Genomic DNA, 51,972 nt, shown 5'->3' with positions numbered 1-51,972 from the left:
ATGTATGTGATGACAAAATCAAGGATTGATCCTTTGACACGACATCAAGAATTAACGTGACAAAAAACCACGGTTCCAATTTCATCCACCTTTCTGTTGTTTTCATAGTGATGAATAATTTGAAAGTAAAACTAGTATTGACCCAGCCCTCTAATTGCTATAACTAGGTTTTAATTATTAATTAGTTACATTATTTTCTAATAAATCATACAAATCTAGTTGATTTGTATCATAAAATATACATCTTCTTTTTATTATTATTGTAGATTCGTATCAAACACTTTAGGACATAAATCATAATGCAATTAAGGACATTAGAAATTGGTTATTTCTTGCCTTCTATGTAAGATATCCTAAGAATTTTGTCATAAATTAATATAGATATTGTATTAGAATAGTAAAATTAAAAATTTTTGTCAAGAATAAGCAAACCTTTGCACGATTAGCTTAAAATTAATAAGCAATCTTTTGATAAACTAAAAAAAAGTAGACTTTTATAAAGGATCTTCCAAAATTGAGTAATGTTCTGTTTGTTTTGGGGTTAACCGATTGCTTGGGTAAATTATGTCGTCATATGTCATAATTTGATTGGTTACTGAAATTATATGAATTATTTTGATTAATTTTTGAAAAAATAAAAATAAAAACAAATTAAAACCCCCTGCCCCTGCCAGCCTAGCACCTGCCACACCACTACACACTAGCTTGCCGACAACTCCCCGCCGGAGATACCCTTCTTGAACACAACCGAAAATAAACCCCCTCCCTATGGCCAGTCAACAAATTAACTTACTCATCCCCTTTGGCCCTCCCTGAATACAACCAAATTTAAATCCACCCCCTGAAAAGTCAACTAATGGTCAGGTGGTGTTTGAATAAGAAAAAGTAACATGTTTGGTAGGTTGTAGTTTATTTGACCTATATAAAAAATATATATATACTTTAAAGGTCAAATTATTTTAGTTTATCAAAATAAACAAATAATTGCTTATTTTGAGCCAACCATGCAAAGGTTTTCTTATTCTTGACAATTCTATTCTATTTTATATCCTATACTAAAGTGAAATCATTTTTTGATGTAATTTTCCCTCCTAAAATCTTTTTTTTTTCTTCTGCAAATCATTAATTTATCTCATTATTTTCGCTTTTTTTTTTTTAGCAAATATTTGCATGTTGTAGTAGGTTACTTATGGTTGAGTACTCTATTTGAAACTTTTGTAACTTCAGTACCTTCAGTGAAACTTTTTGCAAACCTTAGTACTCTTAAGCAGTATTAATTCAATGATTTAATGAATACAGTTTGGACTATTAGAGCAAGATTAGCCCTGAGTCTTAAGAGGCCACATGACATCATCATCTTGAGTCTTAAGACAAGACTCTCTTTGAACCCATTTTTCTTGAGAAATCTTACCTAAGTCTCAAGTTGAGTCTTGAAAATTCAAGACTTAAGTTAAGACTTGAGTGGGGGCCCTATTTTTATTTTTTAATTATTACTAAGAGTAAAAAAAATATATGGTATGAGAAGTCTTAAGTGAATTTGACCGAGTGTTGAGGAGTCTTAACATAATTATAAATTAAAAATATAACCTAATAACTGATGTGACAATGGATTATAGTCTTAAGACAAGACTGTGTTAATCTTGCTCTTAATTGCGCAAGCTCAATGGTTTTAAAAATAATTGAATACAAGTTTGTTCAATAACACTTTGACTTTCAAAATTTAAATAATTAGCAAATTTTTAATAAATTCTCATAAAAACATGAAAATAATTCTTGTTATAATTTAATTATAAATTTCTTTAATACCGGGGGATTACACACTCAAAATTCATTATCAATAATTGAATGCAAAACTAGTTACTGAGCCGGCTAATTAATGTAGTGTCGATGGCCCAAAATATATATTACTTATATCTTTTATTATGTGCAATAAAAAAATTATTTGTGGCATATAAAATATTCATTTGTAGCACATAATAAGAAGCGGATGTATGTAGTATGTGTACAATGAATCGAGAAAACCTAGCTAGAATCAAATACATACTACCATAAGTCATAAACTCATAATTCTATGTTTACCAAACAATTATCACAATATATTTTATCGCCAAGTAAAAGGAATTGAACCCACGATCTTAAACAACAATTGTAAACACTTCAACAACTAAACCACCACTTTTCTTTATTATTAACTATATTACATACAAATTGCTATTCTCTCAAAAAATGTGGGTGGGGTGGGGGTTGTCCCCCCTTATTTATCTTGATTTGCTATAATCCTTGTTCTTGTTCTTATCCTTGTCCTCTTCCTCTTGTTCGGACTCGTCCAAAGATGAAGACATTTTGGTTTATCTGTTTATTTAAATGAATTAATAAAAAAGCATAAGTATTGTTGAAATCAAACAATAGAAAACTATATTATTAAAAAAAAAAATCTTAAACAAAACTACGCCAAAAATTGACCATCTTCTTGCATAAATTTAACTTTTCAAATAAATCAGAACAAACCAATGTAAGCAAATTTTAGGGCTAATGTAAATATCAATGAAAAAGCAATTGAAATTATTATGAGAATATGACCAATAAACATAGTATTATTGATTTTTCAAAGTAAATTCTAAATGGTTAATTTAATATAATTTTGGATCATCCAAGTTTGCTTTCATAGTAAATATAGAAATCATACTTACATTCAGGTAATTCACTGATTTGATGTTGTAAGGCTTAATAGATTAAGCCTTAAATTTTACTTTCTTTCAAAGTGGCCTTTGTGAATCGGCAAACTGATAAGTGAAAATTATGAAAGTTTGTAAATTTAAAACGGCGGAGATTAAGAATATATGGGAAACACATATTCAATAAAGAATATGATCTATAAAGAATGATATTGGAGAATGATCAAAAGAGATTTTAGCATTTGAATAAAGGAGGGGAAAATGTTAGTGATTTCAATAGAGTGATTGAGACATTTATAAACTTGTCCTTTCGATGTAGTATTTATAATGTATGTGATGACGCAATCAAGCATTGGTCCTTTGACACGACATCAAGAATTAACGTGACAAAAAATTACGGTTTCAATTTCATTCACCTCTCTTATATTTTCATAGTGATGAATAGTTTGAATGTAAAGCTAGTATTGACCCACCCCTCTAACCGTTATAACTAAGTTTTAAGTATTTAATTATTAATTAATTACATTATTGTCTAATAAATCATACAAATCTCTTTGATTTGTATCATAAATATACACTTTTTTTTTTTTTTTGTTATTGTAGATTCGTATCAAACACTTTAGGACATAAATCATCATGCAATTAAGGACATTAGAAATTGATTATTCTAGCCTTTTGTGTAAGATATCCTAAGAATTTTGTCATAAACCAATATAGATATTGAACTAAAATAGTAAAATTGAAAAAAATTATCAAGAATAAGCAAACCTTTGTACGATTAGCTTAAAATTAATAAGCAATCTTTTGATAAACTAAAAATAAGTAAACTTTTATAAGGTTCTTCAAAAAATGAGTAATGACCTGTTTGTTTTAGGGTTAATCGATTATTTGGGATAATTATGCCATCATATCACTAATATATAAAGTCGGTCTCGCAGCCAGGCCACAATATAGGGACACTTGGTATTTTAGTTTTTCGCCAAGTGTCGAGCGCGAAAAATAGATATTGTTGACTTGTTGTGATAAAATTAGATTTTCACGTTCGATTAGATTGGATAGATTTATTTAGGATTAAAAAAGCATACATAAATCAATTTATAATTCTTTTGAAAAAAAAAATCTTTATTTTATAAAAGAATTTTACTTATAACAAAACACCACATATTAGGGATATTCCAATTAATATGAATATCCAATGAACAATAGGATTTTACTCATATACAAATAACCACGTAATTATAGGTATAAATATGATCATTTATCATTAGTGTTTTTTTTTTTTTTTCTACCTTCGATTTACCATCAAAGCTTTTGAATCATATTTTCTTCATATGCGGTTGTAATATTTTTTTCACTTAAAAAGTGTTTCTATATATATATATATTAAATTTAATGCTACCATTATTATTATTATTATTATTATTATTATTATTATTATTATTATTATTATTATAAAAATATAAAAAAAAACTACAAAATCAATCAATTTACAAGAAATTGGTGGGGAGCCGAGATACAATCTGGACCCCCACCCCTCTAGCTATAGCAAACCCGATCCTGCTGAAAATGTGAGCAGCTGCACGAGTACTAATATCCTAACATGAGGGATAAATAGATATTATTGTTATTATTATTATTATTATTATTATTATTATTATTATTATTATTATTATTATTATTATTATTATTATTATTATGCCACGAACAAGTACACTATCTATTATGGGTATCCGAGGCAACGCCCATAATTTGATAAGTTCATCTATGAAGTTTTAATTAATTTTTAAAAAAATAAAAACAAATCCCTTGCCCCTACCAGCCAAGCACCCGCCACACCATTGACGACAACTTTCAACTGCCACCTATTTCTATTCTTTCCCCGTCTTTCTCTTCTTCTTGGACCACCTGTTGGTAAAATAACTGTTGAAATCAATAACAAACAACAAAAGATTAGAACTTTCCTGGATTGAAGATCCCAAACTCACAGTCGCGCCGCGGAACAAAATCCACTGCCTTAGAAGCGAAATACGCCACCACCGGTACAAGTTTCCTAGTGACGCACGCCCCCCAAGTTTAACGCAACTCTCCTTCGTAATTCGTGCACCCGAACCCGAAGAGTGGAATTGCTCAAGAACTGTTCAGATCTCAAAGGGTAGGTAGGTGTTTGTGTGTTTAGGGTATAATCGATAATGAAATTAACGTGTATTGATTTTGGGGTATGAGGGTATTTATATGAATATATTGGAGTAAGGAACAAGCCAAAAAATTAGGTCTTTTAGCCCACGCAAGCCCACCGCCCAAAAGCAAACTGATCGACCGAGCTCTCGCTCGCAGTCGAGCGAGCTATCGCTCGGCCTAGCAGTGAGCAACTAAGGCAGCGAGCTAGCGTGCGAGCTATCGCTCGAGCTCTCGCTCGCCCCTGCCGCAAGCAAATGGCCAGCGAGCTATAGCTCTCTCGTATCCGAGCTATAGCTCGGCCTTGCAGCGACCACGAGCAGCAGCGAGCTATAGCTCTCTCTTACCCGAGCTATAGCTCGGCCTTGCTGAAGCTATCTATCCTCGCTAGAGCTATAACTCCTTTGCTAGATCTTTAGCTTGCATATATCACTCCCTCGTTAAATCCTCGCACACTCACTTGGTAAATCTCCGATTTGCATTACTAGAATTGCAAATACTCCAACAATCCCCCACTAATGCAAAACGGACATGAGATCATGAAATCTGAACAGTAAATGAAAGTCTTAGTACTTAAATGCTAGTATCCAAAGGTTTGAACTAACACATTAGTGCACAAGGTTTTCAACACTTCCCTAGTGAGTATCCTAAGATTTGAACTCCTAGGAGCGAGGAAGGGACCTTGAATGCACATACCTTGACTTTAGAGCTTAAGCAACTCCGCCAATCTTGGCCAACACTTGGGCTCTCATGAGTACTTCAGGAAAACAATACTTCAGTCTTCCCTTTAGAGAGGCCACCTCTCGTACTCACGTAGGTGTTCATCCTATGTGTTACTCACACACGTTCCCAGCAAATTCAAAGGTCTTTCCCTGCAGGCTTAAACATGTTTAAGCACCTTGCAAACCTAAGAAATCCATGCAATGGAACTAGAACATTAAGAACATAAGTTCAACCCTTCAACTTTCGGTGTCATTATCTATCCTGTTTTAGGAGCCACTGGGACAAAGGTCTTAACTCTTTAAGAACCTCCACCTATCCCTGCTCAAAAAACAACTGGACTAATGACATTAAGAGATAAACTCAACCTAACAGAATCAACTTACCACTCTTATAGAGTAATAGATTCAAACACATGATACACATAACAAATCCACATGATTCATTGCAATGAAACAAAATAACCAAAACAGGTTCTTAATTTATTATAACCAATGTATCATGTCACATAGCTAGAATAGCTACCACTTCAAGTCATTACAACAAAGGTCCTAAACCCATACCAGCTGATGACTCCACCACTAGTCTACGACTCAAACCCTTAGTAAAAGGGTCTGCCAGGTTTTTCTCTGTTCGAACATAGTCCAACGAAATAACCCCATTCACACAATAAACTGCCTCACAGACTCGTGTCTGACTCTTATGTGCCTTTTCTTACCGTTGTAAACGCTATTTTTAGCAACACATATAGCGTCTTGTGAATCACAATGCATAGATACAGGTGGTGACGGCTTCCCCCACAAAGGAATATCGATCAGCAAATTTCTCAACCAATCTACCTCTTGTGTAGCAAGATCCAATGCAATGAACTCAGCTTCCATAGTTGATCTAGCTATACACGTCTGCTTACCAGACTTCCATGAAACTGCACCCCCACTAAGGGTAAACACATAGCCACTTGTAGAGCTTGTTTCATCACTATCTGTTACCCAATTTGCATCACAATATCCTTCAAGAACCAAAGGATGACCAACAAAATTCAATCCCCAAGACATGGTTCCACATAGATATCTGAGCACACGCCTCAAAGCAACCCAATGTTGCTCACTAGGACAACGAGTATAGCGACTAAGTCTACTAGCAGCAAAAGCAATATCAGGGCGAGTGCAGTTCATCAAAAACATCAGACTTCCAAGCACCTTAGCATATTCAGTTTGAGACACACCTTCCCCCACATTTTTCACCAAAGCTCCAGAAGGATCAAAAGGAGTTCTCAATGGAGGCAAATCAAAACAATTAAAGTTCTTCAGAATTTTCTCCACATAATGAGACTGAGACAGAAAATACCCTTTCTTGGTTTTAGTAACTTTAACACCAAGGATCACATCTACCTCTCCCAAATCCTTCATCTCGAACTTTGAATTTAAATATTTCTTAGTTTCATTTATGACATACATGTTTGTGCCAAACAGGAGCATGTCGTCAACATACAGGCATAATATCACACATTACGCACCAAACATCTTAGAGTACACACATGCATCACTACCATTGACAACAAAACCAAAACTAAGAATAGTTTTATGAAATTTTTCATACCATTGCTTCGGAGCTTGTTTCAAGCCATATAAGGACTTCTTTAGTCTGCACACCTTATTCTCCATCCCAGGAACTACAAAACCCGGAGGTTGCTCCATGTATATCTCCTCCTCCAAATCGCCATTCAGAAAAGCTGTCTTAACATCCATCTGATGCACAATCAAGTTGTAAGATGAAGCTAAGGCAAACAAAACACGAATAGTGGCAATTTTAGTCACCGGAGAATAAGTATAAAAATAATCAAGGCCAAATTTTTTAGTGAATCCTCTTATCACCAATCTAGCTTTGAACCTTTCCACAGTGCCGTCGGTTCTCATCTTTCTCTTGAAAATCCACTTGCACCCAATAGCTCTGCTCCCTTTTGGCAGGTCCACAAGCTTCCAGGTTCCATTTGACATGATTGAGTCAAGCTCACTGTTTACAGCTTCCTTCCAGAATGTTGCATCTACTGAACCCATAGCTTCTTCAAACGATTTCGGATCTTCATCCACAACCTGTAGACACAGCATGATCTCATCTAGATCATCTTCGAACTCACCTAGATTTCCGCACTCTGCTATAAAGGATGTTAGGAAATCAGGTCCAAAGCTTGTTTCCACTCTTTGCCTTTTACTTCTCCTAGGTTGAATCTCACTTTCAATCATAGGGGAAGTATCTTCTGGCTCTGCAGATGAAGGAACTGAAGAAACATCGTTAGTAACTAAATTTTTCTTCAAAGGAAATACATGTTCAAAGAACTCTACATCACGAGATTCAGATATAGAGCGATCTTCCAGACTCATAAACCTGTATGCGGCACTATTCTCAGCGTAGCCAAAGAATACCGTATCATAGGTCCTAGAACCTATAGTTGAGCGCTTGAACGATGGATAGCCCACCTTAGCTAGGCACCCCCACACTTTCATGTGATTCAAGTTTGGAGCATAACCCTTCCATATTTCATATGGAGTCTTGTCTAACTTCTTGTGAGTTACTCTGTTCTGTACATAATTAGATGATAGAACCGCTTCACCCCACAAATTTTCTGGCAACCCGGAACTTAGGAGCATTGCATTCATCATTTCCTTCAAGGTCCTATTTTTCCTCTCTGCCACACCATTTTGCTGCGGAGTATACGGGGCCGAAACTTCGTGAATGATTCCCTCACTTTCACATAAGTCCTTGAGGAAATCGGAGCCATACTCTCCACCCCTATCTGAGCGAACTCTCTTTATTTTCCGCTCCAACTGATTTTCTACCTCTGCCTTATACACAAGAAACTTGGACTCAACTTCATCCTTTGTCCTTAAAAGATACACCTTGCTGTATCTAGAACAATCATCAACGAAGGTGATATAGTAGCGTTTCCCGCCTCTACTTTCCAAGTTCTTAAAGTCTGCTAAATCTGAATGAATTAGCTCAAGTGGTGTGGTCTCTCTCTTCGTGACAGATTTATAGGGTTTCTTCACGAATATAGACTCCGCACACACTTCACATTTTTCAAATCCATCTAATGACATATTAGGGAGCAAATTTAAACTTTTCATTTGTTTCAATTTTGTTGCACCAACATGACCCAACCTACTATGCCATAATTCAAAGGACTCAACAATATAAGCAGAAGTAGAAATCTTATTCATTGAAGGAACAATTATAATCTCAAGAACAAAAAGGCCCCCACTAAGGTAACCCTTTCCAACATACTCCCCATTACGGGTTAACACAAGTTTATTAGCATCAAAAACTAACTTAACTCCTACTTTGTTCAACAAAGCACCAGAAATTAAATTTCTACGAAGAGAAGGAACATACAGCACATTGTGAAGAGCCAAGGTCTTCCCTGAAGTCAGCTTCAGAACCACTTTGCCCTTTCCAAGTACCTCAGAGCTGCTTGAATTTCCCATGTAGACTTGTTCACCTTCCTTTGCATCTTCTATACTGACAAACAGGTCCTTGTTAGCAAAGAAGTGTTTAGATGCACCAGTGTCCACGATCCATTCACTGTTGTTCTCAACCAGGTTGACTTCAGAAACAACTGCAGCAATGACATCTTCATCCTCATTCTCAACCAGATGAGCATGACCCTTGATTCCTCCACTCGATTTCAGATTTTTCTTCTTCTTGTTTTTGCATCGTGAAGAAAAGTTCCCCACTTCACCACATGACCAACACTTGCCAGTGACTTTCTTCCCAATCTTGCCCTTAGCTTGGAAATTTCCCTTCTTCTCAGAGCTCCCCTTCTTGGCACGATTATCACTTGTTTTCTTGTCAGAGTCAGCACCGAATTCAACAAGGTTAGCCTTGATTGCTAACACATTCTTAGGCTTAGAGGAAACATCCTTAAGCCTATTGGCTTCCTCAATCTTCATGTGGCTCACAAGTTCTTCTAGGGTTAGATCCCTCTTTTTATGCTTGAGGTGATTTCTATAATCAGACCAGGAATCAGGCAATTTTTCAATCAAGACATTAGCCTGAAGGATTTCACACATCTTCATACCCTGAGCAAGAATTTCAGCAACATAATTTTCATACACATGGACTTGGTCCATAATAGGCTTTGTATCAACCAATTTGAAATTCAACCAATTTCCAGTCACATACTTCTTTTTCCCAGCATCATCAGCACCATATTTCTTCTCTAAAGACTCCCACATCTCCTTAGCATATTTTATATTGACATACAAATCAAATATGTTGTTTTTCATGCTGTTCAAAAGATGACCTCTAACGAATTTATTATCACGATCAAATTTCTTGATTTCAGATTCATTAGCAATAATAGTAGTGATCCTTTGACTAGAACTAGATTCTTTATTCCCAGGAGCAGGAGTACTAGGAATTTCAATTAGGGTTGTGCAGAGTACGGTCTAGACCGCACCAAACCGTAAACCAAACCGCAATTTTGCGGTTTGGTGCGGTTTGCGGTTTGGAAATTACGGTGCGGTTTTCAAATTTGACCAAACCGCGGTTTTGCGGTTTGGTGCGGTTTCAAAAAAATTTCAAACCAAACCGCACCGCAAGCCATAATTTAATGCAAATACTCTTATATGGAAAGAAGACTCTTATATTGTATTTATATGTACTGAATTGTGTGGGTCATTATTAAGAAAACCAAAGTTTTCCTTTCTTATTACTCTCCGTTTCTTGTGCTTTGGAGTTGTAATGGAGTGGTTGTGGTTTACTTAATGATTTTGCTCCATGTTTGCCTTGGCATGTTATTGGGTCACTATTAACATTGAAGTAAAGCACTACTTCTTTATTGAATTATTTGCATAGTTGTACAGTTTCCAAGTAAAAATTTCATAACAAAAGATTAGCAAATAATCATTATTTGTGAGGTAAAAAAATTATGGAAAAACCGCAAACCGCACCGCACCAAACCGCTACGGTTTGGTGCAGTTTGTGTAGAATTGCGGTTTGGTGCGGTTTGAAAAAATTACAAACCGCAAATTTGCGGTTTGGTGCGGTTTGAGATCTAAACCGCACCAAACCGCACCGTGCACAACCCTAATTTCAATCATGGTATTGGTTTGCTCAATGGGCTTTGGAGCATCCCTAAACAAAACATAATCAATCTCTGCTTGTTCAAAAGCAATCAACATCCTTTGTGACCATCTCTTATAATTAATTCCATCAAGAGACTCAACCTTAGACAGATCTAGGTATAGACGAGTTTGAGAATTGCTAGTCATGATATCAACAGAATAAATCAAATTCTATTTCGCTTCTAAATTGTTGGTAAAATAACTGTTGAAATCAATAACAAACAACAAAAGATTAGAACTTTCCTGGATTGAAGATCCCAAACTCACAGTCGCGCCGCGGAACAAAATCCACTGCCTTAGAAGCGAAATACACCACCACCGGTACAAGTTTCCTAGTGACGCACGCCCCCCAAGTTTAACGCAACTCTCCTTCGTAATTCGTGCACCCGAACCCGAAGAGTGGAATTGCTCAAGAATTGTTCAGATCTCAAAGGGTAGGTTTGTGTTTGTGTGTTTAGGGTATAATCAATAATGAAATTAACGTGTATTGATTTTGGGGTATGAGGGTATTTATATGAATATATTGGAGTAAGGAACAAGCCAAGAAATTAGGTCTTTTAGCCCACGCAAGCCCACCGCCCAAAAGCAAACTGATCGACCGAGCTCTCGCTCGGCCTAGCAGTGAGCAACTAAGGCAGCGAGCTAGCGTGCGAGCTATCGCTCGAGCTCTCGCTCGCCCCTGCCGCAAGCAAATGGCCAGCGAGCTATAGCTCTCTCGTATCTGAGCTATAGCTCGGCCTTGCAGCGACCACGAGCAGCAGCGAGCTATAGCTCTCTCTTACCCGAGCTATAGCTTGGCCTTGCCGAAGCTATCTATCCTCGCTAGAGCTATAGCTCCTTCGCTAGATCTTTAGCTTGCATATATCACTCCCTCGTTAAATCCTCACACACTCACTTGGTAAATCTCCGATTTACATTACTAGAATTGCAAATACTCTAACACCACCTATACTGCTACCATCTCCCTATTCCTTCCCACATCTCAGCCGGCCCCCCTCCCTCTTTTCCTTTCCCTTTTCATCGTCCCGGGTAAATGTGGCGCTATAAGGCATTCATCGTCGCATTTCCTACAATGGAGATTGCAAAAGGCGCAAGAGCTTCTTTTGGTGACCATGATTTTTGTTGTGGATCAAAGGGAGAAAATGATCGACATAGATTTTTATGGTGAATGTTGAGCCCAGGAACAACCCACGTGTGAGCATTCTCTTGTCCCACACTAAAACACTAAAGGGGGAGTGTAGTGGTAATGGAATCTCACATTGAAAGAATTCAAGAGTTACCACCACAATATAAGGCTAAGGGGCTACTCCCCTCATTGCCATATGGTTTGGAGGTGGAACCTCCTTGGTCTTGTAAAGTGGTGGATTTGCACTCTCCTATGACGGGTGCGGCCCAGACCCGTAGTAACAATGAAAATGATCAAGTTGGTTTATTAATGAAATTTCAATTAAACTATTGCGTATTTCTAGCTTTCATAACAAAGAAGCAATAATAATCCATTGCAAACCATAGCCATAAACAACATACAAAAACTAAAAACTATTTCAGTTTGGTAAAAATAAGATGAAGAGAACATTATCTAAACTAGATTAGGTCCCATGTGGCATGCACGGTTTTTTTTCACTATTTATTATTAATTAACACTATTTTTAATTATAATAATTATCAAATTACAAGATAAGATATACTCCCTCCGTTCTTGAAAGTTCGACTCACTTAGCATTTACACTATCGGCTACGTATAAGTAAAATTTATAAAAAGTTGATATTTGAAAATTTTATCTTAAGGGAAATCTAATAAGATCAAACTTATTAATTTCTTTTGATTGTATAAATCATAAAATAGGATCAAAATTATTTTTTAACCATAGAAATAGTAAGTGAGTCCAACGTTTTTAAGAAATTGAACCCATGGTCTTAAAGAACAGTTGTAAACACTTTAACCAGCACTAGACCACCTCTTTTTCTTTTTTATTAATTAAATTGCATACAAATTGCTTTTTTCTTAAGAAGTGTGTATGGGGGTGGGCAGTTGTCCCCCCTTATTTATCTTGATTTGTTGTAACTTGTAAGCCATTCTCCTCCTCGTCCTTGTACATGCCCACCAGTAGTCCAGAGATGAAGAAATTTTGGTTTACCTGTAAATGAATTAATAAGAAATCATTAGTATAGTTAAAATCAAATAATAGAAAGCCGTATTCTAAAAAAGTCAAAAAATAAATAAATAAAAAAATTCTTTCAACAAAATTATGCCAAAATTGACTATCTTTTGCATAAAAATTTAGCTTTTCAAATAAATCAGAATAAACCAATAATGCAAGCAAATTATAGGGCTAAAATAAATATAAATGAAAAGGAAAATGAAATTATTACAAGAATATGACCAATAAATGTAGTATTATTGATTTTTCAAAGTAATAATATAATTTTGGATCATCCAAGTTTACTTTCATAGAAAATATAGAAATTATACTTACATTCAAGATATGACCAAGAAATGTAGTATTATCGAATTTTCATAGTAAATTCTAAATGGTTAATTTAATATAATTTTGGATCATCCAAGTTTACTTTCATAGAAAATATAGAAATTATACTTACATTCAGGTAATTCACTGATTTGATGTTGTGAGGCTTAATTGATTAAGCCTAAAATTTTGTATTCTATCGAAAATGCCCTTGTGAATCGATAAACTGACAAGTGAAAATAATGAAATTTTGTAAATTGAAAACGGCGAAGAATAAGAAAATCTGGGATACACATTTTTTATGATGAATATGATTTATCAAGAATGATATTGGAGAATGATCAAAAGAGATTTTAGTATTAAATTATTGGAATAAAGGAGGGGAAAGTGTTAGTGATTTCGCTATATATAAATTTGTCATTTCGATGTAGTATTTATATTGTATGTGGTGACGCAATGGAGGATTGGTCCTTTGACACGACATCAATAATTAACGTGACCAAAATAACTGCTTCAATTTCATCCACCTCTCTTTTATTTTCATAGTGATGAATATTTTGAATGTAAAACTACTATTAACACGGCCATCTAATAGTTATAACTAAGTTTTAATTTTTTTTATTTATTGATTAATTACATTATTATTATTGTCTAATAAATCATACAAATCTCTTTGATTTGTATAATTAAATATACACATTTTTTTTTTTGGTTATTGCAGATTCGTTTCAAACTCTTTAGGACATAAATCATCATGCAATTAAGGAGATTAGAAATTTGTTATTTCTTGCCTTCTATGTAAGATATCCTAAAATTTGTCATAAATCAATATAGATATATATTAAAATACTTCCTCCGTTCTTTTTTTATTGCACCATGAGGGATTTTACACTTCCCAATGCATTACTTTAGCTATTAATTGATGAGTCATATTTATATAGAGTTTATAGGCACGTTTATGCTAGTTTTATAGTTGCTTTTTGAGTCTTCTGTCGCTTTTTAGGTCGCAATTGCATAAGTTGTTCATTTTGTATTCTATTACGCTTCGTTTGTGTTTTCTTAATGTTTCAGGTAGTTTCTATAGCTATTTGAACGCTTTCGGAGTGGTTTTGGAAGAATCGGACAATGAAAGGATGAAAAGTCGATGAATTGAGTTTATTAATCGAAGATCTCATGTTCGTGGATGTCGACTATGAGGATTTTATGCATGAGAAATGAAAATAGCATCCACAATGATCGTTATGCACTTTTCGGAATTGAATTTGAGTTAGAAACGAAGTTAAACGATGTTTTACAAAGTGGTAAAACTAACTCTTATTCACTCTTTTGATCATAACTTGAGTTTTACAGATTGGATTGAAGTGATTCAAATTGCGTTGGAAACTAGACTTGAAGAGATTTCCATTGATAGGTCACACGCCCCTATAAGGTTCATAGAACGCAAGATAGAGCCCTTTGAAGTCATCCTGCGAAGCTGCCAACCCATCGCCCAGTCATCGGGCGATGGACGTGATGTACGCTCGAGCGTGGGCTGCTGGTTGGGGCGATGGTTTTCCATCGCCCAATGGTCGAGTGTCGTTCCGACCATCGGCCACCCATCACCCGATGGGTGGGGTGTGCGCGCAAGCCACAAGAAATCCTACATCGATTATAACTCTTTCAATCGACCAATCATATCACGACTATTGTAATTGCTATTTTTCTGATTTTATTTATTTATCTTTAGATTAGTTTTAGGATAATAAAAATACTCCAAGGGATTTTATTTTTCCCTTATGCTTTTATATCTTTTATTATTTTTACGTTCTTTTGAGTTTTCTCTTGAACCCTAGTTTCTCATGGCATCTCCATGGATTCTTCTATGGATGATTCTTGGGTTTATTATTTTAATTCATTGAGGTATTTTATTTCTATTTTCTTGCTTTTAATTATGTTTTATTCCTTAGATCTAGTTTTTATTATTTCTTCCATGTTTGAGTAGTTTTATTTCTAGGGTTTGGGAATCCTTGTTTATATTATGAATCTTGATTGATAATTTTAATATTTTGATTAATGATTTCTCTAATTGATAATGATTTATTGTTAATCTTGCAACCTGATCAATTGTTTGATTAATTTTTGTTAATAAGAGTTTGAATTGAAAGATCTTACTTTTAGAGGCTTCCCTACAATTAGCAATTCTGATTATGTTAGCGACCGAACTACATATGTTGAATTGAGACCGTTAAGACCCGATCGTAGGCTTAGCAATTGCTCTAGATTATTGATTGATTGAATTGTTATTGATATTTGATAGATTTAGAACTATAAACATGGTGAACCATAACCCTAGGTCTTTTTATTAATTATTTTATCCCTCTTTTAATTTAGACTATTTTTCTATCCGAATTTCGTGACTTGTTTAGTTTCTCCAATTTATTAGAGGTTAGATTGAATACCATCTCTCTGTGGATTCGACCCTGCTTACCCTGCTACATTGTTAGTTGGATTTGTTAGGAATTTATTTTTGACAGGTGTACGACAACCTATCAAATTTTGGCGCCGTTGTCGGGGAGACGGCTTAATTTGATTTGACTTTTATTTTTGGTTGAACTAAACTTATATTTTTATTATTTTTTTTTTGTATATAATTCTTTTTTGTTTTACTCTGATTTTGTCATCATGGCGTGGTATGATTATAATTCGTATGGGATGAATGATTTTAATTATCATGGGCAATATGATTATAATTTCGGGAATTGTAATGCTAATGTTTCTATGTTTGATGCATCATATGATTATCAGAATTCACAAAATATGTGGATGAATTCCCGTGAAATTTCTTATTACCCTAGTGAGTCCTATATGCCTAATTTAATTCCTCTTACCAACCCCAAGTGGATAATTATACTCAATCCAATTCATCGGAGTGTAGTGAACTTTTCAATATGATGAATGAGTTTATTGTTAATCAGCATGAAGAACTTATTGAATTGATGCATGATTGTCAACGTATTTCAAAATCTATTGAATTACTTGTTGTGCAACAATATACTAACCAACAGGTGATACATGATGATAATGATATTGGTTTTGAGAATTGTATTTCAGTGGAGGAAAGCATTAATTTGACCCATGATATTTACCCCCCGTCAAATGAAAGTATAATAATAGAGGAGAATAATCTTTCATCTCTTTATGATTCTGATGGTGAAAATTATTGGAATGAAGATATAGAGGTAGTGGAAAAGGAAGAACAACCGATTATTGTTAAGACTTTGGTTGAGAAACCATTGGTTTTTGATCTTTTGGTATTTGAAGATTTTACTGACAAGTTTACTCATGAGGGTGAAGTTGAAGGTAAATGCATTGATGTTGAGCTTAACCGACTAACCCTTTATATCCCGTTTTCCCAGAGGCTTAATCTAGTTCCTTCATTCACTATGTTGAATCATCCTTACTTTCTTAAAATGTCCCCATTCCATGATACATTTGGCCATGTAGACCTTGATGTTTATTCAAAAAGGTTTACATTGCCTAAGGAGCAAGCAAAGGTAAGTTGTATATACTCTCCTTTTTCTTTTTATTTTAACTTTTCTTCTTTCGATTATTTTTCTTTTATTTTTTCTAACCCCTTGTATTTCAAGTTTTGTGTGCTTGTAGTCAAGCCATATGTGGTGCTCAATGATATGTTTGCAGGGGCGTATGATAAGTTACTAAAGGCATTGGATTCTTCCGATTGACGAATTGAGTAAGGTCGTGCGGGACCTTAAAAACCAGCGCTAATTGGGAGGCAACCCAATTTTCTTTGTTTTTTTTATTTCAATTTTTTTTCGTTATTTAAATAATAATGCTAATGTGTGTTCTAGTGATGACATCTTTTGCTAGGTACAAACATAGCTAAGTTCCTTGGCTACGTCGGCTACTCAATTACAACTACCAATTGTGGTGGAGGGGTCTATTCCTTTGACGCTCCCTTCGCTTACCCACCCCTTTGTAAGTTGTGCCTCTCCCTTATTTATGCTTTAGTTCCTCTTTGTTCACATTGAGGACAATGTGATGTTTAGCTTGGGGGAGGATGATTGTCATCATCGCTTTGTGCATGTTAGTTGTGTTTTAGCTTAATTTTTATTGCTTTGTAGGTGTTGTATGGTTTGTACCATTCATTAGGAGTGGGAGTTTACATACAACGAAAAACAATGTATTGCTTTAATTTCTGAGTTTTTTTTTTTTAGTTGTTTTGATAGTGCATATTTGTGTCTATCTTTTATATTTTGACTTTGAACCGTGTGCGGATTTGGTTTGATTCTCTTGAGCTTCTTTTGATCTTAGTTATAATTCTAAAATTCAGTCGGTTTGTGCTATACATTGCTAACTACTTGACATTATATGAATCAATTGAATGGTTTGTGGAAGATTGGTTGTCCCATATCAAGTATAGCTAGCCAATTCTCTTGCTAGGTCACCTTACTTTGTGTTTGTGTGATTGATGCAATTTGTTATTTCAATGACTTTGGCTTGAGATTTATTAGTAATTTGATTATGATTCACGCATGCCGCACATGATAAAGGCCATGTTCTTTAGGTAACCTTCAGATGATATTTAGATACATTTGTTCCCTTTGCTCACTCATGTTGTTGCCTTGTCCATTTATTGATATATAGCTACATTACAAGCCACTTTAGCCCCATTGGTTACTATTCCCAAGTCTAGCTAGCTTGGGGAGCTTATTGATGTGGTGTCATTGTTTGAGTGTCAAGCTTTAATTTATGCAAAACATGGTGGGATAAAGATTGAAAAAAAGAAGTTGTATTTATAGTTAAGAAGTGTTACTTGAAGATGTGAAGAAAAAAAAAAGAAAAAAAAAAAAAAAAAAAAGCTTGTTATGTGTACTTCATGGAGAAAGCCAAAAAATTGAAAAAAAGGGCAAAGAAAAAGGAAAAAGAAAGAAAAAAAAAATTGTTCATGACGATGTATAATTAATTTCAATCTTGGTTTTTTTATTATGTTTGGAGAAAGTTGGTGATGTCAATTGGAGTTAGATCATTATTTGATCGCATTTATTTTTTTGCTCCCCAAGTTGGCTTTTTACTCACATTTTCCTAAAATAATATCCTACCTCTTTACCTTAGCCCCATTACAAGCTTATAAAGTCCTTTTGATCGGCATGTGTGTTTTGTGATTGAGTGAACGTTATCTCTTGCTATCGTCAAGTTACCCTCTGTTGCATCAAATATTTATATTCTACAAGGTGTGCGGCGAAGACTAGCTTGATTGGGAAATCGTTTGTGGCCAAGTTTGGTTTCAATTGTGGATCATGATGTTAAGTGGTTCTATTTATATCCGAGCTAGATTTTGGTCTTAATAACTTTGGTTTGATTGTTTGCTCGAGAGTCAGGTCGGTCTTATTCTGGTTCCCTGGAAGTCTTATTTGTCTTTTCTCCGTCTTGAGTCTAGTGTTGCTTGGGGACAAGCAACGGTTTAGCTTGGGGGAATTTGATAAATCACATTTATATAGAGTTTATAGGCACAACTATGCTAGTTTTATAGTTGTTTTTTTAGTCTTTTATCACTTTTTAGGCCGCAATTGCATAAGTTGTCCTTTTTGTGCTCTATTACGCTTCGTTTTTGTTTTTCTTAATGTTTCAGCTAGTTTCTATAACTATTTGGATGCTTTCAAAGTGGTTTTGGAAGAATCGGTCAATGAAAGGATGAAAAGTCGATGAATTGAGATTTTTAATCGAAGATCTCATGTTCGTGGATGTTGACTATGAGGATTTTATGCATGAGAAATGAAAATAGCATCCACAATGATCGTTATGCACTTTTCGGAATTGAATTTGAGTTAGAAACGAAGTTAAACGATGTTTTACAAAGTGGTAAAACTGACTCTTATTCACTCTTTTGATCATAACTTGAGTTCTAAAGATCGGATTGAGGTGATTCAAATTGTGTTGGAAACTAGACTTGAATAGATTTCCATTTATAGGTCACACGCCCCTATAAGGTTCCTAGAACGCGAGATACAACCCTTTGAAGTCAATCCTGTGAAACTGCCAACCCATCGCCCAGTCATCGGGCGATGGACGTGATGTACGCTCGAGCGTGAGCTGCTGGTTGGGGCGATGGTTTTCCATCGCCCGATGGTCGAGTGTCATTCCGACCATCGGCCACCCATCGCCCGATGGGTGGGGTGTGCGCGCAAGCCACGAGAAATCCTACATCGATTATAACTCTTTCAATCGACCAATCATATCACGACTATTGTAATTGCTATTTTACTAATTTTATTTTATTTATTTATCTTTAGATTAGTTTTAGGATAATATAAATACTCCAAGGGATTTTATTTTTCCCTTATGCCTTTTTATACTTTTTATTTTTACGTTCTTTTTAGTTTTCTCTCTTGAACCCTAGTTTCTCATGGCATCTCCATGGATTCTTCCATGGATGATTCTTGGGTTTACTATTTTAATTCATTGAGGTATTTTATTTCTATTTTCTTGCTTTTTATTATGTTTTATTCCTTAGATCTAGTTTTATTTATTTATTTCATGCTAGAGTAGTTTTATTTCTAGGGTTTGGGAATCCATGTTTATATTATGAATCTTGATTGATAATTTTAATATTTTGATTATTCATATCTCTAATTGATAGTGTTTTTATTGATAATCTTGCAACCTGATCAATTGTATGATTAATTCATGTTAATAAGAGTTTGAATCGAAAGATCTTACTTTTAGAGGCTTACCTACAATTAGCAATTCTGATTATGTTAGCGACCGAACTACATATGTTGAATTGAGAGCGTTAAGACCCGACCGTAGGCTTAGCAATTGCTCTAGATAATTGATTGATTGAATTGTTATTGATATTTGATAGATTTAGAATTATAAGCATGGTGAACCATAACCCTAGGTCTTTTTATCAATTGTTTTATTCCTATTTTAATTTAGACTACTTCCCTATCCCAATTTCGTGACATAGTTTAGTTTCTCCAATTTCTTAGAGGTTAGATTGAATACCATCTCCCTGTGGATTCGACCCTACTTACCCTACTACATTGTTAGTTGGTTTTGTTAGGAATTTATTTTTGACAGGTGTACGACAACCTATCATTAATATCTTCAATTTTACTTTTGTAAAATTATAAAAATTTGATATTCGAAAAGTAAATTTCGAGACAAATATAGCTAGATCCCACATGACTATGTTTTTTCCTAATGGATAAATCACAAATGATGGTCAAAGAAGATTAACGCTTTGTTTGGATAGCAAAGAAGGAAGGAAAAGAAGGGGAGGGAAAATGGAGGAAGGGAAGGGAAAAGAAAGGGGGGGGGGGGGGGGAGGTGAGCTCCATTTTCCCTCCAAATCTCTCCAATTTTGGAGAGATTATGGTTATTCTATATATAGAGAGAGGGAAAATGGATCCCTCTTTCTCCTTCCCCTTCCTTCCCCCAATCTTTTACCCAAACAAGAGATTTTTTCCCCCTTCATTTCTCTTCTCTTCTTTTCCTTCCATTTCTTTCTATCCAAACAAAGTGTAAGTGAATAGTGTAAAAGTCCTTATGGTGCAATAAAAGAAAAATAGAGGAAGTAGTAAAATTGAAAATAATTGTCAAGAATAAACCTTTGCATGATTAGCTTAAAATTATAAGCAATCTTTTGATAAACAAAAAATAAGTAGAATTTTATAAAGGATCTTCCAAAAATGAGTAATGTCCTCTTCGTTTTGGGGTTAACCGGTTGTTTGGATTAATTATGTCATGTATCATAATTTGATTAGTTCCTGAAATTAATATGAATTATCTTAATTAATTTTTAAAAAATAAAAACAAAACCCCTGCCCCTTCAGCCTAGCACCCGCCACACCACTATACACTAGCTTGCCGACAACTCCCCACCGGAGACACCTTTCAACTGCCACCTATTTCTCTAGCTTCCTTTCCCCTTGTTCTCTTCTTCTTTGACTACCTACCATCTCCCCATTTCTTCCAATTCCCCGCCCCCCCCCCCCCCATTTTAATATGAAATCAAGAAAGAAAAAAATGGAAACTAATAATCCCACTTTTGGATTTTCTGCTCAAAACAATCCCACCTTTTTAAAATCCCAAAATAATCCCACCTTTGACCCCCCATCTGCTCAAAATGAGCCTTTTAATCTATAACCTGTTTAACATATTAAATTTTTTATTTTTATTTTTATTTTTTACATTTTCATTTATTATTATTTATTTTTTATTTTTTTCAATCTCTCATCTCCACCTTAACACACCACCATAACCATAACCACCACCACCCTTCCATAAGCACCACCACATCCTTACCTTAACTCCACCCACCACCTTCATTCTCTCTCCTAACCTCAACCACCCCACAATAGGTAACCACGCAACCCAGCAACTAGACCACCCGCATCCACTCACAAAACCCTCGGCCCTTACACCAACCACCTCGAAACCCCGACCACCCCAGCAAACCTAAAACTCATCCACCCCAAAACCCCCCCTTTTTTTTCTTTAATTCAAAGTGTTGGCTGGCTCTTAGGCTTTGATCCTTTGATTGGCTGCTTCAAACACCATCATCAACCTTCATAATTGAATATGCAACTCACAAAATTCACAAAAGCTGCTTCTTTTTCAAATCGGGTTTTCGGGTTAGAATTATGGTTTAGGCTGGGTCGTCGGCGGTATTTGGGTTAAGGGGAAAGTCGGTCTGATGCCGGCGGTGGGAGAGGGTGGGCGGGTTTTGTTTTAAAGAAGGTGGTGAATGTGGATTGCCGGAGATAGCGGAAAACAGGGAAAGGGGGTTGGGTCGATGTCGGGAAGAGAGGGAGCTGGGTCGTGGCCGGAAAGGGAGAGAGGTGTGTCGACTGGGGAACAACTTCGGTCGCTGGCAATATGTGGAGAAGGCTGGTTGGTTGTTGCCAGCGTCGGGGGTTGGCTTGATTTCGTTTCTATTTTATTTTTATTTTTATTTTCTGATATTCTTTTAGAAGCAAAAAAAAAACAATAAGAAGGTGACACGTATCAAGTCACCTTCTTAAACAGGTTACTAATTTGCCAAATCGGTAAAAGGCTCATTTTGAGCTGATTGGGGTCAAAGGTGGGATTGTTTTGGGATTTCGAAAAAGTGGGAATGTTTTGAGCAGAAAACTCAAAGGTGAGATTATTAGTTTCCATTTTTCCATAAAGAAATGGATTTCAAGAAATGATTATTTCATTAAATAATTTTGTTTTGCCAATCTGTGAATTTTTTTTTTTTTTTTTTTTTTTTTTTGTATTTTGATGAGGTAAATTAAACTTGTGTATTTCAATAGTTATATACTGTATGTTGTTGGATACTCTATATACTAGATTTCAAATTAGCTCTCGCATATTTCTATCTTTTATAACAAAACAAAGCAACTATAATAATCCATTGTAAACCATAACAATAAAAATACAAAAACTAAAAAATATTTCAGTTTGATAAAAATAAAGCGAATAGAACATTATCTAAATTAGTGGGTTTCTATGATCAAACTGTAGGAGTTTATAGGTACTATAAAGCGGAAAATCATGAATCATAATCATAAAGCACCTAATCCTAAGATCACATGCATAACACACAAGACATATAATCATACATTTGAAGCGTGAATTCCACAAAGCTATTTGACAGGAAAATTAGGGAGAGAATAGAGCCCCAAGCGTTGCTCCTCTACTTGGTCCACGGGATTCGACTGACCTGTCCACCAATATAAGATTGGTTGAGTTAAGGGAAGAACCACGATCACCACCTTTAACGGACAAACAACCACCACACGAACCACCATCACCACGAACCACCACCAGCGCTGAGGAGGAGGGGAGAGCCGTGAGAGTGAGAGGAGTTTGAGAAGGCTGGATTCGTTTTTGCTAATTTGGGTTTGATCAAACTAATGACTGAATTCAATATGTGAAAACCCTAGGCACTTAGTCTATTTATAATCCCATTATAATTTGACTAAGTCACGAAGCCTAAAACCCCTTCTAAACCCCCACATGGTCGGACACCTATAGTGATGAGGCCTGTGATGGGCCTCGTCCTCTAATGATCAATCTAGGCCCTTTGTGTGACCTTATAATAGGATTCGTCCAATTGGGATTGACCTATTTTACTATCCCAAAGATCGTTAGTACCTCTAGCCATGATATAACGACGACCCAAATGTATGAACTTAATTATGTCCATAATTTGATCCATTTATATATCTAGTAATTGCACACGACGAAGACATAAATCCTTCAATCTCCCACTCAAATACTTCTGGTGCACCTTCAAGCTCCATCTCCATGCTAGCATCACTTGTTTGCAGTTCTTGCGCAACATTAACAATGTTAAGCACTGCAACTTGGTATCACATACCTAAGTGAAAGTTAAAAGATTTATAACATAATATCTGAGGTTGATTCTCCATTCTTATTGAAGAAGTCAAGGTATTTCTGGCAGTTGCGCTTCTAATGCCTTTTCTTCTTGCAATAAAAGTATTCACTTTCACTTATAGCTTTGGGTTTTGGAGTCGCTTTAGGCTTTTCAGGAGATTTAGCAACCGACTTACCGTTGCCCTTAGTACTAGCCTTCTGCCCCTTATTCTTGAACCCTTTTCCCTTTTGAACCATGAGAACCTCTTTCTTAGGTTCCTTAGGGATTTTCTTCTCAGCACTAACCAGCATTGCATGCAACTCATTCATAGTCTTTGTAGCATCAGTCATGTTAAAGTTCATGATAAACTGGTTGAAATTTTCTAGAAGTGAATGGAGAATGATGTCTATTTCCATCTCATCACTGTATGGGTGCCCTAGTTTCTCCATATTTTGAATAAGGCCGATCACTTTAAAAACATGATCATGAACTGTGGTACCCTTCTCCATCTGTACCTTTCAACTCTTGCTTGTTTCTTAAACAAGGCTTTGAGTTCTTGCATGATTATGTACACATTTTGATCCTCAAAACACTTTTGAAGACCAGGCTCCATGGTAGCAATCATTAAGCAGGTGATAGGCACAGCTCTCTCATGAGTTTCCTTGTGTTTCCTGATCTCTGCCGCAGTTGGATTTTCTGGAAAAGGTCATGGTAATGGGGTGTCAATGACATCTTCTCTACCCTCAGATTTCAGAACAAGTCTCGGCATTCTTTCCAGATTGGAAAAGTTATCCCTGTCAACCTATCCTTCTCAAGGAATGGTCGAAGATTATAAATGTTGTTGTCATTGTGATTACGGTTATCCATCTATGCCAAAATAAGGCAAAGTTTAATAATTATGTTTAATTTAATAATTAAAGTACCATAAACGAATCAAATATGTAACTTTAAAAGCACTTTATTCAATAATAGAATGATCCCAATTGAATTTTAAGTGATTCCAAGAACCTTTATTCGTGCAATAATTGACCGAACTTTGGCCCTACCATCAACCATTACATTTTTAAGGGGAGTAAACTCTTTACTGATTACAACTCTTGTAACTCTTAGTTGAATAACTAATCATCACATGTTTAATTATTACCATTTGCTTCAAGGTTCTAAACGCTTTAGGTAACCTTGTTGAGCATAACCAATCAAAATTGTAAAACTTGATTTACCCCAACTCTCCCAAGATATAAAATGACACCCAGGTTTGACATGACCTATTATAAATATTAAAGGTTTATTGGATTTTTAATCGGAAAAGCAATCTCAATATTACTAGGACATAGATTTATTATGTTGTGATTATTTAGTGAACTCTAGCGCATCATCAATCAACATAAATAAAATCTAACATGCATAATCTACTAATGCAATAAAACATGACATAGCATGGCCCCTTAGTCCTAAGAAAATTAGAAATGAAAGCTCCCACTTGAATCACCATGGATCTCCATCCATCTTGCTCCTTTGGGCCTTCACTTCGTGGACTTCTTTGGACTAACTCTATTTAAATAACTAATTTATTTACTTTAAATAAAAGTACGCATACCGTATTTAGATTACAAAATACATCATGATGCGCAGATCGTATTTAGAATCTATGGGCCATACTAGTCTATATATAGCAACATAATATCATATATTTTAAAAGTTTCATATAATAAATCACTCAACATGCGTAGCTTGTCTAAATTACAACATCGAATGTTCATAATTAAGGCAACACATTTCCTAAAATATCTCATATTTTAAATCATAACTAGATTATATCGTATATTATTCATGACCAATTATAAAATATCATATATTTTAATTTAGATGTGAGATAGAATCAAATTATATTTTAATCTAAAAAGATAAATCATATTTAATCTTCCATGATTATCCTAACAACTTTAGGAGATTCTATCCTAATTACTAGCCAATCAAATAATTTTAAAATCAATTATATCATAATCTAATTATGGGATAATCATATTATTTAAATCAATTATTATCCTTTTGGAATATGTTCAGAATATCCTAATCAATCTTATCCAAAATTAACCACTTAATAATGGATAATTACCAATTTAAGAACTTTAAATATGGATAATATCAAATATAACAACTTTTAAAAGATTTGATTTTATCCTAAACAAAAGATTTTTATCCAAAATAAGAGACTATATTTCAAAATATCTTATTTTATCCCCAAATAAATCATATTTATCTTGAAATATTTTAAAATAAAATAATTAATTTATTTTTTTGAAAAACCGTGTACTGCACGGCTGTTGCCACGGTGGTTGGCTGCTTTGCGGCACCTTTCCGGCACCCCTCCCCTTCCTGACCCCTTTCCGGCACCCTTGTCCCCTTCCTGACCTCTTTCCAGCACCCCCAATTAATTCCCCCATTGGCTAATTCTACTTTATTTTATCATCAAACAATCCAGTGCCATTTATTTGTGAAACTCTTAGCATTGCTTCAATTTCTGGGGTTATATGACTAGTGAATTTAATTAAATTTCAACAGTTTTTTTTTTCACTCTCTATAACTTTATTCAATTTCAGGTGCTAATGATGAATTCAGAAACACCAAAGTGGGATGGGAAAATTTAACCAGATAAATTTCGTAAAGGAGCCTTGCTTTTGCTGAAAAATGGAAGAGAATGGGAGGGTCGTGCACCGGAAATTGAGATAGGGTTATGTTTTCCGGTGAAATGGGGGTCTGGCAGAGGGGGGCTGAGTTAGAAGGCTGCTAATTTCTGGTGAATTAGGGTCTGGGAAGTGGAAGGGGGAGGCTAGGTTGGGGGGTTATTTTTAAAAAAAAATTAAGGTTTTTTAAAAAAAAAAAAATTATTTTTCTTTTTTTTAATCAAAATATATCTATAGTAGGGCTGTACACAGTTTGGTCTGGACCGTAACCAAACCAGACCAAACCGTATTTTAGCTTAAAAATTTTGTCAAGAATAAGCAAACCTTTGCACGATTAGCTTAAAATTAATATGCAATCTTTTGAGTGGAGAGTTGGTTATTGTTCACAGTTTATTTCTTTTCATAAGTTTGAATTTATTTAACTCTGGTTTTATTTATTTACTAATTTTGTTGGGTTTTGAATAAGGGTCTTAATGGTTACAGCTTGTATCACTTAATTTGGTTTTATTTGTGTGTTTTGAAACTTATTTATAACTGATTTAGTTTTTCCGCTGCTAATATTTGATATAGCCTTAACGTTTGAACACGTGGCAGTAGCACGCCAGTAATTCTCTTGGATTTTGTTCAGGATATTTACAGGTTTTAAGATAGAATTATTAGGGTGTTACAGGAAAGTGATGGGTGGGGTGGGTTATTGGTGTCGGCGCTGGAAGATGAGGGGGGTTGGGTTGGCTGGGTGGCCAGAGTAGGGGAGGGGGTGGGTTAGGGTTAGGGAGGTTGGAGGTGTGGGGTGGGTTAGGGTTAAGTGGGTGAAGGTGGTTCTGGTGACTGGATACAAGTTAGAGAGGTGGGTGGTGGTGGGTTGTGGTGCTGGTGCTCGTTGATGTGTTGTGGGGTGGTGGTGGATGGTGGTGTGGGTACTCGTGGCTGGTGGTGTGTGGTGGTGCTGGTACTCGTGGCTGGTGGTTGAAAATCAATTTTTTTTAATCAGAAATTGTAAAATGTTATATTAATTTTATTTATTTTTTTGTTATTTTTTTTTGTTGGAAATAAAAAATTGTAAAATTACAAGTGATTAATGAAAATATTTATGTTTATACGTATGCTAAGTGTTTGTGTATCAATTTAAGTGAAAAAAAACCCATTTTTTTATAGCCATAATGGGCAGCGATTTGGCACCAAAACCGATGTCCTTTCACTACAAATGGCAAGCGATTCTGAACCGCTTGCCATTTAAAAGGCCAATGGCAAGCCCACCAAAGGCGTGCGGTTCAAAACCGTTTCCCATTAGGGGGTTTGAGCCGCTTTCCATTTAGTATTTCCTACTAGTATATGCCCTTGCCAGCCAAGCACCCGCCACACGACTACACTCTAGCTCGCCGACAACTCCCAACTAGCAACACCTTTCAACTGCCACCTATTTCTCTTCCTTCCCCCTCTTTCTCTTCTTCTTCGTCCACCTATCATCTCCCAATTCCTTCCCACGTCTCAGCCGCCCCCCTCTTTTTTTTTTATCATCGACCGTACTACCCTTTTATTAAACGTAACGTCGATTAAACCCACCCCGACCGTACCCTTTCTCTTGTAGTCCAACTCCTCATTCGACCCCCTTCTCTCGCAGACAATCCCTCAGCGCGACTCGTAGACCAACCTATTGCCTAGACACCTTTCCCCTCCCTGCCTCCCCTCCATGCCCGAACACAACCGAAAATAAAACCCTTCTCCCTCCTCAAAGGTCGGTCAACAAATTAACTTACCCATCGGTGCACCTCCTCCAGCCCTTCCTGAATACAACCAAATATTAATTCACCCCATCAAAAGTCAACTGATGGTCAGGTGGTGCTTGAATAAGAAAAAGTGACATGTTTGGTAGGCTGTAGGTCATTTGACCTATATAAAGAAAATTCCCTTTAAAGATCAATTTATTTTAGTTTATCTCTTGTCCAAAATAAAAAAAAAATAAAATAAAAGTGAATATATAAATCAACATATTTTAAAATGAACATTTCAATTGTAAATAAAAGTGAATATATAAATCAACAATTTTTTAAGCTCCAAGTGAAATCATACTGTACGAAAATATAATGAATATTTATTTTATAAGAATGAAAATGATATTGCATGAAAATGAACATTTAATTATTGAGAAAATGAACATTTAATTTCATATTTTTGAAAATTATTATTATTAACGTGATATACAAATAAACATACAATTTTATGATTATGAACATTTTGCTAATATTAACATGAACATCATTTATATACTTTTCAATAGTATATTAATCACAAGTGAACATAAAACGTATGAGAATGTACATATATTGATTTTATAATGAACATATAGTGACTTTATAATGAACAAAATTGTAAAATATTTTCAGTTAGAAAAAGTCCATTATATTTTTGTTACATTAAATGTTCATATGATCATATCCAATCGCGGGACCAGCTAGTGATTGAACGCGAGTCCAACTAATAATACTAAATGTGGATTACCAAGTAAACTAATTAGTAATTACACACCCAAACTCTTAGCAAAAGACCGAGAAAGGAAAATTTAATTCCAAGTAGTATTCGCTGAGGAAGTAGAAATAGAAGAATGTTATGTAATTGTTGGTACATAACATAACAATTCGTGAATATTCTAAAAATTAACATTAGTACCATTGACATGTGAAATGTATCATTTTTATTACAATAATATCGTAAATAGTTAAATTACACTAAAAATTATTACAATGGTATACTTGTGAAGCTAATATATGGATCACTAGGTTGTGAAATTATGTCATTGGAGCGTAATGGTATAATAGTAGTTATAATGATATTAAAATCTGAAAATTAAAGTGATATCATGTGATTCCATCACTTTTTGTTGTACTAAGTTACTATTATGCCCATGTTATATGAGGAAGTAAAAAGGGAGTGTTGTGACTTGTGAGACAAAGTAAAGTGTCTCACAACTATTAAAAAAAGGAAAATTTTTAAATTACCATTCAAAAATGTAACTATTTTCGAACTAATCACCTGTTTAATTTTTTATTTTAAATTACCACCCCTTAAATTAAATAAATGCTCATATTACCACCCATTTCAAAAATCCGGTGGATTTTCCGTCTGTGGGCCCCACCTAACGCTTATTTTGACCCTTTTGACTGATCCCCCCCTCCCCGATTTTTCTCTTTAAAAACGCTCTCCTAACTTCAATTCACATTTTTCTCTTTGAAATTTTTTAGAATTTGATGAAGGAAATGTGAATTAAAGTTTAGAGAGCGTTTTTAAAGAGAAAAATCGAGGAAAAAAATCAGTCAAAAGGGTCAAAGAAAGTGTTAGGTGGGGCCTACAGACGGAAAATCCAACGGATATTTGAAATGGGTGGTAATCTAAGCATTAATTTAATTTAAGGGGTGGTAATTTAAAATTAAACGGGTGGTTAGTTCGAAAATGGTTACATTTTTGGGTGGTAATTTAAAAATTAACCTTAAGAAAATAAAAAGGTACAATGAAGAGATAGAAATGTGGAGAGAGATAGGAAGAGTGAAAAAGGTAGTGTAGGCCCCACTTTACGTGCAAAACGGATAAAAATTTAATGGGACCACTACCACTGAGTCTATATTTTGTTCAATTGAAACTCTAGTTGAATCTTTTTGAGTACCACTGAAACTACATTTTATACCACTGAGAGTGTATTTTGTACCACTGAAGTTCCAGTGGTATGATTTAATAGCTCAATGAGACATCTCTAAAATGACATCTAAAATGCCTATACTGCCCTTGCGAGACATAATTTCATTGTTTCACAACCCTCCGTTTGGAACATCTCGTGTTATATACCAATAGGTACATAACTTTCCTCCCCCTTAAAATGCCTCGTATTTGCTTGCCTGCATTCCCAACGATCAACATGATTAAGGTTGAATATAATTCACGGTTCACTAAAGCCTTAGTTATAACTTCTAGACTTGATAGCCTAAAAATCGTTGTCTACTTTTTTTTTTTTTTTTTTTTTTTTTGAAAACAAGCTGTGAGAATTTCATTAAAGTAGATCAATTTCCGCCAAAGTAATCAAGCTTTGGGGAAACGGACCAAGAGAAACAAGTTCGTTACAATCTCTAGCATCCCATCTTGCAACATTATGGGCTAGAGTATTACCCGCACGCTTAATATGAGATAACGAAAACGAAACAAAACTAGACGCCAACTTACAAATATCATCATAAAGCAGGAATATAGGAGAAAAGCCTACTGACTTAGACAATAATGCCTTCACCACTGACTCAGCATCACACTCAAGGTGCACTCTTGTAAATCCCAGCCTTCTAGCTAACAACAGTCCATAACGACAAGCAGCAGTTTCTGCCACATCCACCCCCACCCTGCACTTTCAGCACGAACTGCAGCAGCCAGCAGGTTGCCTTGATCGTTTCTCATCACAACACCCAGCCCCATATTAGCTCCCACATGAGCATCACAGTTAATTTTTACCACGCCTTCATTTGGACAACATCAACTGCTAGGGGATCTGCATACTTGTGGGACAGAATTGCCAACCTTCTTACCATACTCATTGCTTTCCCTTACCAGGTTTACCCATCCTTTTGCCACTTCAACGGCCTTGAATGTTGCTTGCTCAAAAATTGACATATTTTTGCAATGCCACGAGGCCCAAGCTAGAGCTGCCATAGTAATGAACTCCTCCTTCGACACCTTTGAGGACAACCACAATAGCCTTTCACCAAAGCTACTAGATGGGGCATCCCTTATGCTGTCAATGTAGGGGATGGCAGCCCATATCTCTTTTGTCACAACACACTCAAATGTGGAGTGAATTATAGATTCCTCATCGGCATTACATATCGAACATGTCTTATCTGAGGTGATATGGCGAAAAAATAGGCGTTCCTTAATTGCGAGGAAGCCTTTACAGGCTCTCCATAAGAAATGTTGCAGTTTAGGAGGGCACTTTAAGGACCAAATCAGTCGCCAAATATCATTCACATTACTATCTTGCTCCACACTCGACTCTCTTTTGCTCAACCAATATCCCGACTTCACAGTATACATCCCATTCTTCGACGGCCACCAATACATTCTATCAAGGGGGCTATTCGGAGATAGTGGTATGGATAATATTTTGGCAGCATCAACAGCATTAAAATTGCAATTAATCACACTCATATCCCACATTCCATTAGCATGATCAATTAAATCACATACTCTTAGAGACAAGTCGCTGGTAGGTGTCGGAGTGGGGACAATAGCTGAAGAACAACCAGGCAGCCACGCATCACTCCACACACTTATAGCACAACCCGTTCCCACCCTCCATTTGAGGCCATCAAGGAGCAGCTCCCTAGTGCCACACATACTCCTCCATGTATAACTCGGGTCGTAACCACTACTAGCTTCAAGAACATCACAATTTTTAAAGTATCTTGCCTTTAAAATTGTGTGAATAAGAGTACCAGGATTGTGATGCAATCTCCATACCTGTTTCGCAAGTAATGCCATGTTAAAACATTTTAGGTCCCGGAAACCCAAACCTCCATTTGCTTTGGGACGACATAAGAGATCTCACCTTTGCCAATGCAATTTACTCGCAGTATCCGTAGAGCCCCACCAAAAGCGCGCAAACATAGCATGAATTTCATCAATGAGCCCATCAGGGAGCATGAAAATACTCATCATATAGGTCGGGATTGCTTGAGCCACGACTTTAATCATCACTTTCTTCCCTGGTCTAGAAAGCAGCTTTTCCTTCCACCCTTGTAATTTTTTCCATATCCTCTCCTTTAATCCTGCAAAAATCGCCTTCTTCGATCTCCCTATTATGGTCGGTAAACCAAGATACTTCTCATGACGTGCCACTTCCCTAACACCCAAAATATCTATTATCTCTTGTCTCCGCGTCGGACACACTTTTTTGCTAAAAACGACCTCAGTCTTGCATAAATTGACATTCTGACCCGAAGCTCTTTCATATTTGCTGATAATATCAGCTATAACCAAGCATTCTTGCACATTTGCTCTAGCAAAAAGTATACTGTCATCTGCAAAAAAACAAGTGAGACACTCTAAGAGCAGCTCTGCGAATCCTCGCACCATGGATAAGATTACTATTGGCCGCCTTGGATATCAGAGTTGAGAAAGCATCAGCACATATTAAAAATAAGTACGGAGAGATTGGATCACCCTGCCTTAACCCTCTCGAAGGAATTACAGAACCCGACACTTGACCATTTATCTTAAAAGCAAAGGAAACACTTTTAAGACAATTCATCACCCTGTGGATCCAATGAGCCGAAAAACCCAATTTAACCATTACTTGCTCCAAAAACACCCTTTCTACGCGATCGTACGCCTTGCTCATATCCAGTTTTAGTGCAATGTTGCCATCTTTACCTTCACCCCCTCGCTTCATATGATGAAAAATTTCGAATGCTACAATGGCATTATCAGTGATAAGCCTCTGCGGAACAAAAGCACTCTGGTTTGGGGAAATAATTTCGCCCAAAAAATTTTCGATTTATTTGCAAGCACCTTCGAGATGATTTTATAAATAACATTGCAGCAACTTATTGGTCTAAATTCCGAAATCAGAGTAGGTTTTTCAATTTTCGGAATAAGAACAATGCAAGTATTATTAATCCCCGAAATATCAATATTACCCCTCCACCAATTCTGAACATAAGCAATAATATCCACCCCAATCACATGCCAAAATTTTTGAAAGAATAAAGCATGCATATCGACAGGACCCGGGGCCTTATGTGGATGCATCTGGAACAATGTATGTTTCACTTCTTCACCTGTCGGCTCACAATCAAGAACAGCATTCATCTCCGGAGTGACCAAAGTATCGAGTCCTTCCATGGCATCTTGGAACCCCGTAGGCGAACTAGTAGCAAAAAGTTTAGAGAAATAGGCAACAATTAATTTCTCTAAATCGACCCTGTTCTTTTTCCAATCCCCATGCTCATCAAAAAGGCCATTAATTCTATTCCAAGCCTTGCGTTGACTAGCTTTATGATGAAAGTACTTTGTATTCTTATCCCCATCTCGCAACTCATTTGCCCGAGCACGTGCAAACCAATAAGACTCCTCCATCAAATACAAAGAATCAAGCTTTGCGGACAATTTGTTGCACAAAATCAGTTTTTCACCATCCATAGCACTTTCTTTCAACTCCTTTAATGATTTTTCAGCCTTCTTAATTTTCTTCTTAATGGAGCCAAAAGTTAGTGCAGCCCAACTAGCCAACCTTTCTCCGCAAACAGCAATTTTCTCACTCATGCCAAGTCCCCCTGCCTCTTCCCACGCACCTTTAACCACTTCCCCACATCCATCATTAGAGAGCCAAAAATGCTCAAATTTATAAGCCATGTTGAAGTGTTCATTCGGACCTTGCAACTCCGTTGTTAACACAATTGGAGCGTGATCGGGCTTTAAAATTGGTAGATGTCGCACCTCAAATTTAGGGAACATATCACACCATCCACTATCCGCAAGAAACCGGTCAAGGCGCTCCCGGACAAATGTAGCCATCGAATTTCCCCTCTCCCAAGTGAAAATACTCCCCTTATACCCCAAATCCCGTAATGCACATCTATCGTTGTCTACTTGTCTCTAGCGTTGGCAAGATCAAACTCATTTTAGTTTTTTTTTTTTTTTTTTTTAACATACTATTCAACTTAGATTTATTTCCTCTATTTCTTAATACTTGCTTTTTTTACGTAATATAATTGTCACAAGAACTACAACAAACACAATATTTTTGAAAAGTTTTTTTGGGGTAAAAATTGTACTATTACGTACTTTTTTAAAATTAGTGAACCTCTTAATTATACTCTAACAATCTTTTACCCCTATTGTGTTAAGGCATGTGAAACACACTCTTTTATTAAAGTGAAAAAGTGTGTTTTGTAAGTATTAAAAAAACGGAGGAAGCATAACATTGCTTAGCGGTTATAGTACTTACGCGTGTTAAGTTATGTTAAACGCATGTCTGGGCCGCACCCGCAAACCAAGAGAGAAAGTTTACTTCACAAGTCCAAAGGAGGTTCCATCCCAAAACCATATGGCAATAGGAGGAGTAGCCCCTTAGCCTTATAAAGTGTTTAATTCTCTCTTCTTCAATCAATGTGGGACACTTACATGTGGTGACACTTGAAAGGTTTATACTTCAACAAGTTAGGTTACAAGTTCAAATTATGTACACAATCCATATCGACCATATCACCACTAATATTCTACTACTGGGCTACTCCCTCTCTCTTAGTATTTGCACCATTTAAAGGAATTGAGAGAGTAGTATATAAAGGATTGGATGTTATGAAATTTATATAAATTTTGGCATGCATGGTAACCCTTACACAATTAGACTTCATTTTCGATGTATAATCCAGGCCAATAACATCCTAGATCAATGCTTACTCTTCTCACACTATATAAAGCTTTTACCAATTTTATAGAGGGATACTTTATATGCTGCACATAGATTAACATATGTTAATATTCAGATATTCTTGTAAAGCTTGTTAATATTTCACCCAAGTAATTGATCTTCACATCTAACATCAACATCAAAATATATACTCTTTCCGTTTCTAATTAATTAGAAGCCTATTTCTAACATTTATTACTCACATAATAAAAAAAAAAAAAATAGACTACAAACGGAGGGAGTAATGTCTTTGTGTCTGTAAGGACATTTTGTGAAAAACTATCTTATAAAACACTTTTTTTGCGAGAAACTACCTAATAAAAAAAAGTTGTAAGAAACTACAGGGTAAATGTTGTAAAACACTACCCTTGCAAAAGTTATCGTTGACTTTTATTATCCGACGTTGACCACATCACGTGTCAATTAAGAAAAAAGGAGGGAAATGGTGAATTAAAAGTCACGCGATTGGCACGTGATGTTGTCAACGCCGGAAAATAAAAGTGAACGATTTCCAACCAATGGTAGTCTCTTATAACATTTACCCTTTCATAAAGTAGTTTCTAACAATATTTTTTTATTAGTGTTTTATAAGGTAGTTTTTCACATAAAATCCTCTCTGTATAGCAATATGGGAACCAAAACGATCGACGTTGATGCAAATTTCCTTCGATCACAATTCTGTAGTATCGTCACTCTACCCCCTCCAAAAAAAATTGAATATACTACAATATACTATGCACTCGTATAAGAAGCCATATAAATGAGATTTTATATATATTTATTTTTCATCATCAAAATTGCAAATACAGTAAAAACACTATATCAAATTACATGGTGTTTATCTCAAATATATGTATGATTTTACAGGGTTTTTTTAGATGAAGGAATTTGTAGACAAAGGAAAGAAACAAAATTAAAATTGCACATATAGAATGACCAGGGAAGTGATTTGAAGGTATTATTTTGCCTTCTATTCTACTCCGTAATATATAAACTAAAATCAAAATTGTATTTAGTTGCAACAAAGGGATATTATGTGAGATATATAAAATTCTTTTGTTGCGACTAAAAATTAACAAGATAGTAAAAAGATTTGAGATCGAGAAAAATGCTTTCTTCTCCACCTCGCCCCCTAGAATCTTCAGGTTATTCGTTTTCTCTTTAGACCCTTTAGATCTGGTTTGATGTCTTCATAAGAAGATACTTGATCACTGCAATATATATATGATATGATGTGAATCATATTATTCGCTTACTATTCTAAGAAGCAAATGGATTATTAACAAATATATACAAATAAGTTAAGTATAAATAATGTAAATAATCATCAAGCAAATCCAAATATTACATATAAAGTACTCCCTCCGTCCCATAATTAGATGCCTACTTCATAGACATCTAAATAAATGCTAGAAATAGGCATCTAATTAAGGGACGGAGGGAGTATTAATTAAATTAGGAAAAATTCATATAGACTCTATCAATTCAAACCTTATTATCTGAACACACATATATAATTAAGGCATCTCCTAATGTAACAAGCTAGATATTTTCAAGCTATAACATTAGTAATTCCAAATAAGGGTTAAAAAATGGCTAGCCAAATTCAATTTACAACGAAAATATTTTTAATTAGAAAGGAATACATAACGCAGCCCTTAAATATTTAAAATCTGAGTGATAAGGTAAGGTCCTTCACCCCCAAAAGTAAACATTTAAAACTAAGCAAAAGAAGAAAGGTTTGCCCCCTAAAACTCTTCAAAATCCTATGGGAGAAATTGAATTGAACATATCAGACATTAGACAAAATCCCGAATTGTAACTCCCTAACATCAATCCTCATTTCTTTTAACTTTGAGTGTTTTATAAAATAAGTAAATAAAATAAAATAAAAATGTATTTTTTTTGTGTGTTTAGAGAGTCACGAGGGCGGGGTGAGAATCAATCCCAGGATCGGGAGGGAAGCTCTAACCACTCGAGTTATCCCTCGCTCTCAATAAAATAAAATTGTAAGCATTGGTTGACTAATTTCAATGCAATTGCTCAAATTTTGGGTAAGTATTGTATACACAATACACATTTCAAGATTGTCGAGTGTTTTTTTAAAAAAAATATATATAATAAAATAGAAATTGATAAGTTCAAAAAAGAGTTAATAAGTTCAAATAAAATGGATAAATTTGATAAGGATTAATAGTGAATACTACTTAAATTAACAGCTAATATGGGTCTGTTCTGTTTAACTTATTTTCAAATTTAATTAAATTTAGATAAGTTCAAAAAAAATTAACACAGATAAGGATTACCAATTTCAAATTACAACCAAAATAAGTTTTTATAAGTTCAGATTAGTTCTAAATGAAGATTCACTTGAATAGAATACACAATATGAAAACTAGTCCTTAAAATTATGGAACTTTAATTTATTAAAGATAGAAACTTACTTTAGTTAAATTAAGTTACTAAGCCAATATGGAGTAACTACCATAAAAACTCTTTAGGTTGAATTTATTTGATTCAGGGTATTTTGTGATTATGGTTTTTACTTTTTATACTCTGTAGTTTTAATTTCAAAATTATTTATAATTTAACTTTAACATGAACAAATTATAATTTTTTTTGTCAATACCTCTAAACCCCTTACTAAACAATCAAGGAATTGGTTTATTGAAGTACCACCTTTCAAATAAAAATTATGCATATTTCAATCCAATTATGTAAAAAATTTAAGGAAAAAAAATTGCATACTTAATTTTAATATTAAGTAGATTCAATTAATTAGAAAATTATATACTACCTCTTATTTTTATTAGTCGTAACTTTGTGTATTATTTGTGAGATATAAAATATTCCAAAGTTACAATTAAAAAAAATGGAGGTAGTACATAAAAATATACTGTTACAGGTTATGTACAACAATTTGACATAAAACAGGAAGGAAAAATGTCTAATCGTTGCACATAATCTGTAACGGAGGTAATACTCATTTTAACACTTTTCTCATTTGCACAATGCTATAAATAAAACAAACCTAATTTGAACTGGTAACTCCTCACGAACTTGAACTTGATCATCAACGAAAGGCTTCAAATTTAAATCATCATTAATTGCTCTAACAGCAGCAATCTGAGCAAGAACCTCCTCTAGTTGTTCATTGTAAAAGGCGATACGATCGTATAAAGACTTGAGAATACGAGTGCAACCACCAACAGGGTCTTTAGCACGAGCATCAGCAGTATACTTAAGGGCAGTCATAGCGTCGTCACGTAACCAAGGAGCGACGGAATTCAAAGTTTTGACGATATTATTTACGCCGAAAAGTTTGTAAGCGTTGATAAATTGTTGGTGTTTGTGAGCGGGAAAGTAAGGCGCTAAAGGGCAGTCTTCGGCGCATTTTCGGCGTTGGAATCTGCACGCGGCGCAAGCGTTGGAAGGAGGGGGAATAGGGTTAGGGCTGTTTTCGACGCTTGATTTCGTCGGGTTTTGAAAAGCGACTGTAACTTTGGAAGTGAGAGTAGGAGGAGAGGGAGTAGTAGATTGGATTGATTTTGGGGGCATGATTTAATTAATAGAGAAGAATGAGGGAGAATGTTTCGGTAATTGAAGGGAAATGAAGGAGATTATTGCGGCGGTTTTAGAGGAAGGGTAGGTAATTGGATTAGGGAAAGGGAAACAGTGGATGTAATATAATTATCTTAATCAAAAAAAGAAAATGAAAGGATATGTTTTGTTTTCTTTAAAAAAAAAAGTTAAAATGAAAGGATATGTTTTTGATACGGAGTAACTAATTATGGTAGTGGTGGCAGAGTGACAGTAGTTTGAATTTTTAATTAAAGGGGGAATTTTGAAAATTATTATTATATTTAAAAAATTAGATTTAAATATAAATAAACCTAGAAACAATGAAATTTTTTTTTTTTTTTTTGACGAAAAGAGTGAAACATAATTAGAGATTTAAAAAGTCATAGGAAGCAAAGCTACAATCATTTCAATTTGCATCAAATTAAACTAGTACTAAATCCAGCAAAGATAACTTGAATATATAGAGTATAGAATTATTAAAATTATTTCTTCAAAAAAAACATTATTTAAATTATATTAGTCTTACAAAAATATAAATAAAATTTAAATATTTATTGAAATTTGGTACTAGTAAGAAATAGCCTTAAGATGTGTTTAATTCATTGATTTTTACTTTTTTTAACTTATCTGATATCATCTGAGGATGGATATGTTCTATTTATCCGATTTTCACTTATCTGAAATCAACTGTATTGAACTTATTCAAGTTTATTTTAGTTGATTTGAACTTGATAACTATAGACACCCATTTGTGTCTCCCCAAAACCAAACCCGGTGATGAGTAACTTTCACGTCGAATCATAATCGAATGAAGCGAAAGTGTGGAAAGTTTAGTGTTGCGGATAGTTTTAATTTCTTTTCTCTTCTCTCTGTTTTTGAAAACCTATTTTAAGAAAACAGCCAATCCAGTTTGGTTGGTCCATGATATGGGTCCAATAGTAGTGTAGTTGGATGGGGCTTGACAAGAGCTTTCCAACGATATATTATAAGCCCAATTCCGATGAATATTGAGGACGTTATGGCCAATTTACTAAATTGGGCCCGGTTTAAGCCTTATGTGCGGCCCAATGATCTAGAGGAGGGCCTAATATGATTTATCATTCCTAATGCAATTAGGAATGGTTTTAGTCTTCTAGATTCTTCTAGAAGGTTCTTTTCATTCCTAATTCAATTAGCATTGATAAATTGACTTTTGTTGACTTTTCAGAGTTTTAATTAAGATCAAAGAACATTTTTGAGGAAAAGATAAGATTTTATCCTCCTATACGGCAAAATTTATCTGATTTTAGAAAACGCGTCAAAAACGGGATTGGCGCCTGGCGCTGACGTTGGCGCCTGGCGCCAATGGCCAATTCTTGGCGCCGATCTCGTTTTGCGTGCGCCAAGTGCTCTGTTTTGATATTTTATCTTTTTGGCTGATTTCTCTATAAATAACGTATTAAAAACTCCGTTTTCATTCATCAACAATCAGTTTTCGATATATTCACCTACAACCATTTTTCATTCGCAATCATCAATTCTCTCATTCTCTTTAATCATTCACCATCTCTCCATCTCTTTCTTTCTCTTTTCTAAACTTGCTTTTCAAATACAAAATTCCGCATTCACAAGATCTAGAAACACCTAGCCATATTCGAAGTTGCCTTCGCCCTAGACGTGAAAGAAAGAGGTACGAGGCATCCAAGTAAGTACTTTAATGGTTTTTGTTGATGTTATGATGTAGAAATCATGTTTAAATTGTTATTATGATATTCCTAGTATCATGTCTAGGGTAACTTTAATATTAAATATGATTGTTACGATGCTTCCTATGTTCTTCCTAATATTTATGATTGTTAGTATCATGTTAGGGTTAAACATTTGATTTTTATTGCTTAGTGACATGCTAGGGTTTGTTATTAATCTTGTTAGTATCATGCCTAGGATCTTGCTATTTTTATTATGCTTTAATATTAACATGAACATGATTATGATTATTATTAATATGATTGTTATTATGATAATTATTGTTTTGATGATTATAATTTTATTGTCATGATTATAATTATTTATTGATTATTATTATGTTGCTTGATGATATTTATTGTTATTGCTTGATCACACCTTTTATGCATGTTTAAAGGGAATTTGTACTTTTGTAATCACACTTAATGAGATAATTAATAATCTTGTTGGGTTAATTTGATTATAATTCAAGTGATTGCCAATAATATATAGTTTTGTTTGTGCATTAATAATCAACCAACATAGATAAACAGGTTTAGGGTTAATCCTATTGATTGCATGTTAGTCAAAAAGCGCACATGAATACGATCAGAATAAAGTAGAGGCCTATTATTAGGGCAGGTTCAATCTCTTTTAGGTTGGATTTGTACCTTCATCCCCGAACCCTTATTTGGTTCAAGACCTTATAGAGTTGACGATCTCTTGGATCGTTAAGGGGTGTAACCTTCACCCTGTGAATGGTTTACAAGTTCCTAAAACTTGTTGGCGACTCTTTTGCTCTATCTTCTTCCCTTTTGGACGCCACCGTACTTTAGTGTATGCACTAGGTGAAAAAAGGCATTTGGCAGCGGTTCAAACCCGGTCTAAGGCACCGGTTTGAACCGCTGCCTATGTGAGGGGTGCCAAAAACCAAGTTTTTGGCACCGGTTCAAAACCGCTGCCGTAACCGGTGCCAAAAAGGCCCACTAAATTTTTTTTCAAAGTTTTTGGCACCGGTTAACCGGTGCCAAAAACCCCCAAAAATCAATTTTTTTTTGTTTTTTGTTTTTTTTGCTTAAAAATTAAATAAACTAAATTAAATAAAAACACAAAATATAAATCAAACATCACAATCAATATAAACGATTCTGTTTAATATATAATCAATAAAATTTTACAACATAGATCAATAAAAAAAATTACTAATAAATCAAAAAAAATTACAACATATAAATAAATAAAAAAAACTACAATATAAATCAAAAAAAAAATATTACAACATCACAATCTAAAAATCCCCATATTCTTGATTCTTGATTCTTGGATTATGTATACCTGCGCCAATTAAAACATCAAAAATCGAAAAAAAACCCAGAAATCAAAAAATCAAAACAAGCTGCGAAAAAAATTAAAAAACCCAGAAAAAAAAAATCGAATAAAAATCGATTAAATTAAAAACAAAATCGAAAAAAACCCAGAAATAAAAAAATCAAAACAAAATCGAAAAAATAAAAACAAAATCCCAGCAAAAATGAAAAAAACCCAGAAATCATAAAAATAAAAACAAAATCGAACAATAAAAAAACCCAGAAATCAATTAAAATAAAAACAAAAACAAAAAAATTGAAATCGAAAAAACCCAGAAAAAATCAAAAATCAAAATCAAAATAAGACAACGAAAGTAAAAATCGAAACACAAAAATCAAAATCGAAAAAAAAGAAAAACAAAAATCAAAATCAAAAAACAAAAAACAAAATCGAAAAAATAAAAACAAAATCCCAGAAAAAAAATGAAAAAAACCTAGAAATCATAAAAATAAAAACAAAAACGAACAAATAAAAAACCCAGAAATCAATTAAAATAAAACAAAAACGAAAAAAAAAATTGAAATTGATATCGAAAAAACCCAGAAAAAATCGAAAAACAAAATTCAAAAATCAAAAATCAAAATCAGAAAACAAAAACCCAGAAATTGAGGGAGGAGGAGACGTGTTCTTGGTGCTCTCCGTGGAGGTGTTGCATGTGCTCGCGGTGGTCTCCGTGGTGGTGTTGCATGTGCTCGCCGTGGTGGTCTTCGTGGTGAGCTTGAAGGAGAAGGAGACGCGGTAGCTTTGGGAGAATGAAGAAAGGGAAGGAGGAGATGAGAAAGGGCGAAGGAGGAGATGAGAAAGACTGATGAGAAAGGGCGAAGGAGGAGATGAGAAAGGGCGAAGGAGAAGATGAGAAGAGGAGAGAGAAAGAGTAGGAAAGAAGAGGAGGGGAGAAGCGGCGAGAATGAAGTATTGAAATAGGGTTTGGTATTAATATGGCCGATTTTTTTTTTTTTTTTTAAGTTTAAGCGGTTTTCTTTAAATTAAGGAGCGGTTCAATTGGCGCCGGTTCAAACCGGTTCCCTTTTAGTTTTTGGCACCGGTTTGGCCTGAACCGGTGCCTTTTATATTTGTGTAAAATGGCGCCCAAATTTGGGCTGGTTTAGGGCACCGGTTTGGCCTGAACCGGTGCCTTTATGGGGGTGCCTTATTGTATTTTTCTACTAGTGATGATCACAGTGGGGTTCAAGCGAGGAGGTTAACTGACAGGGTAAAGTCGTATCCCCTAATCAAAAATAATTACCTAAATCACTAACTACAGTAGATAGGGAAGTAGGGTCGAACTCCACAGGGAAACAAGTCTTTTTAATTCTAATTAATTATTATAATCTAAATTATCTAAGTAACCAATATTTTAAATATGAATTCTATACTACGAAGGATGAGTTTAGGGAGAAAAGAATCAATAATAAGGAAACCTAGGGTCACAGGTTCACCAATAATTAATATTCCGGGATAGAACGAAGCAATTAATAATTAACAATGCATCAATAACATGATTAACAGGCTCTCGCAATTTATTAACCAACATGGATCTAACAGGCTCTCGCAATTTATTAGACCTAAGTTCCTATTAAAAATAGTCTTTAATATTAAATTAACATCTGCTCGATTCATCAATTCAATATTGTTAAACATTCACAATCAAATTACATCTGCTCGATTCATAATCTAATTGCAAAGAATTAAAACAATTCAATAGGAAATTATCATGCAATATCAACAATCAATAATTACAAACTATCCCTTCATATTAATTATGGATCTCCATAAACCCTAGAATTTAACTACTCACTAATCATCATAATTAAACCAAGCAAATAAGTAAATAAGAACATGATCAAGAAAGCAATTAAAAATAACTGAAATTAAAAAGGGAAGAAATTGTACCAAACTAAATCTGGAATTAATGAAGGAATTAAGAACAAGAGTTAGAGAGAATTTAAGAGAGAGAAAAATACTAAGTAGAGAGAGAAAGTCTAAGAGAAAGAAGATACGTAATTAATCCGTACAAAACGAATATATACTTCTCCTAAAACAAGAATTAACTAAACTTAATCAGACACTAGGAAAAACACGCGCCCGATCGGGCGCCGGCGCCCAATCGGGCCCGCCTTTTTCTCTATGCCCAGCCTAAAGTGCCGTGCCCGATCGAGCTAGCAGCTCACCCGATCGGGCGTGCCTTCCCTTGATGGCAATCCCACGCGCATCCGCCCGATCGGGTGATTGCTTGCCCGATCGGGCCCGGTCTTTATCTTCAAGGCTTTGGACTTCGATTGGGCTAGATTTCTCGGCCCAATCCATATTTCCTCTCGGGTCTCGAATACATGGTCCAATTGCCTCGTGATCCAAATAACCGAGCCCTTAATCACCGGCTCGATGGAAACCGGCCTTGGGCTCCATAAGTGGTCGTGTTCTTCCAATGCTCGTAGTTGCTTCATAAAAATCCCGGGAAAATGCTCCAAAGGTGCAATTCCCTGCAAAACTCAACCAAAACTACGAAAACACTAGAAAACACATATTAGTAATAAAAGTGGCCCGAAAGAGCCAAAAACACTACTAATTATGACCAAGGGACGGGGGTAAAACACTATATAAAATAGACATATCAAACTCCCCCAAGCCAAACCTTTGCTTGTCCCTAAGCAAAGAGCTCATCAATGAACATATAAAACATACTTCACCCCAATCAACAAATCAAAAGCCAACGATTCAAGGTAAAACTAAACAAACATGCTTCAACGTCAATCAATCTTATTCATCTAATCACCCTTCCTCCCCAATAATTGTCAAGTAGAGCAAACCACAATAGCATATAGAATTCAAGACTAGTGCTTACACACTCGACTCTCATTTATGTGGCGAGTAAAGAATGTACTCGATCGCTCTCCACCCAACCCCTTTAATGTGAACAATGCCCTCCCAACTCACACTCTCGTGTGTATAAAAACATTGAACGCTCATCCTACTAGTCGACTCGAAATATGTCAAGTCATAACTTGCATTGAAAAACAACACTTTCACATTTACATAACTTCTATGCACAAGGTCGGAAGGTCTTTTAAGCTTGTAATGTAAGGCTAGGGTAAAGGTAGGATAAATTTGGGATTATGTGAGAGAAAAGCTATGCATTAAGGGAGCCAAATCCTAATAAACCCATGATCAAAAATAATGATCATACACATCTCCAACATAACCAACTCCAACAACAATCTACCAAATACACTCCAAACAATAAAACAATCCCAACACTCACAATTTCACTCATAAAAATATGATAATGTAGAACAAGAGTGAATAACAAACTTTGAACTCATAACTTGAAATATTTACATTGAAACTCAACCTTTTTTTTTCTTTCTTTTGATTAACCTTCACTTAGAACATTTGAACATCAAGCATTTTTTTTCCTTTTTTTTCTTAGAAGTTCACTTTCTTTTTCTTTTCATATTTCTCACTTTTTTCCTTGAACTTCTTTTTTTTCCATCACACTTTTATTTTTCTCAAATATATACAACTTTTAAACTCATAAAAACAAAAATATGATCAAGAACAAATTACTTCTCAAAACCCACCCAAATTGTGCAAATAATGTGCACACTACAAACTCCTTCACCTCACTCACTAATAGCTCCCCCAAGCCAAGCTTGGGACTAGTAACCAATGGGGCAATTAAGGCTTGTAATGTGGCTATAAACAATAAAAGGGCACAAGCAACAACATGGGTGACAAGAAGGGAACAAATGTATCTAAATACTCTGAAGGCTACCTAAAGAATGAACGCCTTCGTCCTCCTCATGTGCATAATAAAAAGTCATGAAACACTACTCATAGTTGTAAATCAATACTCAAATTCATTGACATACCAGGAATTATGGAACTATCACACATTTCCTAACCAAATCAACTAGTCAAGCACTATATTCACAAGTAGTTGGGCAAAATTGACGCAAGTTAAGGAATCCAAACAATTAGACTTCAAATCATGACCAACAAATCCACAATATTCATCATCAAATACCAAGAATCAAAACAATTTTCTCAAGTATGGGGCACAAGGAAGTATGATTTACAATTCATTGGAACGTATTTTTGAATTTTTTTTTTTTTTTTTTTCAATTTTTTTGTATTTTTCATAAATAAGAAAGCAATAAAAACTACACTAGGAAAGCAAATAAAAACTATACTAGAAAGCAAAAAAAAAAAAGGAAAGAGAAGGAAGAGAATTTCTAAGATGAAAGAACACCCCCCCAAGCTAAATCAAGCAATGCCCTCATTGACTTGGGAGAGAAGCCTACTCCTCATCCTCATCCATCCTAGAGTACCCCCCACCGTGGCTAGAGCCGGCCCCTCCATGGCTAGAGCCACCACCACCATACCCCGAACCACCGGCATAGTAGTTAGGGTCTACATTCCCACCCATACCCCCATATCCGTGGACCGAAGAGTAGTCCACATAAGTACCATAAGCACCGGGGTGAGAATACCCTCCTTGGGGGTATTGGAACCAATCGGGAGTAAGGGAATCGGGAGGAATAGCCCCCCGACGGGCATAATCATCATACATGGGGTAAAGACCCCTCCCTAGGTTCCTCTCAATGAGACCAACTCTCCCATCTAGGGTGCTTAACCTAGAGTCTAGGTTTTGCATCATGCCCTCTACCCTTCCTTGCCCCATCTCAATGCGGTCTAGTTGGCTCCTAAAAGCCGAAAAGTCATATGGGGCATTTGGGTCGACATTGCAATCGACCGAGGAAGTGGGCATGCCGTAGGTGAAAGGTGGGGGTGGTTGGTAATGGGGTGAGTGGTGGATGGGTGACTGGTGAATTGGGGATTGGTGAGGTTGTGGTGAGGGGTGAGGTGGTTGAACCTCACCTTGACCATCTAACTCGAAAGTGTAGGAGGGCTTCCCCCTCTCAAACTTGGTCAAGGCGGGGTTGGGTAAGGTAAAGGCTTGGTCCCTCCTACCCGATTGTCGGTGGACAATCCACCAAGTATCACTCCCCACCGGTTGTACCCAATTCAAGCTCCCTAAATAGGGTAGGTCCATTAGGTTCGATCCCACAACTTTCCTATGGCCATCGGGGTTCCAACCTAAGTGTTTCCTAGCTATATGGGTCACTAACCCCCCAAAGTAAATAGGTGCTCTAGACCTACTAGCCTCGGCCGCGTTGGCCGCCCTTTAGAAATGATTGGCTATCCTATGCGGTATGTTTAATTTTTCAGCATTAGGAATTATATAGGAAGCCAATAATTCCAATTCATCCCTCCGGACATTTGCTGGTTCATGCCTCCCAAAAATGGTGAGACCGACAAATCTTTGCCAAAGTTTGGGGACGGGATGTTGAATCCACGTCCCTTTGGCATGTTGGAGGTTCACCAAATCCTCCCCTGTTAACCTCTTATAGACCACGGCGGTGTGGTCTTGCGAGGGTTCAATAGGCTTGTCCGATTTCAAGTCAAACAACTTACCAAATTCTTTTAAAGTTAATCTCACATTGTTGTTTAACAATCGAAATTGGACATGAGTGATAAGTGCATTCATTTTGATAACATTAAAACTTGATATAAATTCCAATGTTAAATAATCATAAGTATCATGGCACATTTGAAACAAACCACTCATACCTATGCCCTTAAACAATTTTTCTACATATTTATCAAGACCTAGCCTAGCTAAAGTAGGATGATGAATGAAACGGGTAGAAATTACCTGACGATCGATGAGGTTGATCATCCGAACCTGTTGCTCCTCTGAGGTGATTACAACCTCCTCCCATCCCGGAATTTGAAGGTCCGGGTTGATTGTTGGTTGTGGTGCACTAGAGCTCTCACCCCTTTGATTTCTTGAGTGCTTGGAGGCCATTATCGTTGAAAATAGTAGAAAATTTGAGGTGTTTCTCTCTTAGGGTTTGGGAAAAGTTGAGATAAAATTGGGGAAAATTAGTATAAAGAGTAGAGGAAGGTGAGGGGAGATGGAATATGTAAAAATTTTTGATTTTGGATGGAAGAATTGGAGAAGATCTTGGATTGAAGTGTGAGTTTAAGGTTTGAAAATGGAGGTTTTAGAGAGAGAAAGTGAATGAAGAAGATGAGATAAGGAGGAAATGAGGAAAGAAAGAAGAGAAAAGAAAATAAAGGGGGGTCGGCCTGATGTCGCGCCCGATCGGGCGAAAGTGCGAAATTCCAGAATACACGTTGCGCGCCCGATCGGGCGAGCTCCGCCCGATTGGGCGCGAACGCGAACGAATTTTCGCCCTTTTTCTCGCCTGATCGGGCGAGCTTCGCCCGACATTTCTTTTTCTTTTACTCGATTTTCCAAAAATTTTGCCTGATCGGGCAAGCTTCGCCCGATCGGGCGAAAATAGCCCCTGAATCCAACCTAGCTTGCGCGCCCGATCGGGCTGTTTCGCCCGATCGGGCGAAATTAGTTCCGATTTTTAGCTCACTTACGCGCCCGATCGGGCAACGTCGCCCGATCGGGCGAAATTGCTGCTGAATTCTGGGTAGCTTGCGCGCCCGATCGGGCCCGAGAGAGCCTTTTTCCTCCGATTTTGTTTCTTCTTCAAAATTTCTCTAAGTCTTTATACCCTGTCAAATTCATACCTGTACAACAACACTTAAAACTGGTGAAATATCACTCTCCTCGCCTCTCTAAAAAAATAAAAAATAAAATAAGGAAAATTAAGGAAAAGGAAAACTAGCCTATAAAGCATGAAATACAGGTTGCCTCCCGCAAAGCGCTGGTTTATCTAGGTCCCGCACGACCTTCTCACCACCTTGAAACTCATGTTGGAAGTGGATTTAGGAGAGTCTCCTCCACATCTCTGATGGTAGCACCTTCATGATACACTTTCAACCTTTGGCCATTCACCTTGAATTCTTCACCTATTTCATTCACCAACTCTACCGAACCAAATTTGTTTACCTTTGTGACAGTGAAGGGACCGGACCATCTAGTCTTCAACTTTCCTGGGAAAATCTTCAATCTAGAATTAAATAGAAGAACCTTATCGCCCGGTGCAAACTCTCTTGGTAGGATCCTCTTGTCGTGCCACTTCTTGGTCTTCTCCTTGTAGATCTGCGCACTATCATATGCCGACAATCTAAACTCATCCAACTCATTGAGTTGAAGGAGTCTCTTCTTACCCGCGGCCTTAGAATCCATATTAAGCTCTTTGATTGCCCAAAAAGCTTTGTACTCCAATTCTACGGGAAGATGACATGCCTTACCATAAACCAATCTATAAGGTGAAGTACCGATCGGTGTTTTAAATGCTGTCCGGTATGCCCAAAGTGTGTCATCAAGCTTCATGCTCCAATCTTGTCTTGACTTGGCTACCACTTTTTCTAGGATCGCCTTGATTTCCCTATTAGAGACCTCAACTTGACCACTAGTTTGAGGGTGGTAACTAAGCCCTGTTCTGTGATATACGCCATACTTCTTGAGGAGGTTATCCAATTGTCTTTCATGGAAGTGGGTACCCCCATCACTAATAATAGCTCGTGGAACACCAAACCTGGGAAATATGATCTTCTTGAAGAGCTTAATGACTACCTTGGAATCATTCGTTGGTGAAGCTATGGCTTCAACCCACTTGGACACATAATCGACGGCTACAAGTATGTAACAATTCCCATTGGAAGATGGGAACGGCCCCATATAATCGATACCCCAAACATCGAATATTTCAACTTCTAGAATCCCAGTTTGGGGCATCTCATGCCTCCGCGAAATGTTGCCAGTCCTCTGGCAAGAGTCACAAGCCTGCACAAAAGTGTTAGCATCTTTAAACATATTAGGCCAAAAGAAGCCTGACTCATTAATCTTGGCCACCGTTTTAGTGGGGCCATGATGTCCACCATAGGGTGAAGTATGACAACTGGTAAGGACGCCGTGAACCTCCCATTCGGGAACACACCTGCGAAATAATCCATCTGCACACTCACGAAACAAAAAAGGGTCATCCCAAAAATAATGTTTAACATCATAAAGGAATTTCTTTTTCTGTTGGTAGGACAAGTCAGGAGGTAGAGTACCACCCACTAGATAATTAGCAAAATCAGCGTACCAAGGGTGATGCTCTACAACTGCATACAGGTTATCATCAGGGAAAGAATCATCTATAGGTAAAGAATCCTTACCCTCATCATACCTGATACGTGACAAGTGGTCTGCCACTACGTTCTCTGCTCCCTTTTTATCTTTTATTTCAATGTTGAAATCTTGGAGCAAGAGAACCCAACGGAGTATCCTTGGCTTTGATTCCGCCTTGGTTATCAAGTATTTCAATGCTGCATGATCAGTAAAAACAATAACTTTAGAACCAACTAGATATGATCTAAATTTTTCTAAAGCATAAATAACAGCAAGAAACTCCTTTTCTGTGGTGGCATAGTTGACTTGGGCTTCATCTAAGGTTTTGCTAGCATAATAAATAGCATGCAAAACCTTATCCTTCCTCTGTCCGAGCACGGCTCCTAGTGCAAAGTCACTTGCATCACACATGATCTCGAAAGGGAGGTTCCAATCGGGAGCACATATGATGGGTGCCGATATCAAAGCTTGCTTAATCCTGTGAAACGCCTCAAGACACTCGTCAGTAAAAATAAATGGGGCATCCTTGAGCAAAAGCTGTGTCAGTGGTTTAGCAATTTTTGAAAAATCTTTGATAAAGCGGCGATAAAACCCCGCATGACCCAAGAAGCTTCTAACTCCCTTGACATTGACTGGGGGAGGTAATTGCTCAATCACTGATATTTTAGCTTTGTCTACTTGTATGCCCTTATCAGATATAATATGACCAAGGACTACTCCCTCTGTCCCCATAAAGTGACATTTCTCCCAATTAAGTACTAAGTTGCACTCCTCACATCTTTTCAAAATTTTAGCGAGATTAATTAAGCATGAATCAAATGAAGAACCATATACGCTAAAATCATCCATAAAGACCTCCATAATAGACTCTATGAAATCAGAAAAAATGCTCATCATGCAACGTTGAAAGGTAGCAGGTGCATTACATAAACCAAAGGGCATTCTACGATATGCAAAAGTGCCATAAGGGCATGTAAAGGTGGTCTTTTCCTGATCTTCAGGGTGAATCGGAATTTGGAAAAATCCCGAATACCCGTCCAAATAGCAAAAGAATTTGTGATTAGCTAACCTCTCAAGCATTTGATCAATAAAGGGGAGAGGGAAGTGATCCTTTTTAGTGGCGATATTAAGTCTACGATAGTCTATGCACATACGCCACCCTGTTACAGTTCTAGTGGGAATTAGTTCATTTTTATCATTAGTTATCACAGTCATCCCACCTTTCTTCGGTACTACCTGCACAGGACTTACCCACTTGGAGTCAGAAATAGGATAGATGATACCTGCATCGAGTAATTTCATCACCTCTTTCTTGACTACTTCCTGCATGTTTGGATTTAATCTTCGTTGGGGTTGAATGCAGGGCTTATAATTTTCCTCTAGATGAATCCTGTGCATGCAAAAATCAGGGCTAATACCCTTGAGATCATCAATACTGTACCCTATAGCCTTCTTATGGGTTTTGAGGACCCCTAGAAGTTGGGAAGATTGTAGGTCAGTGAGTGCAGTACTGATGATCACGGGGTGTAGTTCCTGCTCATCTAGAAAAACATATTTTAAATGAGAAGGGAGAGGTTTTAGCTCAGGTTTCTTGACCTCTGCAGGTTTTGATTCCTGAACTAAATTTACTACCTTCATTGTCTCCTTGGGGCTTAACTCTTCTAAGGAAAGAGCTTTTTCAATACTTTGTACCTCATTACCCCAAATGCTTGCATTATCGCTAGATAATTTCCCGCAGAGAACTTCCTCCAAGGGATCCTTCGCAAGAACCTGTGGCAAGCTATCAACACAAATATTGTCCATTATATCAATTGTATCAATATAACAACAATTTTCCTCCAACATAGGCCCTTTCAAAACCTTCCCTAAATTAAAGGTAACATTATCGTCACCTACAGAAAGGGTCAGTTTACCATTTTTCACATCAATAATAGCTCCTGCAGTGTGGAGGAAAGGCCTACCTAATATAATGGGTATTTGTGTGTCCTCTGCCATATCTAAAACAACAAAATCGACAGGAATAAAAAATTTACCAACTCTGACAGGTACGTCCTCTAAAATACCTAAAGGGTATTTTACCGAACGATCTGCCATTTGCAAAGTTATATTAGTAATTTTTAATTCCCCCATATTTAATTTAGCACATACAGATGATGGCATGACAATGACACTAGCACCCAGATCACATAAAGCTTTATCAATAAAAACATTCCCAATGTGACAAGGGATAGAAAAACTACCGGGATCCTTTAATTTAGGAGGGGATTTATTTTGCAAATAAGCGCTACACTCCTCTGTGAAAGCTACAGTTTCTACTTCATTAAAGGCCCTTTTCCTAGTTAGAATGTCTTTCATGAATTTAGCATAAGCAGGTACTTGAGTGATTAAATCAGTGAAGGGGACTGTTACCTGCAGGTTTTTCACAACCTCTAAAAACTTACCGAATTGTTTATCAAGCTTACTCTTCAGTTGTCTATTAGGGAATGGAAGCTTGATAACTGGGCTCTGCACAACTCCTCCCTTATCCTGCAATTTACCCTGCACAGAAACATTTGGAGGG

The 51,972-nt window shown here is 36.0% G+C and overlaps 2 protein-coding genes across 2 annotated transcripts; both read right to left on the bottom strand.

Annotated features, from left to right (window-relative positions):
• Nucleotides 1-30,250: 30,250 nt before the first annotated feature.
• Nucleotides 30,251-31,725, bottom strand: LOC145555376 (uncharacterized). The gene is made up of 2 exons (XM_081617120.1): nt 30,745-31,725; nt 30,251-30,595 (listed from the first exon to the last, which is right to left on the bottom strand). The coding sequence occupies exons 1-2, from the start codon at nt 31,723-31,725 to the stop codon at nt 30,251-30,253; spliced, it is 1,326 nt and encodes a 441-aa protein (XP_081473246.1).
• Nucleotides 31,726-37,657: 5,932 nt separating this feature from the next.
• Nucleotides 37,658-38,215, bottom strand: LOC145555375 (LOB domain-containing protein 22-like). Its single transcript, XM_081617119.1, has one exon. The coding sequence runs from the start codon at nt 38,213-38,215 to the stop codon at nt 37,658-37,660; it is 558 nt and encodes a 185-aa protein (XP_081473245.1).
• Between the last annotated feature and the right edge of the window lie 13,757 nt (nt 38,216-51,972).

This window comes from Chenopodium album, chromosome 8, assembly GCF_948465745.1.
Source record: "Chenopodium album chromosome 8, dcCheAlbu1.1, whole genome shotgun sequence".
NCBI classification, from domain to species: domain Eukaryota; kingdom Viridiplantae; phylum Streptophyta; class Magnoliopsida; order Caryophyllales; family Amaranthaceae; genus Chenopodium; species Chenopodium album.
Note: the sequence above shows the minus strand (reverse complement) of the source record. Positions and strands in the feature narration are given on the sequence as shown.

What these genes read in the sequence shown, in the direction of transcription:
- LOC145555376 (XM_081617120.1), bottom strand. Translation starts at nt 31,725, where the DNA reads ATGGCATTACTTGCGAAACAGGTATGGAGATTGCATCACAATCCTGGT. An exon ending in TTGGCAATTCTGTCCCACAA is followed by an intron (nt 30,596 to 30,744) that starts GTATGCAGATCC and finishes TCGTGCTGAAAG; the next exon opens with TGCAGGGTGGGGGTGGATGT.
- LOC145555375 (XM_081617119.1), bottom strand. Translation starts at nt 38,215, where the DNA reads ATGCCCCCAAAATCAATCCAATCTACTACTCCCTCTCCTCCTACTCTC.